General features: G+C 32.6%; 4 protein-coding genes and 3 long non-coding RNA genes across 7 annotated transcripts; all 7 read right to left on the bottom strand.

The window, feature by feature from the left end:
* Positions 1 to 25,475: 25,475 nt before the first annotated feature.
* LOC112730717 (uncharacterized) lies at positions 25,476 to 26,426 on the bottom strand. Its single transcript, XR_011869233.1, has 2 exons — positions 26,144 to 26,426; positions 25,476 to 25,887 (listed from the first exon to the last, which is right to left on the bottom strand). It is a non-coding gene; the product is annotated as an uncharacterized lncRNA (long non-coding RNA).
* Positions 26,427 to 36,522: 10,096 nt separating this feature from the next.
* On the bottom strand, positions 36,523 to 37,275 carry LOC140176908 (uncharacterized). The gene has a single exon (XM_072208471.1). It carries the CDS (start codon positions 37,273 to 37,275, stop codon positions 36,523 to 36,525), a length of 753 nt encoding a protein of 250 aa, XP_072064572.1.
* Positions 37,276 to 37,760: 485 nt separating this feature from the next.
* On the bottom strand, positions 37,761 to 38,512 carry LOC112730716 (uncharacterized protein At4g02000-like). The gene is made up of 2 exons (XM_025780776.1): positions 38,416 to 38,512; positions 37,761 to 38,329 (listed from the first exon to the last, which is right to left on the bottom strand). Exons 1-2 carry the CDS (start codon positions 38,510 to 38,512, stop codon positions 37,761 to 37,763), a joined length of 666 nt encoding a protein of 221 aa, XP_025636561.1.
* Positions 38,513 to 57,982: 19,470 nt separating this feature from the next.
* On the bottom strand, positions 57,983 to 59,266 carry LOC112730714 (uncharacterized). The gene has a single exon (XM_025780775.2). It carries the CDS (start codon positions 59,264 to 59,266, stop codon positions 57,983 to 57,985), a length of 1,284 nt encoding a protein of 427 aa, XP_025636560.2.
* A 950-nt stretch (positions 59,267 to 60,216) lies between these two features.
* LOC112729472 (uncharacterized) lies at positions 60,217 to 61,298 on the bottom strand. Its single transcript, XR_003812488.2, has 3 exons — positions 60,860 to 61,298; positions 60,661 to 60,744; positions 60,217 to 60,530 (listed from the first exon to the last, which is right to left on the bottom strand). It is a non-coding gene; the product is annotated as an uncharacterized lncRNA (long non-coding RNA).
* Positions 61,299 to 62,540: 1,242 nt separating this feature from the next.
* On the bottom strand, positions 62,541 to 63,767 carry LOC112730713 (putative F-box protein At5g66830). The gene is made up of 2 exons (XM_025780774.1): positions 63,281 to 63,767; positions 62,541 to 63,169 (listed from the first exon to the last, which is right to left on the bottom strand). The coding sequence occupies exons 1-2, from the start codon at positions 63,765 to 63,767 to the stop codon at positions 62,541 to 62,543; spliced, it is 1,116 nt and encodes a 371-aa protein (XP_025636559.1).
* A 6,108-nt stretch (positions 63,768 to 69,875) lies between these two features.
* LOC112728752 (uncharacterized) lies at positions 69,876 to 70,957 on the bottom strand. The gene is made up of 2 exons (XR_011869232.1): positions 70,636 to 70,957; positions 69,876 to 70,388 (listed from the first exon to the last, which is right to left on the bottom strand). It is a non-coding gene; the product is annotated as an uncharacterized lncRNA (long non-coding RNA).
* Positions 70,958 to 72,089: the final 1,132 nt, after the last annotated feature.

Here is a 72,089-nt window from a genome sequence, read left to right as displayed (position 1 = left end):
TGGATGTTAAGTGTGCTTTCCTTAATGGCTTTATTGATAGAGAAGTATATGTGACACACCCCCCCCCCCCCGGTTTTGAACAAAAAGAGTTTCCAAATCATGTTTTCAAATTAACTAAGGCTCTTTATGGTCTTAGACAAGCTCCAAGAGCTTGGTATGAAAGGCTTAGTGTCTTCTTGTTGGAAAATCAATTTCAAAGGGGTACCACCGACACTACTTTATTTATTAAAGCATCTAATGATGATATACTCCTTGTTCAAGTTTATGTTGATGACATTGTATTTGGATCGGCCAACATTTCCTTGTGTGAAGAGTTTGGAAAACTCATGACTAGTGAGTTTGAAATGAGTTTAATGGGAGAGCTTACTTTCTTTCTTGGCCTCCAAATTAAACAAACTCCTAGTGGTACTTTTATTTACCAAGAAAAGTATGCAAAAGAGCTTATCAAAAAGTTTGGCCTAGAAAATTCCAAAGCAATGGGTACACCAATGCATCCCAACACAAAACTTGAAAAGGATGATGATGGTCAAGATGTGGATGAAACAAGGTATAGGAGAATGATAGGTTCACTCATGTACCTTACCTCCTCTAGACCGGACATTGTCCAAAGTGTGGGTGTATGTTCAAGATTCCAATCTCATCCAAAAGAATCCCATCTCACGACTGTTAAGCACATCATTAGATATATTAAGGGAACTTGTGATTATGGATTATGGTATCCTAAATCTGATGACTTTTGTGCAGTAGGGTTTTGTGATGCAGATTTTGCGGGAGATAGAGTGGATAGACGAAGCACATTCGGCATGTGTTGCTTCCTTGGAAGCTCACTAAATATGTGGTCAAGCAAAAAGCAAGCTACAGTGGCTTTATCCACAGCTGAAGCAGAATACATTTCCGCATCTGCATGTTGCACTCAATTAATTTGGTTAAAAACACAATTAGAAGATTATAAATTAAAAATCAATAGTATACCCTTATTTTGTGATAATATGAGTGCTATAAACATTTCTAAAAATCCCGTTTTACACTCAAGAACAAAGCACATTGAAATTAAATATCATTTCATTAGAGAACATGTGCAAAAGGGAACTATTGATATTCAATTTGTAAAATCTGAAGACCAAATTGCTGATATTTTTACAAAACATCTCTGTGAAGACAGATTCTGCACCTTGAGAAAAAGTTTGGGAATGTTTGATTTAAGTTTCATTGAAAATTTGTGAATTTTTAACTCTGTTCAGTTTTGTCTCGTAGATTTGAACGAGATAAAAACGCAAGCTTGATGGAGGAGCTATGATCAAGGGGGAGGCAACGCAGATTTAAATTCTCATGGGCCCCACCTAATAATTCCTGACCCCACCATGACAGTTTAGTTAGTTATTCCCTCTTTGAAAAATAAAATCACAAAATTCCTTGGATTGTCTTTTCAAATCTTGTTGGAAGAAGTATGTTGTCAAATCATATCTTCTCCTTCCAACTAAATCCCTTGATTCAAGGAAAACTCCCTCTTTATCACTTTTTTAAACTCCCATTTGGATAATAACCGCGCCATTATGGTCATTAACCTCCCATCATCTCTCTCTCCAATCCTCATTTATTGCACCACTAACCTCCTTCCACCCTCATTCTCTTTTGGCCCTCACCTCTTCATATTCAACCTCTCCATTTCTCTTACCATGAAAAAGAAAATTGCATCTAGGAGAAGTAACCGAACCCCCATTCCAAAAAACCCACCTTTTTCATCACTTCCAACCCATACACATATCCATCTTCATTCTACCTCATCTTCTACTCAATCACCTCCTTCTAAAAGAACCGAAACCATGCGCCGTAAGGTTGTTGCCAAGAAAATGTCAGGAAGAGGCAAATCTGGAAAGGCCAAGGAACCTAGTGTTGAAGAAGATGAAGACGAGTCTCACACCTCACCCCCTCAATCATCGCCGAAAAGATCCACCCCACATGCAAGGAGCTCTCAAAAGAGGTAGAAAAGCTTTGTGTTGCATGATACTAATGAACCTGCGAATTTGGAGTCACTCGAATTCAAGAACAAGTTTCACAAGCCTCATTCACATTTTGATCCCTCTAGGTTCTACTCATGTGCGTTCTATGAATTTCACAAAGAGGTCTTGCTGAAACGACACCTCTGCCCCTCTTACTTGGTGAATCTTGAAAATTTGGCCACCAAAGGAATCAACTTTTCTTCTCTGTTTGATGCTCTGAAATGGACCCCTCTGGTTCACATTCAGAAACTGGTTTACCCGGGGCTGGTCCGGGAATTCTATGCAAACATGCGTTTGATTGATGGTTCAATCCATTCTTACGTCAAGCGTGTTTACATAACTCTTAATCCGCAAACCATAGGTGCTGCTCTTGGGTATGAAGATGAAGGACCAAAAGTCTACATGGTTGATAAATGGGATGATCAAGTGGGAGTTACACAACAAGCTGTCTTGCAACACATCTGTGCAAACCTCTCTGGACTAGATGGATTAATCCCAACTCACAAATCCCTCGGCCCGGAGAACTCTCTATTGCACCGCATCATCACTCATATCCTCAATCCTCAAAGTGGTTCTCATCATAGAGTAACAGTTTCTGATTCTATTATCCTTTTTGCTCTCATTACTTCCACCCGAATTTCATTTGCTTATATTATGATACGTCATATGTGGGAAGCAATAAAAAGTACTAAAAAGGCTAATCTTCCATATGGCATGTTTCTCACATGTATATTTGAGTACTTTAAGGTTGATTTGTCTAATGAATCTGTTGAGAACAAGATTTCCATGATTAAAGGAGGAGGAGTTTCGGGCAAGAAAGGCAAGCAGTCTGTTCCCTCTGAACCATCTCTCAGTGATCTGGAAAGCCGTCCTGAACCCTCAGATGTCACTCAATCAATTCGGGAAGTTCTCAAAGAATTTCGCAACATGGCCAAGTTAATGCGTAAATCTCACAAGGCTGCCCGGAAATTGGAATATGAACAGGAAAGGGCTTGGAAGAAATGTCACGAAAGAGTTGGTTTCATGATTAAAAGCTTTGATGATGACATGGGAACAGGGGATTATGATGATGATTCCGGTTCAGAGATCAATCTTTCTGATGATTAATGACTGTTTATTTACTTTATTTGATATTGGCTCCAATAGGCTCAATCTGTTTTTTGTAGGAGCATGACTTGATACTCACTGCTCTATGATACTTTGCTACTCTCTTGTTACTTTATTATGAATATTTTGTTATGTTATTCATATTTTGTGCAGGTGCCCCTTGATGCCAAAAGGGGGAGGAAAAATAGTTTCCAAAATTGAAATTGGAACTAATGAAACAGGGGAGGATTTGCTGAAACAGGGGATGAAATTTTTTCAAATTGAAAATTCATGATCTCCCTTGTTTAAAGAATGCATGTTACTGCATTTGTTTCACTATGGTTACTGCTGTTATGCACTTGACATTTGGCTTATAATGATGTTTGACAATATGTTTGTATTGATCATATGAATGCCTGATTGTTGATTTATCTTGATGAACATGCTTGTATTGAAATAGGAATATTCTTATTCATCTTGGTAAACATGTTGGTTTGAAAATTTATTTTTGGCAGTTCCTTCAAATAATTGCCATGTTTTGATTTGATCATATGTGATTCAAAATATTTTCCTTACTTGAATAATATGGCTCTGATATCTTGACTTGAAAATATTTGAATTTTTTAAACAACTTTGTTTTGTTTGAGCAGAAAATCAGTTTATGATATCAAATGAGTTTTTATTATCAATTTAAAACTGCTCATAAATCAAGCATTTAGCATCATATAACATGCTAAAATTATATGATGAATATGGCTGATTTGATTCTTTATGTTACTTGGGCCCAAATGATTTTGATTGCTCTAAGTCCAAGTGTGTTACATGCTTTCCCATGTATTTCATGCATATTCCAAATTTTATCAGGAAAGCAAATGTTATTATTGGACCAAGAAACTCATTGATTATTGCAACCAAGCCCAATTGCATGAGTGTTCCTCATGCTATGTCCGAATCCATGAAGCATAGAAAAACAAATCCTCAAATGCTTCCAACGGATTTCATTACACTTCCTGAAAGGATTTCAAAGCTAATTTAAACATTGGGAATATAAGCAAGTGAGAGAAGATTGATTTGACTAAGGGCATCATTGCTACACACCAACTAAGGGAAGCAAAAGCAAGCTTTTTTTAATTAATTAGTTCAACCACTTTGAAATTGCTTTTCTTCAGATTCTTTCTTCTCTCTCATCTCTTTCTCTCTTCGGTTATTACTCAGAAAATATTGGCAGCCATGGAAGCAAAAATGAGCTACCGAAAGGAAGAGAAAGCAAGCCTAAAAACCATCACAATGATGGTAAGAAAACATACTAAAATAAAAATGAGTTGTGGCTGAGATTGTCACCATTTTTGGATAGATTTGGTGAGGTAATCTTGGCTTCTCCATGATCAAAAAGGAAGAAGAAGATCACGGCCAGCCAGGGAGATTCTTGAAGCATGGCTTGTCTTTGATTCTGCTCAACCACCACAGGAAGTAGCTAGAGTGGCGAAGTGATGGTTGAGGCAGAGATTGAAGCAGATGAAGTCATCATCATCATGAAGCATCAAGGGCCAGAAATCCATCTTGGAGAGCAAGCCAAGGATGGAGAGCTCAGATTGATAAAGAGTGATGATCAAGAAAGGACTAGAGGTAATTGCATGTTGGGTTTTGCATGGTTATCTCTTCTCTCTCTATGTGGCCGAACCGGTTTCTTGAAGGAAGAAGAAGTTGGCTTGGGTTTTTGGCTTCAAGCGTGGAGGCTTCTCTCTTCTATAAAAAGGGGGAACAGCCACTGGTTGGAGCAAGGAGTTAGAAGTAAGCATTGAGAGTGCAAGGCACAGGATTCTCAGAGCTACCTAAGCTTACAGATTTTCTTCTCCTTCAATGTATTCTGTTTTGTATTTTTCTGTTTAATTTTGTCATGTCTTGAGTCTCATGAAAAAAACACAAACAGTGAGGTTTGTATGAAAAAGTCATAGAGCGGAAAAAGGCAGAGAGTGCAAAATTAAAAGAAAAAGTCATAGATGTCTTAGAGTTCCTTTGTTCATCTATGTTGTGTTTCATGATTATGTGGGAATCCCCTTGTAAGTTGGGTTAGCACTTTACAGTTTGTAATCAGGTTGATTATAGTGAAATTCCATCATTGTTGTGATGGAGACTGGATGTAGGCTGCACTGCACTTAGCAGCCGAACCAGGATATATCTGGGTGTAATCTTCCTTCTTTCCTACTCCATTTCTGGTTTCTACTACACAGGAGCAAAAACAAAAAATGTCTCGTGCCAAGTGACGAGACAAAATGAAAATGTCTCGTGGCTAGGGACGAGCTAAAAACAGAAAAGTCTCCTCTAAATCCAGCAAGTGTTAGCAAGCAAAAAGGGGCTAAGATTCAACCCCCCTTCTCTTAGCCATTGAAACCATCAATTGGTATCAGAGCTTGGTCTCAAAGAGATCAAGCTTTGCAGCTTGGAGCAAAGATCCTCATGGCAGAAAACAGTGGCGCAAATGTGGTGTCTTATAATCTAACTGAAGGTCAATCAAGCAACAGACCCCCTCTTTTCAATGGGAAAAATTATACCTATTGGAAAGAGAGGATGAAGATATTTGTACAAGCAGTGGATTACAGACTATGGAAAGAATAGTGGAAAGATAATAGCATTATGTGCAACAGTGATAGCGAGAAGATCATTGGATATTAAATCTTCAAATAGTGGAAAGAATCAGAAACTGGATGCTACAGCAAAAACATATGCAAAATGCAATATTTACCTCTACTTCCAACACATTTAAAGAGTGTGAATAGAGAAAAGGCTGACAAAGTCTTCTGAACCTTGTCTCTCCCTCACAATGAACAAACACCTCTATCACAAAATTTGTATCCCTTCTATCATTGAAGATTGGACACAAATTTTTATCTTTTTATATTTGTCTGTGAAGAATTAAATGAGTCTTGTCTTTCTTTGTTTTTTTTAAACACAAACTAAACACACCATAAATACTATTTGAATAGTCAAGGGTTATTGGGGATTGTGGGTTTTGGGATAGGTTAGAGTGGGTTTGGAACTTTCTATGGAGGCGGGAGCTGTTTCAGTGGGAGTTGGATCTGTTGAGTCAGTTACATGAGGCGTTGAGACCAGTGAGGCTAGCACAAAATAGGGAGGATAGAGTGGTATGGAAATATGATAGACTTGGTATTTTTTCGACTAACTCATTTGTGCATGTGCTTCAAGAAGGAGTGCTATCAGAGGAGATAACCAGTTACAGCTTCACGAGAACCATTTGGAAAGGTGTAGTTCCGCCGAGAGTAGAGCTATTCGCTTGGTTTGTCTTGACAGGCAGGGTGAACACCAAGGAGAGGCTTAGTCGACTTGGGATACTTAATCAGGATGAGAAGAGTTGTGTTCTATGTAACAAGGATGTGGAGCAGGTCCACCACTTGTTCCTTGGCTGTGAGTTTGCGTGGCAGGTGTGGCGTGCCTGGTTATCTGTGTTTGGCCGCCTAGGACCTCTTTCGGGGCTTATGAAGGACCATTTTCTGAGTTGGACAGAAGAGCCGCGCAGAAAGGAGGACCGGAAGCAGCGATTAAGGAGTTTTTGTGCGATCATCTAGAACATTTGACTGGAAAGAAACAGGAGAATTTTCCAAAATAAGAGCCGAGATATTGAGGAAATCATCAATATGTCCATGGTTAACTGCGATGAGTGGAGGAGCGCTCTCTCTTCATGTTGTTGATGGCAATGCCGGAGAGGACATGAGGAGCTTCTTTATTTGTGTTACTTGCTGGGAGTTGCTTGTTGGGTGTCGTTATCTATTCTTTATGCTCCACTCTACTGTGTTGAGCTCATTTGTTTCAAAAAAAAAAAGGTGTAACATACTTTTTGTGAGACTTTGTATGAGTAGAATAGTTTGTTCAAGTTAATCCTTAATTTAGATCCTAAAATTTGATGTTGAATTTAAATTAATTCATAAAATTTCAATTGACTCAAATTTGATTTCTAAATTTATAATTATAATTTACATTAGCCTCTGAATTCATCTTTATTAATAATATACTGATTTGATACATTAATTTATCACATTTGATTAAACAATATTATTTTAATGATATTAAAATACATTTCGTTTCACGGTGAGCTATGTGTAAAATATTTTTTTAATTTTAATTATTGATCCCTCTATTTGGCAAGAAAAAATCAATATCAAATAAATATTATGCTAATAAATTGTATATCAAAATTAAAATCAGATAACAAATTGTACGTGACATATTTTTTCAACTTATTTGACAAATTGTGACATATTTCTTATCAAAGTAATTAAGGAGTAGGAGTAAACTGGCATGTTCTGAAGTGAGAACGACAAAGAAGAATTAATTTTAAAATGGCTAATAATTCTGTCAACTAAAAAAAAGAATTATCATATTTTTGAAAGGAAAAGTATATGAACTAACTCCTAATCAGCTAAGAATGAAACAACTTAATTAATTATAATTATATTAATAATTAATTTAAAATTTTTTAAATTTAAAATTTAAAAAATTTAAAATTGATTAAATAAACCTAATTAAAACAAGTAAACCTAATTAAAACGTATAAAAACTTTCTTCTTCTCTCTCACATTAACTTACTCTCCTCCAACAACCATACACACAGACCTCTCTCTCACCGCAGAAACCAAACTGGAATGGATCATTCTCTTCATTGAAGAAAGAAAAGGTTCAAACTTCTACGATGACAGAATCTGCTTCTCAAAAATCAGATGCGGGAACACCTTCAATTGCTTTCCCTGCAACTAAAATGAAAGGTGAATTGAGATTAATTGTTTATCCTTTTTTTCCCCTCTAGGTATTCGATTAATAGTTAATCTGACATACTATTGACCATGCTGTCTGACTTTGGTCTTTCTCTACAAAATACACATACAGCAGGAATTCGGGATTCCCCCGTTGAACTCAAACAGGGTTCAGAGCAGGCATTTAAATGGGCTGGTAGCCTCCAAGCACCCACACAAGTTTCAGAGTCCAAACCCCGTGTTTTACAAAATATCACTTCAGCAGTTCCCTCTTGGCCTGTATCACAATCGCCAGCTGCAATGATGCCTGGTAGTTACACAGAAACCAAAAATGTTGCTTTCTAACAAATTACAAAAATATAAAAAAATATTCATTTAATAGAAAAAAAATATTCTAATATTTAAGAAAAGAAATATTCAATTATATTTTGACAAAAATAATTAGATATTTATAAAATTTAAAAAAAATTATAAAATTCTTAAAGAAATAGAGATATTCACATTTGTAATACAAAAAAAATTCAAAAAATATATAAAAGAATATCCATTCAGTATGAAATAGAAACATTTCGATACTTAACAGAAGAAACATCCATATATATTAACTTATTTTTATTAAGATGAGTTTCGAAGTCCAACCCATTAAAAAGTTGATAGGAGTTGGCTGAACTCCCTCTTGATTTCCTAACAGAATTGTTATTGAAATCCTTGTAGAAATAGCCAATGAATATTTGCATGGCAGAAAAAAATGCAATTGACTTTATTAAATTTATATAGTATGTAAGTCTGAGGCACTTAGCAGACTAATAGTTCCTATTTGAAGGATGAATCACTAAGAATAAATATTTCAATAACAGTATCTTTTATGGTAAACTGTTCCTTCATAAACAATATGTTTCATGGTATTGACTATAACTAATCGTTGACGGACATGAACACAGCACTTATTTTATGTTTGAAGATAAATCATACATTTTATTATTATCATCATGAACTGCAATATCATAAAAGATTTCAGTAGTTTCAATGGATTCAATCCATAAATTTTTGTTTGAATTTGATAAAAGCTAGCCTTTTCTTTCACTTATTTTGTTTTGATGAACACTCTTTCTTGATAGTAAAACACACAAAATTGGTTCATTTTTATAAGTAAATAGTAGTTATCTCTATTAATGGACTTGTGGGTGGATCTGTTCGTTGGCCAATAAGTGAGTTACTACATGTACATTGCAAAATTCAATATCCAACATTTATTTAAACGAGTGAATTGAACCATTCAATCAATTGAAATTGATTTTTTTATACATTATATTATCATTTAAAATTACCTTGATCCTTATCCATATGAATAAAAAAAATATCCACACATGCATACACCTTGCCTATTCATTTAAAAATCCTTTCTCATCTTGATTTATATAGGAATCTATAAAGCAATCAAATTAACTTGACACAAATGATCAAACATCTTGTTTACACAAGAACAATGACACTGTCCTATTTTTTGTTTTTTTTTTCAAGTTTGTTTCCCACATCACATTGTCCTTGCCACAACAATTGTGAAAATATATTAGAAAGAAGTACCTAAATTATAAATTGTATTATCCTTAATTTATGGTAACAAGTGAACTATCATACTAGTATGAAAAAAATAAAATTTATCTAGACACAAGATGATCATACTAGTATTAAAATGCATCTTGTTTTTATGATCTTTAGTAAAAAAAATGTGTTTTACAACAAAAAGTTTTATCAATATTTTTTTAGACAATAAATAAATTCTTTTCTTAATTTTAATTATTAATCTTCTATTTTTCAAGAATAAATCAAAATCAAATAAATATCATGCTAATAAATTGCTTACCAAATTAAAATTAAGATAACAAATTGTAACATATATTTCTTCACGTAATAAAATAACAAGAATAATAAGATGTAATCAAGAACTTAAATTTCTTATCAAAATAATTAAGGAGCAGGACTGAACCACATGTTCCAACGTGAAATTGGCAAAGAAGAACTAATTAGAAAATGGCTAATGGTTCTATCAGCCAAGAAAAAGACTCCTATATCATATTCTTTAAATCCATTATATCGATATTGCGGCTGATAGGGGCAGAGAGGAGTATTTGCATGGCAGAAAAATATGCAGTTGCCTCTTTTAAACCGTTCTGCAAGTCTGAGCCCCTTAGCAGACACAAGACTCACCTTGGTGTAATCCCAGAACAAGAAACGATCACCAATATCAAAAACCTCACACCATTTAAGATTTTTTCTGTCCAACTTAAAAACAGTAAACCCTTCTGTGTCGTAACATCTACTTCGCAAATGACGAACTATCAACAGCTCCCCAGTGCTAGTGTCCATTACCATCTGATGAGATCGTTTGAAGAATTCATCACTAAGAAGAAGTTTGCTAAAATCAATGCCTTCTTCTATGGTATTTAGCATAACCAACCGTTCAACGACATGATCATCACCATGATTATCTCCTAGGGTAAACACGAACACAACGCTTGTTCCATGTTTGAAGGTAAGACCATACAGTTTATTATTGTCATGAACTTCAATATCATAAAATAATTCATCGGTTTCAATGGATTCAATCCATGATCCTTGCTTGAATCTGATAAAAGCTAGCCTTTGCTTCCTATGTTCTGGTCCGATTAAGTTGTACACTTTGCAAACCACAATCAAGAAAGCAACAACGAACTCCTCAGACCCCGGTGGTGCAGAATTGAATGCAACACGAACTTGATAATGACACCACCCTTCATAAAACAAGAACAGTTTTGGAAGCTTGAATCTGGCTCGAGAAAACGGGTTGAAGAATAAAAGCTCAGAGAAAGTTTGGCCCTTGACCAACTCATAATGAAATAAATTGAACACCAACCAACCTTGCACCAAGAAAACCTTATTGTAGCTACTACTGTCGATTTCTCGCGGCCATTTTTCAGTGAGCACAGTGGAATAATGGTTGCTCCATGGGACGGATAAGCTTCCAAAGTTGTTGGGAGACCCCAATGAAAGAGAGAGCATGAATGGGAGCTGAGATGAAAATATGGCGTCAGCGGCCTTTTGCCAAGAGCGACATGTGGCACGAAAATTCATGATATCATTCAAACATAGCCTTTGAAAAATTAATTCCCACAGTTCCAGAAGCAAATCCATCCGATCCATCAGAAGATGATGGATCAAATGTTAGGTTAATGATTTAATCAAGGTGACTCACCTCTCAATATAAGAATTTTGCCCCAAGAAAAACGGAAAAAAAAAATAGAATGTAGAGAGAGTATCTCTTTTCATTCAAACGAGCCTAACGTCTAAAGATTTCGTCAACGAAACCTAACGAAAACGGGGTGATAGAACTCCTCAACTCCTCTAGCATTTTTCATCACGGTACTACTACTAAGCTCAGCAGATAGTGTATTTTTCCAATGTAGAAATTACCAAAAAAAAAAGTGTATCAATGTAGAGGTAGGACCATAGGAGAGTATAGCAATGCGTAGCACGATAGATAATTAGGATTTATAAAAAAATTATTGAATAATCAATAATAAAAAAGTGGAAACTCACAATAGCAGAGTTAAAAAAAAATTAGGCTGGGTTTGGTAAAGTTTTTTCGGGAGGTGCTTGGTTATTTTGCGTTTGGTAAATTAAAAAGCTCAAGTGCTTGTGCTTGCGGCTTTTAAAGGTTAGGGGTGCTTTTGAAAGCACCTAAGAGGGAGCTTTTCAAAGCTAGTTTGTGCTTTTCAAAATTTAAAAGTCTAATATAACCTCATATGTTAACTAATTTTCAAATTTAATGTTTGCATTTATGTCTATTATAGTATTTTTAAATTTTAAAAGCTATTTTACCAAACACAATTGATGTTACTTATGTTTATTAAAAGTTGTTTTTGATTTGATTTACCAAACATAAATGCTACAACTTTTAAAAAGCCATCTTTTAAAAGTTAACTTTTATAAGCTACTTTTAAAAAGTAAAAGCTTTACCAAACTAAGCCTAAGGCTAACAAAAGAAATTTTAACATAAAAAATATATAATGCATTTAGGCCATGCATTTATATTAAAAATAAAATTCATAAATAAAATTATTTTAAAAGTTTGTTAGAAATATAACAAGAAATAAATAATTTTACAAAAAGAAATAATTTTAAAATAATATTCTTCAAATTTTGAATGACATGAGATTTTTAATAATTAAATCAAAATAGAACATTTTAATAATTTTTTTAAATATAAATAATCAAACTATTTTTGTCTTAAAGTTTTCCCAATTGATCCAACACATTAAATTTAAATATATACTTCACCATTGGAAGATAATTTTTATTTTTAATCATGTTAAATCATTTAAAGATCTATTTGAAATACAATTGAATTCAAATTGATTTAATTTTAAAATAAAAATTGAATTGATTTGTAAATCTCATTAATTAAGATTATAATTAAATTTAAATTTTTTTAAAATAAAATTTGGTTAGAATTAAAATGTAAATAATTATTTTTATATTTTAGATATAAATATTAATAATAAGAATATTAGTAATGAAAAACGGTAGTAAATAAAAATTAAATTATTATATCAACTTGTAAAATTTTATATCATTAATTCTATCACTTAATAATTTATTTCCAATTCATTTTAAATCAAATCAAATCAATTCTAAAAAAAATTTTCAAATTCATCCTGTATAGTCCCAATCTTATTTTTCAATTTTATCTTACTTCAAATATTTTGGTCAATGATATCTTATCCTAGTGATATACTTACCATATAAAGAGGCCGTTCTATTCTATAGTAAGTTAGAAAAAATTGGTCAAACTTTGAATATGAAAATCTTAAAACTTTAATACAATTATAACTGCCTTGGTATCCTTATTTCCAAAATTTATAGGGTTGTAGAATTTTTTCGATGAATTATTATAGAAGCTTCTACAAAACCGGCATATATGTAGTTTATCAGAGAGGGTAATATTGGAAGCTATTATGCCGTTTTACTAGCAAACCAACTAAAAGTTTAACCAACTGGAGCTAACTAATTAAAAAACACATTCATTATAAAAAAAAAATTTAATAATAATTACCACTATCCTAGATTAGCTTGAGTAATAAATTGAAAATACAAGAATTGCATAGTAAAAATAGCATATAAATAAAGGAGGTAACAAAAGATAACAGCATTATGTGCAACAGTGATAACCAAAAGATCATTGGATATTAAATCTTCAAACAGTGGAAAGAATCAGAAACTGGATACTGTTAATAACAGCAAGAACATATGCAAAATGCGATAGTTACCTCAACTTCTAACACATTTGAAGAGTGTGAATCGAGAAAAGGCTGACAAAGTCTTCTGAACCTTGTCTCTCCCTCACAATGAACAAACACCTCTATCACAAAATTTGTATCCCTTCTATCATTGAAGATTGGACACAAATTTTTATCCTTTTGTAGTTGTCTGTGAAGAATTAAATGAGTTTTGTCTTTCTTTGTTTTTTTTTTTTAAACACAAACTAAACACACTATAAATACTATTTGAATAATCAAGGTGTAACATACCTTTTTGAGGATGAGATTAGGAAACTGGATGATCAAGTTAGTGAGGGGATCTATGACGGTACAACGGAGGCTAGACGGAAGGCGTTGGTGAGATTTTGCGGAAAGTGGTACGCTAGAAAGGAAATCCATTGGAAGCAGTTGTCTCGGTCCAAACATGTGAGGGATATGGACAGGAATACCCGATATTTTCACAATATTGCCTCAGCTAGAAGGCGCAATAACAGGATTGATGCTCTGATGATCCATGGAAGGCTGGTAAGGAACCAAGTCAGAATAAAGCATGCAATACGGGGATTCTATAAGGAGTTATATCGACAGGAGTTTGCCCCTAGGATTGGTGTTCGGGATGGGTTGTTGAAGCAAATTGGTAGAGAGGAGGCAGACGCTTTAGAGGTTCTACCTACTATGGAGGAGATAAGAGAGGCAGTCTGGGATTGTGAATCTTCTAAGGCCCCAGGTAGTGATGGGTACAATATGAATTTCATCAAGAAATGCTGGGAAGAGATTGGTACGGAGTTCACTGAGGCAGTGATGGACTTCTTCGAAAGGGCTAAGCTACCTAACGATGTAAACTTAACTTGGGTGACGCTGGCCCCAAAGTTTGTGGGGGCAAAAGAGATCAAGGATTTTCGGCCGATTAGCTTGGTAGGTTGTGTGTATAAAGTGGTTTCAAAGGTGCTGGTGAGGAGAATGAGATCGATTATGCCAGGCTTGGTGGGTGAGACTCAGACTGCTTTTGTGAAAGGCAGAAAGATTCATGACGGTGCTCTTATCGCCTGCGAGACGGTCCATTGGCTGAAGTCACGAAGAAAGGAAGCGGCAATTATTAAGTTGGATTTTCATAAAGCTTATGATAGAGTCAGATGGAGCTTCGTGGATATAGTGTTAGAGAAAATGGGATTTGGACAGCGTTGGAGGAATTGGGTAAAGGAGTGTCTTACTACGGCCACTATGTCGGTACTGGTAAATGGGTCGCCATCCAAGCCGTTTAAGATGGAGCGAGGACTCCGACAAGGGGATCCTCTCTCTCCATTTCTGTTTGTGCTAGTAGTTGATGTGTTGCATCGGATGCTGGGAGAAGCTGTCAGAAACGGCCGCATTGAACCACTGCTGGTGGGAGGAGAGCATATCGCATTGTCGCATTTACAATTTGCAGATGATACGATATTGTTTTGCCCCCCAGTAACAGAGACAATTGTGAATTATAAGAGACTGCTACAGTGTTTTGAGCTGATGTCGGGATTGAGTATCAATTTTGATAAGTCAAATCTGATAGCGTTGAATTGCGAGCAGGATTGGATAGATCATGCGTGTGGTCTGCTGGGATGCCAGCAAGCGGTATTACCAATAAGGTATCTCGGAATTTCCTTGGGGGCAAATCCGCGTTTGGTGAAGACTTGGAAACCGATAATAGATAAGGTGGAAGAGAAACTTAGCCTGTGGAAAGCAAAGGTCTTAAACAAAGCGGGTAAGCTCGTGCTTATAAAATCAGTGCTGAATAGCCTTCCGATATATTACCTTAGTCTGTACAAGATGCCAAAGGCGGTTGCGGACAAGCTGATATCTTTGCAAAGGAGATTTATGTGGTGTAAGGGGGATGGTAATGAGGGTGTCCCATTAGTTAAGTGGGAGCTGGTCCAGGCTCCGAAAAAAGCTGGGGGATTGGGGGTTGGGGATACATTGCTTCGAAACACAGCGCTCTTGTTTAAGTGGTGGTGGAGGTTTTCAGAGGAGGAGTGTCCATTGTGGAAGAAGATTGTTTGCTCATGTAACAACCTGAACCCTGATATAATGCTCGTAAATCAGCAGCTACCGGTTAGAGGAGGGCCCTGGAAAGACATTTGCCAATTGAACATCATAGAACAGAGGATAAAAGACAAAATGCTTACTGGTATGGCGATGGAGGTAGGTAACGGAAGGAGGACTCGGTTTTGGGAGGATAATTTGCTGCAAGGTGGACCCCTGAAAGTGGCTTTTCCAAGACTTTATGCTATTTCGAACCAACAAGGAGCTATGATAGGGGTTTGTGGGTTTTGGGATGGGCTCGAGTGGATTTGGAATCTCCAGTGGAGAAGGGAACTGTTCCAATGGGAGATAGAACTGCTCCACCAGTTTCATGAGAGGTTAAGGCCGGTGAAGTTGGCAGATGGTACAGAGGATACTATGGCGTGGAGGTTTGATAGTAAAGGGGTGTTTTCTACCAGATCTGTTATGCAGATACTTCAATCAGAGACTCTTTCAGATGAGATAACGAGTTACAGCTTTACAAGTGCAGTCTGGCGAGGTGTGGTACCTTCAAGAATTGAGCTATTTGGATGGTTTGTGCTGGTTGGTCGAGTGAATACCAAGGAAAGATTGAGTAGGCTAGGCGTTATTATTCCCAGTGATAATATCTGTGTTCTGTGTAAGAAGGAGATAGAATCAGTCAAACATTTATTCCTTTTATGTGATCTAACATGGCAGGTGTGGTGCAGTTGGTTGAGGAGTTTTGGTGAGGCGTGGGTTATTCCTGGTACTATTAGGGAACTATTTGAGAGTTGGACTGGTAGGCATAAGCAAAATCAAAAGAAGAAAACGTGGCTGATTAGCTTCTTCACAGTGATCTGGAATATTTGGGTCGAACGTAATGCTAGGATCTTCAATCATAAGGAAGCAGGTGTTGAGAGTATAATAAGGAGGACGTTTATGAGCTACAAAGAATGGACCGATAGTGATCCTTTAGGCAGTTGACATGATTTATGAAATTCTATGTAGCACTTGTTGTTAGGATCTTTTGCTCCACTTTACTGTGTTGAGCTTCTTTTGTTTCAAAAAAAAACATACCTTTTGTGAGACTTTGTATGAGTAAAATAGTTTGTTCAAGTTAATCCTTAATTTAGATCCTAGCTAAAATTTGATATTGAATTTAAATTAATTTATAAAATTTCAATTGACTCAAATTTGATTTCTAAATTTATAATTATATTTCACATTAGCCTCTAAATTCATTTTTATTAACAACATACTGATTTGACACGTTAATTTATCACATTTAATCAAACAATATTGTTTAAATGATATTAAAATACATCTCGTTTTACTATGAGCTATGAATAAAAGATTTTCTTAATTTTAATTATCGATTCCTCTATTTGGTAAGAATAAATAAAGATCGATTAAACATTATGCTAATAAATTATATATCAAAATTAAAATCCGATAACAAATTGTGACATATATTTCTTATCAAAGTAATTAAAGAGCAGGAGTAAATCATATATTCTGAAGTGAGAACGGCAAAGAAAAATTGATTTTAAAATAGCTAATAATTCTGTAAGTTAAAAAAAAGAATTATCATATTTTTGAAATTCTTGTAGAAATAGCCAATTAATATTTGCATGGCAGAAAAAGATATAATTGCCTTTATTAAATTTATATAGTATGTAAGTGTAAGGCACTTACCAGACTAATGATTTCTGTTTGAAAGATGAATCACTGAGAATAAATATTTCAATAATAGTATCTTTTTTATGGTAAATTATTCCTTCATGATGAACAATATGGTTTACGGTATTTATTATAATTAATCGTTGACCAACACGAACACAACACTTGTTTTATGTTTGAAGATAAATCATACATTTTATTATTATCATCATGAACTGCAATATCATAAAAGATTTTAGTAGTTTGAATGGATTCAATTCATAAACCTTTATTTGAATTTGATAAAAGCTAGCATTTTCTTCACCTATTTTGTTTTGTTGAACATTCTTTCTTGATAGCAAAACACACAAAATTGTTCATTTTTACGAGTGAATAATAGTTATCTTTATTAATGGATTTGTGGATGGGGTTCACTAGTTGGCCAATGGGTTAGTTACTGCACTCTAACATTTATTTAAACAAACAAGTGAATTGAACCAATTTAAATTAGTTTTTTATATATTATATTATCATTTAAAATTACCTTGATCCTTCTCCATATGAATCAAAAATATATATATATCCCCTCATACACGTTGCCTATTCATTTAAAAATCAATTTTTCATCCTAGTTTATTTATGAATCTATAAAGCAATCAAATTAACTTGACACAAATGATCAAACATCTTGTTTACACAAGAACAATGACACTGTCTTATTTTTTGCTTTTTTTTTTTTCAAGTTTGTTAGAAAGACGAAGTACCTAAATTGTAAATTGTATTATCCTTAATTTATGGTAACAAGTGAACTATCATATTAGTATGAAAAAAAAAAAAAATTAATCTAGACACAAGATGATCGTACTAGTATTAAAATGCATCTTGTTTTTATGATCTTTAGTTAAAAAAAATGTGTTTTACAACACAAAATTTTATCAATATTTTTTTAGACAATAAATAAATTTTATTCTTAATTTTAATTATTAATCTTTTATTTTCCAAGAATAAATCAAGATCAAATAAACGCCATGCTAATAAATTGTTTACCAAATTAAAATTAAGATAACAAATTGTAACATATATTTCTTCCCATAAGAAAATAACAAGAATAATAAGAGAATGCAATCAAAAACTTAAATTTCTTTATCAAAATAATTAAGGAGCAGGACTGAACCACATGTGGTGATGTGAAAACGGTAAAGAAGAATTAATTGAAAAATGGCTAATGGTTCTATCAGCCAAGAAGAAGACTCCCATATCATGTACCCTAAATCTATCACTAAATTGAAATGGCGACAGCTGGTAGCTATTATTTGCATGGCAGAAAAATATGCAGTTGCCTCTCTTAAACCGTTCTGCAAGTCTGAGTCTCTTAGCAGACACAAGACTCACCTTGGTGAAATCCCAGAACAAGAAACGATCACCAATATCAAAAACCTCACACAATTTAAGATTGCTTCTGTCCAACTTAAAAACACTAAACCCTTCAGTGCCGTAACCTCCCCAACGACGAACTAGCAACAGCTCCCCAGTGCTAGTGTCCATTACCATCTGATGACTTTGTTTGAAGGATGCATGAGAAAAAATAAATCTGCCAACAGGATCTATATCTTGTATGGTATTTAGCATAACCAATCGTTCAACGACATGATTATCACGATGATTATCTCCGAGGGTAAACACGAACACAACGCTTGTTTCATGTTTGAAGGTAATACCATACAGTTTATTATCGTCATCAACTTGAATATCATAAAAGATTTCATCGGTTTCAATGGATTCAATCCATGATCCTTGCTTCAATTTGATAAAAGCTAGCCTTTGCTTCTTATTTTCTTGATAGCTAACCACACACAATAAAGCAACAACGAACTCCTCAGACCCCGGTGGTGCCGAATTGAATGCAACACGAAGTTGATAATAATAATACGGCCCTCCAGAAAACAAGAACAGTTTTGGAAGCTTGAATCTGGTTCGAGAAAACGGGTTGAAGAATAAAAGCTCAGAGAAAGTTTGACCCTTGACCGACTCATAATGAAATGAATTGAACACCAACCAACCTTGCACCGAGTAAACCCTATTATAGCTATTGCCGATTTCTCGCGGCCATTTTTCAGTGAACACAGTGGAATCATAGTTGCTCCATGGGGCGGATAAGGTTCCAAAGCTTCCACAGCGCGTTGTTGAAAGAGAGAGCATCAACGGAAGTTGAGATGAAAATATGGCATCAGCGGCCTTTCGCCAAGAGCGACATGTGGCACGACAATTCATGACATCATCCAAACATAGCCTTTGGAAAATTAATTCTAACAATTCCAGAGACAAATCCATCCTACCCATTGAAAGATGATGGATCAAATGTTAGGTTAATGATTTAACCAAGGTGGCTCACCTATCAAATGTTAGGTTAAATATATACTTCACCATTGTAACAGAATTTTTATTTTTAATCATATTAAATCATTTAAAGATCTATTTGAAATACAATTGAATTCAAATTGATTTAATTTTAAAATAAAAATTGATTTGATTTGAAAATTCCGTTAATTAAGATTATAACTAAATTTAAATTATTTATTTTTTTTAAATAAAATTTGGTTAAATTAAAATGATTTGATGTGTTAAAATGTAAATAATTATTTTTATATTTTAGATATTAATATTAAAAAAAAAAGAATATTAGTAATGAATAACGTAGTAAATAGAAAATTAAATTATTATATCAACTTGTAAGATTTTATATCATTAATTTCAACTTACAATAATTTATTTTTAATTCATTTCAAATCAAATCAAATCAATTCTAAAAAAAAAAAATTATTTCAAATTCACCTTATATAGTCCAAATCTTATTTTTCAATTTTGTCTTGTTTTAAATATTTTGGTCAATGATATCCTATCCTGGTGATATATCTGCCATATAAGGAGGCCCTTATCCTTCTATTCTATAGTAAGTTATAAAAAAATTGCTCAAACTTCGAATATGAAAATCTTAAAGTTTTAATTCAATTGTATTAGTATCCTTATTTCAAAAAATTTATAGGGTTGTAGAACTTTTTCAATGCATGTATTATAGAAGCTTCTACAAGCATATATGTGGTTTATCAGGGAGTGCAATATTGTGAGCTACTATATTTTTTTATATCTATTTATAAAATTTTGCCGTTTTGCTAGCAAACTAATTAAAAGTGTAACCAGCTGGAACTAACTAATTAAAAAACAAATTCATTATAAAAATATTAATAATAATTACCACTATCCTAGATTAGCTTGAGTAATAAATTGAAAATACAAGAATTGCATAGTAAAAATAGCAAATAAAATAAAGGAGGAAACAAAAGATAACAGCATTATAGTAAAAATAGCAAATAAAATAAAAGAGGAAACAAAAGATAACAGCATTATGTGCAGCAGAGATAGCCAGAAGATCATTGGATATTAAATCTTCAAACGGTGGAAAGAAACAGAAACTGAATGCTTTTAATAACAGCAAGAATATATGCAAAATGCAATAATTACATCTACTTCCAACACATTTGAAGAGTGTGAATAGAGAAAAGGCTGACAAAGTCTTCTGAACTTTGTCTCTCCCTCACAATGAACAAACACTTCTATCACAATTTGTATCCCTTCTATCATTGAAGATTGGACACAAATTTTTATCCTTTTGTATTTGTCTGTGAAGAATTAAATGAGTTTTGTCTTTCTTTATTTTTTTTAACACAAACTAAACACACTATAAATACTATTTGAATAGTCAAGGTATAACATATCTTTTGTGAGACTTTGTATGAATAAAATAGTTTGTTCAAGGTAATCCTTAATTTAGATCCTAGCTAAAATTTGATATTGAATTTAAATTAATTTATAAAATTTCAATTGGCTCAAATTTGATTTCTAAATTTATAATTATAATTTACATTAGTCTCTAAATTCATCTTTATTAACAACATACTGATTTGACACGTTAATTTGTCACATTTAATCAAACAATATTGTTTTAATATTATTAAAATACATTTCGTTTTACTATGAACTATGAGTAAAAGATTTTCTTAATTTTAATTATTGATCCTCTAATTAGCAAGAATAAATCAAGATCAATTAAACATTATGCTAATAAATTGTTTATCAAAATTAAAATCCGATAACAAATCATACGTGACATATATTTCTTCAACTTATCTAATAACAAATTGTGACATATATTTCTTATCAAAGTAATTAAAGAGCAGAAGTAAACCACATGTTCTAAAGTGAGAACGGCAAAAAAGAATTGATTTTAAAATGCCTAATAATTCTGTAAGTTAAAAAAAGAATTATCATATTCTTGAAATCCTTGTAGAAATAGGCAATGAATATTTGCATGGCAAAAAAAGATGCAATTCTCTTTATTAAATTTATATAGTATGTAAGTCTAAGGAACTTGGCAGACTAATGGTTCCTATTTAATTTGAAGGATGAATCACTAAGAATAAATATTTCAGCAATAGTATTTTTTATGGTAAACTGTTCCTTCATGAACAATATGGTTTATGGTATTTATTATAACTAATCGTTGATCAACACGAACACAACGAGTTAATACTTAATTTGGTCCCTGAACTTATATGTGAGTTTTAATTTAGTCTCTAAAATTTCAATTGTCTCTATTTAATCCCGAAAATTTATAAATGTGCCTCATATTAGTCTTTGAGACGATTTTTAATATAAAAAGGTTAATGAAGCACTGTTATAGACTAGTTAAAACTTGTAAAATGATCACGTTTTAGTTTTGGCATTTAAATAGCTCAAAAACGGCATCGTATCACTTATTTTGTTAGCTAAAACTTTAATAAACGCCATTTATGATGTTGTTTATGGGTTATTTGAGTGCAAAAACTAAAACGACATCATTCTACAAAGTTTAGTGTAGCATCCGGATGTTCACGACAGTGTTTCGTTAACGTTTGTAGGCAAAGGATCATGGTTCCAAAATGTTTGGACCATTAAATGGTCGTATAACAAAACATGTTTTTTAAGTTTTTTAATAACTGCTAAATAGTCCTTATTTAATTTTAATTATAAATTAGTCCTTTATATATTATTTAATTATAAAATTTATTTTTTATTTTATAAAATATTTTTTTATCTTTGATCTATCATGTTTATTGAGAGTAAAAAACTAAAACAATAATAAATTAGATCTTCCACTAATCGTAATAAATATTTTGCAATCTTAATCGATCATAATTTTATCATTGATCCAATTACATACATGTCGGGTTAGAAAAATCGTGTTTGTTAGAAATTCAATCGATTGGATCCACAGACCAATCGATTGAAATTGAGGCTTCCCGATCGATTGAAATTGATACACAATCGATTGAATTTTACAGGGTATGTCGGGTTTTTTTTAATTTAATCGATTGGTCATATTACCCAATCGATTAAAATCATTAAAATAATTTGGGTTTAGTTAATTCAATCGATTGGTTCTGTTACCTCCTCAGTAAATTATTATTTTCGAAAATCCAAATTTTCAACTTTAATTCCCCAAATACGAGTTTTTTTATACAGAACAAGTTTGCCGCATTATAATTTTTATAGAGTTCGCCTAATCCCGACGAACATCACTTCAAATTCTAAAAAAATGGCTAACTCAAATTCTTAAACATAATAGTTTTTTTTTTTAATTGATAATGAGAAAAGATTCTTGATAAATATGGTTTATTCTCATGTATCTATGTATTTCTGAAGACGATGATAATGGTTGCCATTAATATTAAAAAAGTATGTATAATTTTATGTACTCCTATGTACTTTTATAGACGATGATAATGGCTTAAAAATAAATTTGAGTTTCGTTGGTTTTGAAAAAAATTTGAGTGAAGTTCGTTGGGGTTAGGCCAACTCTATAAAAAATATAGAGTGCAGGGTTTTGAAAAATGATGTTTTTTTCAAAAGATCTTTTAAAAAAGTAAAAATGATTTTAGTGTTATAGGACGTAGTGTACTAAAAAATTTTTTCATTGGTAAATTTTTAAGATGTTAGGTATATTTACGGACACTGAGATGGATGAGCAATATCATGAGGACGATGACATTAACTAACAAGAAGAGCTAGTATGTGACCAAGATATGATGGATGAACAATATAAATCCGAACAAGATTTTGGAGGTAAATTTACTGAGGGAATAACAAAACTAATCGATTGTCCAGATTGTTTTGATGATTTCAATCAAAACCAATCGATTGAATAAGAAAAACCCCACATGCCTTGCAAAATTCAATCGATTGTGTATAATTCCAATCGATTGAAGTTTGGGAAGTCTCAATTTCAATTGATTGGTTTGTGCATCCAATCAATTGAATTTCTAACCAATACGATTTTCCCAACCGTATGTAACTGGATCAATGATAAAATTATGATCGATTAAGATTGCAAAATATTTATTACGATGAATGAAATATCTAATTTATTATTGTTTTAGTTTTTGATTCTCAATAAACATGATAGATGAATGATAAAAGAATAATTTATAAAATAAAAAATAGATTTTATAATTAAATAATATATAAATGACTAACTTATAATTAAAATTAAATAAGGACTATTTAGCGGTTATTGAAAACTTAAAAAACATGTTTTGTTATGAGACCATTTAATGATCCAAACGTTCTGGAACCATCGAATCTGGTGCCACATTTGTACGTTAAAAATTATTTCAAGGACTAACATGAGTTATGTTCACAAAGTTTGGGGACTAAATAAAGGCCATTAAAATTTTAGAGACTAAATTGAGACTTGCATAAAAGTTCAGGGACCAAATTGAGTATTATCTCCGAATACAACACTTGTTTTATGTTTGAAGATAAATCATACATTTTATTATCATCATCATGAACTGCAATATAATAAAATATTTCAGTAGTTTCAATGAATTCAATAAATAAACCTTTGTTTGAATTTGATAAAAGCTAGCATTTTCTTCACTTATTTTGTTTTGATGAACATTCTTTCTTGATAGCAAAACACACAAAATTGGTTCATTTTTACAAGTGAACAGTAGTTATATTTACCAATAGACTTGTGGATGGGGTCCGCTGGTTGGTTAATGGGTGGGTTACTGTATGTACATTATAAGATTTGAATTTCTAACATTTATTTAAATGAACAAGTGAATTGAATCACTCAATCAATCTAAATTGATTTTTTATACATTATATTATAATTTAAAATTACCTTGATAGATCCTTATCCATATGAATAAAAAAAAAATCCACACAAACTAGGGGTGTTTAAATCCAAACTGATCCAAATTAAACCGCTCATCCAATCCGATCCAAACTGAAAACCGATTAAAACCGCACTAATTCGAATTTGATTGGATTTTATTTTTTGCAAACCGCTGGATTGGATCGGATTTCGGATCTACTTTTCATAACCGATCTAATCCAATCCAAACCGCACAATGTACTATAATATTATTATTTTATTATTATATTTACAATTATACTTATAACATATTCAATTTGTTATACATTTTTCTATTATTCATGTATTATTATTATTTAATAAATATTTTATGTTCAAAATGTTATTTATTTATTTATTTATTTTAACTAACTTATAATTTTATTTCTATTGTTATGTTATCGTTAACTTTTTAAGATATTGTTAAAACTTGTTATGTCATTGTTGATTATTTAAAATTTAATGTTGAGACTTGTTATATGTATTTAATTTTTTTATTAGAAAACCGCAAATTCAAACCGATCCAAACCGCTTGTAATCGGATCGGATCGGATCGGATTTCCAAAAAAATTTCATCCAATCCAAACCGCACCGCACATAAATTAAGCGTTCGGATCGGATTACTTTTTCTCTTAAAACCGAACTAAACCGCACCGCGAACACCCCTAACACAAACACCTTGCCTATTCATTTAAAAATTCTTTTTCATCTTGGTTTATCAAAAGTTCTGAAAATCGAACCGATCATCAAACCGTTCTAGTTACTGGTTTACTTATTCATAAGTTCAACCAGTTCGACTATGGTTGAATGAAAAAATTGTTTTATAATAAAATAATAAATAAAATATAAATAAATACATTAAAATATAATTATAGTCTAATATAAATTTTAAAATATCATCCAAATTAAAAATACTACATATTCCACAATATTATAATCTCATTCAAATACAAATTCAAAAATCAAATAACAAAAGAAAGAAGTGTCATATAAACTACAAAGGAAATAAATGTCATATAAACTACAAATAATATTAAATATCATATAATATATCTCAAGGGACATTAGTGTATATATTTACAAATAAAACAAAATTGTATGTAACCCTCAGCAACAATATAATCAGATGGGGTAAAAATCAAGTACTAAACATTGAACTGAAAATTTAATAGCAATGAAATTTGTTATAGAATTTCATGAGACCATAGGGGACATGGACTGCAGTATGTTCTTGGCATCTATAGTTGACTATAGAAGAAATATATTTTAGTAACAAAGATATCAATACAATGAATCAGTTTAATTAGTGAAAGGGAGCTAAATTGGTGAAATACATTCTGGAACAATGTTTACCGTATATATTTGGAGAGACCGAATTAAAAAATACAGTTATTTTAGATTTCAAGCGAGTCAATTATGGTTCACAAATTGGCAGGATTGTAATAACTGAATCAGCTGATGGTACCTTGCGCACTGCAAGTATAATGTTTAATAGTGAATACCCAAAGCTTAAGTACTCTATTTCTCTTGAAATTGTTCATACAAAATTTTGTTTAAATAAGGAAAAACAATCCACTCAAATAAAACTTGAAAGGACTCGATCCAATTATGAGAAATACATAGAGGAAAATGATAGGCCAGTGAAAAAGCTATTTTAGTTTAAACTACGCCTCTTTATATCTTCTAAACCGACAAATGAGCATGGTTCCATTAACAGAGAATATATCCACCTCATGAAATAGTTTTGCTGCGTACAAAGCAAACAATGGTGTCTGCTCAGCATTTTTGAGAACAATAGTATTGTCACAGGCCAATGCCAGTCCAACCTTCCAAGCAAACATGAGACGAGAAAAATTTCAGGGAATGATCTGACTAGCAACACCAATCACTTGGTACAATTTTTGCACATGATATTGCCCATTAGCAATGTTTTTAATGTTTGCAATATTTACAATAACAATATTGTAGGCTTATAACAATCCATTAATCTCAACACAGATAATTAGACACAGTGATACAATAAAAAAAATTAACAGTAGCAAGATTGAAATCAAGAATATCATAATCAAAAATAAAAAATACCTTCGAGGGAAGGGCTGCGCAATGGAACAGAGCTAACGCCACTGAAGGGACTGGAACGCGGTGGAACAGAACTGACGCGGCGGGACAGTTGCTGCTCGATGAAGTTGGAAGGTTACCACGGTGGCTGTTCGAAGTTAGAGGTTGTGTTGGCGATGGTAGCAAGTTGTGGCTGGACAGAAGTGAGGGAGTGAGGGAGGAGAGAAGCTCAGAGGAGCTCTGGACAGTGGCTGAGTGTGAGAGAGGTAGAGGCGCATTTTGGTTAGCGCTGGAGTTAGGGTTCGGGGTTCCTCTACAGAGCCAAACGATGGCGTTTCTACAAAATTTAAAAAACTGGCCGGGTCATGGTTCAATGACAATTTTTAAAGTTTACGGTTTTGACATCTGATCGATTCGTTTTTTTGCATCGGTTCATGGTTCAACTAGTTCGACCGACCAGTTCAAAAAAATTTCAATTCTTTCTGCGTGTTATTCCTAAGTGATGGATTTAGTACGTTATTCTTCTTTATCTTTTTTGACCATTTTTTAAGATTTCTTTGTTACTTTTATTTATTTAATTTTCGTCTAATATATATATATATATACAAATTATTTGAAAAAACAAAGTTTAGTATTTTAAAAAAGAAATAAAATTTCATGTTTTTTATCTGTATAGGAACGATGAAAAAGAAAAAATTAGGAATCGAAAATGAAATACCAAAATATTAAAATTCACATGGAAGGAAGAAACTGTGAAAATATATGAAAACATCTTTTCAATTGCTAAATTTCTTCTCTAACATATATTTTAAATTAAACTGTAAAAATATATTCAATTATAAATTTACCATTAAATTAAATTTCATGGTAATTAAGCTTTTATTTTACTAATAAACTATTTTTATAAAAATTATTGTTAATTTTTTAAAATTATTTTATAAATAAATAATTTCTTTTAAAATAATGAGACGATAATTCACTTGTCTAAAAATTATGATTTCATTATAATATACGATTTTGTGTTTTTACTTAAAAAAAATTAGAATTTATTTTAAATAAAACTAAAGTATCTATCAACGTTCTTATATTTAAGTAACTACTATTTAAAAGTTATCTAATGGTCCTAGCTCCTAGGATGGCATGACTTTTTTTTTACCTAAATCACCATGGGATAACACGCTTTACGTTTCATACTCTCTAACACGATTAAAAGAATATGCGTATATTTATATTATTTTTAAATTAAAAGAATATTCTTATTTAAAATAATATGAGTATATTTATTTAAATTTAAAAAATTTTAAAATAATAAGAATATGTTTATTTAAAATATTAAAATTTAAAATTATAAATAAACTTACTTATATTAATGTTAAATTTTATTTAAAATAATACAAATATATTTATTTAAATTAAAAAAATTAAAATAATAAGAATACATTTATTTAAAAAATTTTAATTTAAAAATAATATAAGTGTATTTATTTGTTAGTTAAAAATTAACAACTGTTATTTTTTTTAAAATCAAATAAATATAATTAATTATATTAGTACAATAATATGAATACATATAATTTTATAAATAATTAATTTAAATTATATTTATTTAAATTTTAAATTATAAACTAATACAAATTTTATAATTTAAAATTCTAATTATTTAAATAAAATTAAATTAATTAAAAAACAAAAATATACTAATACAATTCAAATCATATTAAAAGGTTTTGCTGAGTTCATAAACAAACTTTACGTAAATAAATAAGTTTAGTCAATGTGATAGGTAAATTTTGTGCAAATTTTATGAAAATACAATAAAAAAATTAAATCCTAAAAAATAATGTGATTTTTTTAGAATTAAATTTTTTATATTTTATAATAAAAAAACCTGATTAACATTGAGCTGGTCCAATATATTAGATAATTTTATTTTTTAATAATTTTTAATTACAATTTTGGTTTAAAAAATGATACAGTAAACAATTAACTACAATTTCTCAATTTAAATTAGTCAATTTATTTTTAAAATAAAATACAGTGAAAAATATAACATCATAATTATATCAATTAGTTTTTTAATTAAATTATTTGTATAAAATAAACCGATTTCTTTAAATCAAATAATAATATGTGTCGCCAATGAATAATAGCTCAAATGGCATAGTCTCCCCATACTCAATTAAGAGGTTGCGGGTTCGAGTCTCATATCTTTAGTAAAAAAAAAAATAATAATATGTGTCATCTATCCAAAAATAACTTCATGTAAAGTCGATTGCAGGTGAGTTTCTGCCAATCAAATTATCTTGACACTGTCCTATTTTTTGTTTTTTTTTTCAAGTTTGTTTCCCACATCACATTGTTTTTACCACAACAATGGTGAAAATATGTTAGAAAGAAGTACCTAAATTGTAAATTGTATTATCCTTAATTTATGGTAACAAGTGAACTATCATACTAGTATGAAAAAAAATAAAATTAATCTAGACACAAGATGATCATACTAGTATTAAAATGCATCTTATTTTTATGATCTTTAGTAAAAAAAATGTGTTTTACAACAAAAAGTTTTATCAATATTTTTTTAGACAATAAATAAATTTTATTTTTAATTTTAATTATTGATATTCTATTTCCCAAGAATAAATTAAAGATCAAATAAACATCATGCTAATAAATTGTTTACCAAAATAAAATTAAGCTAACAAATTGTAACATTTATTTCTTCACGTAAAAAAATAATAAGAATAATAAGAGAATGCAATCAAGAACTTAAATTTTTTATCAAAATAATTAAGGAGCAGGACTGAACCACATGTTCCGAAGTGAAATCCGCAAAGAAGAACTCATTGAAAAATGGCTAATAGTTTTATCAGCTAAGAAGAAGGCTCCTATGTTATTTGCATGGCAGAAAAATATGCAGTTGCCCCTCTTAAACTGTTCTGCAAGTCTGAGCCCCTTAGAAGACACAAGACTTACCTTGGTGTAATCCCAGAACAAGAAACGATCCCCAATGTCAAAAACCTCACACCATTTAAGATTGCTTCTGTCCAACTTAAAAACACTAAACCCTTCTGTGTCGTAAGATCTAATTGGTAAATGACGAACTAGCAACAGCTCCCCAGTGCTAGTGTCCATTACCATCTGATGGCTTCGTTTGAAGTATGCATGAGAAAAATTAAATCTTCCAATAGCATCTATATCTTGTATGGTATTTTGCATAACCAATCGTTCAACGACATGATTATCACGATAATTATCTCCGAGGGTAAACACGAACACCACGCTTGTTTGATGTTTGAAGGTAAGACCATACAGTTTATTATCGTCATGAACTTGAATATCATAAAAGAATTCATCGCTTTCAATGGATTCAATCCATGATCCTTGCTTCAATTTGATAAAAGCTAGCCTTTGCTTCGTATATTCTGGTCCGATTAAGTTGTACACTTTTTCTGGATGGCAAAACACAACCAAGAAAGCAACAACAAACTCCTCAGATCCCGGTGGTGCAGAATTGAATGCAACACTAACTTGATAATAATACGGCCCTCCAGAAAACAAGAACAGTTTTGGAAGCTTGAATCTGGCTCGAGAAAACGGGTTGAAGAATAAAAGCTCAGAGAAAGTTTGGCCTTTGACCGACTCATAACGAAATATATTGAACACCAACCAGCCTTGCACCGAGTAAACCCTATTATAGGTACGGTCAATGTTTTGCGGCCATTTTTCAGTGAGCACAGTAAAATCATGGTTGCTCCATGGGGCGGATAAACTTCCAAAGCTTCCACAGCATCTTGTTGAAAGAGAGAGCATCAATGGAAGCTGAGATGAAAATATGGCGTCAGCGGCCTTTCGCCAAGAGCGGCATGTGGCACGACAATTCATGGCATCATCCAAAGATATTCTTTGGAAAATTAATTCCAACAATTCCAGAGACAAATGCATCAAACCCATCGGAATATGATGGATCAAATGTTAGATTAATGATTTAATCAAGGTGACTCACCTCTCAAAACGAGTTTTAAATATATACTTCACCAGAGATTTTTTTTTAATCATGTTAAACAATTGAATTCAAATTGATTTAATTTTAAAATAAAAATTGATTTTATTTGAAAATCCCGTTAATTAAGATTATAACTAAATTTAAATTATTTAAATTTTTTTAAAATAAAATTTGGTTAGAATTAAAATGATTTGATGTGTTAAAATGTAAACAATTATTTTTATATTTTAGATATCATTATTAAAAATAAGAATATTAGTAATAAAAATTTTAAACCAAATGGTAGGAAAAATTACAGGATTCTACCAAAGAAAAAGACGCGACAAGGATCAATCAAAAAACATATTTTTATGTAATTCGAATCAAGTTAATTCGAATTAGGAAACCAAGAGTAATTCGAATTAATAGAAAAGTGTAATTCGAATTTGATCCATTCGAATTATGTACTCATCAAGTCATAGGTAGTTCGAATCAATCAAATTCGAATTATACATGCAGGGTGACTTAGAGTAGTTCGAATCACACTGATTTTAATTACGAGGGAAGCAATTCAAAATGTAGTTCGAATCTGACTCCTTCAAATTATATATATATAATTCGAAATTGTGCATGAGAATGTTCGAAGTTTGCTGCGAATTATCAAGCCACCCACGTGAATTCTATGACATAAATTTAATCCATGCAATTATTTTAATACACAACAATATTTATATGGAGCCAATGCTAAATCGAATTCAATTAGTTCAATAATACGAGTCTATGAAAAAAATTACATTTTATAAAGTTTAAAAATTTTTATTATGTAATAGATTAGTAAAAAAGTACATTGCAAATTTTTACAATACTCATTGTAACAATGTTTAATTTAAAAATTGTTATTTAAATTTTAGTTGTACTTGTTACAAAATAAATAATTACAATAAATTTTTTTTATAAAACTTCTTTAAAAGATGCCATGAGTATTATAAAAAATATCTTGAATTGATTTACATAAATTGACTTACAAATTTTTATAGTATTCCTAAAATCTTTTAAAAAAATTTTCACATTTTATAAAATTATTTACAATAATAATAATAATAATAATAATAATAATAATAATAATAATAATAATAATAATAATAAGGTTTAAACATACTTTATTATATTAGGTTAGATAAAAATTAAACTATTTAAATAAATAATTCAGTGTTTAGAAATCAAGCATTAGAATAGTTTTTTGAGAAGTACTTATCATATCATAAATTCATAATTACGTAAGTATGCGAAGAATTTATTTTTTAAATTATGTTTTTAAATTAAATGGCTTTTAATATTATTAAATTGTCCTATTTTTAAATGAGTCAATTCATTTTATATTTATTTTTTAAAATTTTTATTGTAATTATTCATTTTGTAACAAGTACAACTAAAATTTAAATAACAATTTTAAATTAAACATTGTTATGATGAGCACTATAAAAATTTGTATTGTACTCCTTTACTAACCTATTACATAATAAAAATTTTTAAACTTTATAAAATACAATCTTTTTTCATAGATTCTCGAACTAATTAAATTCGATTTAGCATTGACTCCATATAAATATTATTGTTGTGTATTAAAATAATTGTATAGATTAAATTTATGTCATGGAATTCACGTGAGTGGCTTGATAATTCGAAGCAACCAACTTCAAACATACTCGTGCACAATTTCGATATATAAAAGAGTCAGATTCAAACTACACTTTGAATTGCTTCTCTCATAATTCGAATCAATGTGATTCGAACTACCCTAAATCAATCTGCATGCGTAATTCAAATCTGGTGGATTCGAACTACCTATTACTTAATGCATGCATAATTCGAATGGATCACATTCGAATTAGACTTTCCTAATTATAATTAGACTTTCCTAATTTGAATTACATAAAAACATGCTTTTGCTGGATCCTTGTTGCATTTTTCTCTTTGGTAGAATCCTGTATTTTCTTCTACCATTTGGTTTAATACTGTGATTTGCCCAATAAAAAAACGATAGTAAATAAAACATTAAATTATTATATCAACTTGTAAAATTTTTTATCATTAATTCTAACACACAATAATTTATTTCCAATTCATTTCAAATCAAATCAAATCAATTCTAAAAAAAATTAATTTCAAATTCATCCATAATAGTTTAAATCTTATTTTTTAATTTTGTCTTGCTTTAAATATATTGGTTAATAATATCTTATCCGGTGATATATCTCTCATGTAAGGAGGCCGTTCTATTCTATAATAAATTAAAAAAAAATTGTTCAAACTTTAAATATGAAAATCTTAAAGCTTTAATTCAATTGTAATTGTCTTGGTATCCTTATTTCAAAAAATTTATAGGGTTGTAGAATTTTTTAAAGAATCTATTATAGAAGCTTCTACAAAATTAGCGTATATATAGTTTATCAGAGAGTGTAATATTGGGAGCTACTATGTTTTTTTAATATCTATTTATAAAGTTTTGTTAGCAAACTAACTAAAGCTGTAACTAACTGAAGCTAACTAATTAAAAAATAGATTCATTATATAAAAAAAAAAAATAATTACCACTATCCTAGATTAGCTTGAGCAATAAATTGAAAATACAAAAATTACATAATAAAAATAGCATATAAAATAAAGGAGGAAACAAAAGATAACAACATTATGTGCAGCAGACATAACTAGAAGATTATTGGATATTATTATATTAAATCTTCAAACAGTCGAAAGAATCAGAAACTGGATGCGGTTAATAACAGCAAGAACATATGCAAAATGCAATAGTTACCTCTACTTTCAACACATTTAAAGAGTGCGGATAGAGAAAAGGCTGACAAAGTCTTCTGAACCTTGTCTCTCCCTCACAATGAACAAACACCTCTATCACAAAATTTGTTCCCTTCTTTTATTGGAGATTGGACACAAATTTTTATCTTTTTGTATTTATTTGTTAAGAATTAAATGAATTTTGTCTTTTTCTGTTTTTATTTAAAAAAAAAACACAAACTAAATACACCATAAATACTATTGAATAGTCAAGGTGTAACATACTTTTTTGTGAAACTTTGTATGACCAAAATAGTTTGTTTAAGTTAATCTTTAATTTAGATCTTAAAATTTGATGTTGAATTTAAATTAATTCATAAAATTTTAATTGACTCAAATTTGACTTCTAAATTTTTTTGGTGGCTAATTTGACTTCTAAATTTATTATAATTATAATTCACATTAGTTTCTAAATTTATCTTTATTTATTATTTTTTTTACCAAATATAGGAGACTCGAACCCGCAACCTCTTAAATGATTATGGGGAGACTATGCCATTTGAGCTATTACTCATTGGCAAATTTATCTTTATTAACAACATACTGATTTGACACGTTAATTTATCACATTTATCTTTTTTTTTTCAAAGATAAATATTATTTTATTAATATAAAATAAAAGTGTTTCCATAAGGAAGTACAAAAGAATTGGGTATTCCCATTTATCATCAGCTGTGACTGAAAGACTAAGAGCTTAAAGAAGAGTAAAGTAAGATTAAAGAAAAAGTAGCATCTATCAGGTATGGTTCACGAGTTCACGCACTAAATTGCTAGCTTCTTTCACTATCTCTGGTGCTGGGCTTATTACCTTCTCAAAAACACACCGATTCCTCGCTTTCCAAGTGCTCCAACACAACGCCGCTATGAGGAGGGTCTTTTGTCTACCGTCGAATTGAGCCACTACCCAGGATAAGACTCGTTGCCACCAATTGAAAAAAGTTTCTTCTTCTCTCATCCATAGGTCAGGGGTTATTAAGCTTAGGCTCCATATTATTGAAGACAGGGGGCATTGGAACAAAGCATGAGAAATTGATTCAGCCTTCAACATGCATCTTGGACAAGTGGCAGGAGTGGATGCGAACCGGCTGTGAACTTGTTGCAACACCGGAAGCTTTTCATGAAGACTTTTCCATAGAAAAATCTTAATTTTATGTGGTAATTTCAACTCCCAAATGCTATTCCAGACTCTGTTGTGTATGTTCTGGGACCTCAATGAAGTAGGAGAATGAAAGAATCCATAAGCAATTTTGTATCCTGACCCAACTTCATATATACCAGATTTTGTCCAGCACCAATTAACTTCATCCTCCTCCTCTGTTGGTTTGATTGAAAAAAATTTATTGCATATATCAATTGAAAAAATCGACTCAATCATATTTTTATTCCAACTTCTATCAGGATTTAGTAACGCACTAACGTAATACACTTGCATATTTGGCGGGATTGTGAGTGCATTTTGAGGGACATTAAGGGGCACTGGTGGTGGGAGCCAGGGGTCATGGAAGATGCGAACATTAGTGCCAGAGCCTATTTTCCATAACAAGCCTTTCTCGATCACCTTGCGCCCTTCAAGAACACTTCTCCAACCCCACGACGGTACGCTTCCTATCTCTGCATGTAGGAAATCTGTATATCTGAAATATTTAGCTTTGAGCATTCTTGATATAGTAGAATTAGGGTATTTCATTAGACGCCAATATTGCTTGCCCAATAAAGCCAAATTTTGCGCCCTTATATCCTTGATCCCCAGCCCTCCATCTTTCTTTGGTCTCGTCATTGTATCCCATTTAATCCAAACCATTCTTCGTTCTGCGCCTTTTTGACCCCACCAAAATTGCGAGAGCATGCTATGAATCTCAGTCAACAGCGTGTCCGGGAGCTTGAAACAAGAGAGTGTATAAATAGGAATCGCCTCCCCCACCGCTCTCAATAGCGTGTGCCTGCCACCTGATGACAATATACTTCTTTTCCAACCCATAATCCTCTTCTGAACTTTATCCTTGATAGCTCCAAAGGTTGCTTTCTTTGATTTTTGAATTATAGAGGGCAGTCCCAGGTATTTGTCTTGTGCTCCGATATGTTCAATATTTAGTGTCTGAGCAACTGTTAGTCTTGTGTTCTGAGGAGTGTTGTGACTGAAAAAGATAGCCGACTTATTCAAATTGACTTTTTGCCCACTAAAACCCTCATAGGTCTCTAGCAATTCTAGAATGCTTTGGCTTGTATTAGGTGCGCTCTTGCAAAAAAGGATTGAATCATCAGCAAACAAAAGGTGATTAATTGTTTGGCATCTCCGATTAACTTGAACTCCTTGAATTAATCTGTTTTGCTCTGCCTTGTGTAACAAGAAGAAAAGTCCTTCTGCACAAAAAAGAAAGAGATATGGAGATATGGAGTCACCCTGTCGGATGCCCCTATTTGGCCTAAAATAGCCAAATGGTTGACCTTCCACAACAACAGAGTAAGAAACAGTCGTTACCAATTCCTTAGTCTAGTTAATCCATTTAGCATCAAACCCCAGCTTATCCATAATATACCATAAAAAATGCCATTCAACCCTATTATAAGCCTTGCTCATGTCTAGTTTAATAGCCATCTCATGCTCTGCCCCACTTCTCTTATTTTTCAAATAGTGCATACATTCGTGGGCAATTAGAATATTATCTGAAATGAGTCTTCCTTTGAGAAACGCACTCTGATTTGGACTTATAATTTTATTCATAATACCTTGTAATCGGTGCACCATAACTTTAGAAATAATTTTATACATAACTGAAGACAAACTGATCGGTCGTACCTGAGTTATGTCACTGACATCTGGCACCTTTGGAATCAAACAAATTTGAGTATGATTGAAGCTTTTTAAAATTCTGCCACTGTGAAAGAAACTTCTCACTGCCTTAAAAACGTCACCTCCAACTATATCCCAGAAAAAGTGAAAAAACTTAGCTGTAAACCCGTCATCACCAGGAGTACTCTGAGCATGAACACTAAATGTAGCTCTTTTGACCTCGTCCATAGTTACTGGCCTTTGGAGCCTACGGTTCATGGAAGCTGTAACCTTAGACTCCAAATCCTCTAAGTATGGATTCGGATCAGCCGAACAAGAAGAAGTAAAAATATCGCAAAAGTAGTCCTCAGCTACCTTTGCAATATCCTCCGGTTTCGATGCAATCTCATTGTCCCTCCCCACTAATCTCCAAATTCTGTTCCTTCGCATCCTTGATTTAAATTTCTGGTGAAAGAATCTAGTGTTCTGATCTCCTTCTTTTAGCCACTTGATTCTAGATTTTTCTCGCCAATAGCTCTCTTCTTTCAAATATGCCAGCTCCAACTTCTCTTCCAAACTGGTAACCTCCTCTCCCCCATTGATTTCAGCCACCCGCAACTCCTCTAGTTTAGCTTGAAGGTCCTCAATTTCTTTCCGGGAGTTTGCTTTGTGAGTTTTCTGCCATTGAACTAGTCTATGTCTACAAACTTTCAACTTTTGGGCCAAGGAGAACATAGCCGAGCCTACAACTTCCATTCTCCACACTTCACTGACAATTCTCTTGACATCCTCTTCTCAACACCAACGTTCTTGGTATTTAAACCGTCTTTTACTATGCCAGGATTGAGGTTCGGTTTCCATCAAAATTGGAGCATGATCCGAGCCTGACTCTGTGAGCCTGTGCACCACTGCAATCGGAAACTTCAACTTCCATTCCATCCCAACTAAATAGCGGTCAAGCATCTCCTTCACCAAATCCTCTCCTTGTCTTCGATTTGTCCACGTGAAAGGGTGCCCCACCATTCTAATATCCACCAATTCGTTACTGTCAATAAAATTAGTGAATGTTGCAATGGTGGTTGCTGATTTTTGGCCTCCACCCTCCTTTTCCGCTTGGCTTGTTATAGCATTAAAATCGCCTGCTATTACCACTTTTCCTTCCATGTGTTGGCTCATTGTTATAAGCTCCTCAAACTGTAAGGATCGAATTTGTTCTGAACAACTCAAATGGACACCAATGAACGCCCATACCTCACTGCTTCCGACTTCCTTAATTTCGGCTGCCACAAAAAATTCTCCACTGCTAATAATTTGAACACTGATGCTGTCCTTCCAAGCTAGCACAAGTCCTCCTGCCACTCCTGCCGGGTTAACAATATGCCAGTTTTCGTAGCCGCATACCCGAAGTTTTGCTTCCACCTGTCGAGATTGGTTCTTTGTTTCACTTATAAACACAATCTCGAGGGAGTGGGATTTACAGATCCCTTTTAAGGTGTGAATTGTCAGGGGTCTCCCCAAACCCCGACAATTCCAAACTATAGTTCTCATGGCGCCTTGGGTGCCATTTGTAGGCTGGCACCCTCCACCATCTGTTCAACTGCATTTTCATCCTCTGTTCTTGCTTTCTTTGTAGTTACTTCAGCTATACCACTCATCAACCTTTTTTTGGGTTCACTTTTAGTATCTGACTCTGCAGCACCTTGTCTTGCTAACCTTTTCCACTTCCTACCTTTTTCTGTGGTGAGACACTCCTCAATAGCGAATTGCATAAGCTGCCCTTCATCCTCCTTGGTATTGGACTGACCAGCTATGATAACCTCCATGCATTCTGTTCTAGAATTGGCTGATTGAGGTGACTCAGGTGCTGCCCTGTTACCAGTGTCTTGTGGTTTCAAACTTTGTTTCCCTTCTTGCATTGACATCCCTGCAAATTCTTTCAATAAGCAGTTTAAGACCGGTTTTTTCTTACGTTGAGTGGCCTTATTCTGGTTTTGGGTTGAGTTGTTGAATGTTCTTTCTCCTTCAGAGTAGATTCACGTTCCCACTTGGCTAGCTTTAACCCATTCACCAATGTCATCCTCTTTTACCATCTCACTCTCTGTGTCCTTCAGCAGATCATGGCAGTTTTTCACCTCGTGCCCCAATTTTGCGCAATAGGTACAAAACTTTCCAAGTCTCTCATAGCGCAGTGCCACTTCTACCTCATTTTTATTAGGTCCTGCCACTATTAACTGATCTCTCACTTGCCTGGTAGCATCGATATTGATTTTGGCTTTCACAATCCTAGTATCTCTGCCTCGCATCTGAAATTTACCTACCTCCAACACTGTGCCCAGATTCTCTCCTAATTTACGTCCAACTTCGAGGGTTTTAAACGATTCTGCCAAACCCCAAAATTGAACCCAAACTGGAAAATTGGAAATAATCTCTTCATCACAGATCTGATCTTCCTTCCATCTCTTGACATGGAGCACATAATCTTTGAATAGCCATGGAGAACCACGATCAACACGCAAGACATCCACTTCTTTATTAAAAAAGAATCGGAAGGAATTATCCCCTTTGTCACTCACGCTAAATCCTTCCGGGTTTCCCATATAGCCTTTAAAGCATTCCCCATGGTTCCAATTGAGAAGGTTTTGGAAGCAAAGAGTCTGCCATAGAGACTATTGGAGCAAGCGTTAATACCTTTTGATATGTCTGCCTCTTCCAGTAGAATCACATTCCTACCTCCTTTCAGGTTGTCTTCCTCGATCCGATCTTCATCCCTCGTTGTCTCAACCATGCAGATTACGTAGACTTGTATTGAGATTTAATTGATCTTGATAATGTAGCCTTGACGGCACTAGGAACTCCGTTAAGAAACTCTAACAGAGCACTAAGAAACTCTAACAGAGCATATTATTAGATATAATTTGTCACATTTATCAAACGATATTGTTTTAATGATATTAAAATATATCTCATTTTACGCTGAGTCATGAGTAAAAGATTTTCTTAATTTTTATTATTGATCCTTTATTTGGCAAGAATAAATCAAAATCAAATAAATATTATACTAATAAATTATATATCAAAATTAAGATCAGATAACAAATTGTGACATATTTTTTTATCAAAGTACGTAATTAAGGAGGAGTAAACCACATGTTTTGAAGTGAGAACGGTAAAGAACTAATTTCAAAATGGCTAATAGTTCTGTCAACTCAGAAAAAGAATCCAATATCATGTTCTTGAAATCCTTGTAGACATAGCCAATGCGTATTTGCATGCATGGCAGAAAAAGATGCAATCGCCTTTATTAAATTTATAGTATGTAAGTCTAAGGCATGCAGTTAGCAGATTCATGGTTCTTATTTGAAGGATGAATCACTAAGAATAAATATTTCAACAATAGTATCTTTTATGGTAAATTGTTCTTTCATAAACAATATATTTTATCGTATTGACTATAACTAATCGTTGACCAACACGAACACAACACTTGTTTTATGTTTGATGATAAGTCATAAAGTTTATTATTATCATCATGGACTGCAATATCATAAAAGATTTTAGTAATTTCAATGGATTGAATTCATAAACCTTTGTTTAAATTTGACAAAAGCTAGCCTTTTCTTCACTTATTTTGTTTTGATGAACACTATTTCTTAATAGCAAAACACACAAAATTGGTTCATGTTTACAAGTGAATAGTAGTTATCTCTACTAATGGACATGTGGGTGGGGATCTGCTGCCTGCTGGCTAATGGGTGGATTATTGTATGTACATGACAAAATTTGAATTTTTAATATTTATTTAAATGAACGAGTGAATTGAACCACTCGGCAATCTAAATTTATTTTTTTAATATTATATTATCATTTAAAATTACCTTCATCCTTATCCATATAAATTTAAAAAATTATCCACACATACACCTTACCTATTCATTTAAAAATCCTTTTTTACCTCTATGAATCTATAAAGCAATCAAATTAACTTGACACAAATAATCAAACATCATATTTATCCATAAAGATTCAAAACACTGGAAATTTATTAAAAAAAAAATAATTTTATACTCATAAAAAAATTGTTGACAAAATTAATCAAAATTTAAAAATAAATTCAAAAATTTAAAATTATTAATTTTAACCTTGCTTATTTCACACTTAATTTCCAACCAATCACCATCAACCCCCTTTATATTAATGTCTCTTTTCTTCTTCTTTTTTTGCTAATTTAACACAAAATTTGTATCCCTTTTATCATTGGACACAAATTTTTATCCTTTTGTATTTGTATATGAAGAATTAAATGGGTTTTGTCTTTATAGATTACTCTTAAAATAAAATCTAAACACTACTTTAATAGTCAAGAAATAATACAGTTTTGTGGAATTTAATACGATAAAAAAATAAATTGTTTAAATTAATATTTAATTTTGATTCCTAAGTTTAAGATCGAATTCAAATTGACTCATAAAATTTTAATTAACTTAAATTTGATGTTTATTCTGAGTTAGTCTTTCAATTTATTTTCATTACTAGCATACTAATTTAGCACATTAATTTGCCACATTTAATAAACCAATATTATTTTAATGGTATTAAAATGAATCATGGTTGCTCCATGGGGCGGATAAAATGTATATAAATTATTTAATAATTTTTAAATTATTAATTTTATAACTGTATATAAATTTTTATTTTTAATTAAATATGTTAAATTATTTAAAGATATGTTTAGAATATAATTAATTTGTAAATTCTATGGATTAAAATTATAACTAAATTTAAATTATTTATTTTTTTAAATAAAATTTGATGATTAAATTTAAAATGATTTGATGTGTTAAAATATAAAAAGATTAATAAAAAAGATAAAGATATTAGTTATGAAAAATCATATAATAAATAAAAAATTAAATTATAAAATTAAATTATTCTATCAATTTATAAAATTTTATATTATTAATTTCAAACATAATAATAATTTCTTTTCAATTCATTTTAAATGTTCTATTTCAAACATATTTTAGGTAAGACGTTCTATTTCGTTGATGTGCCTACCATATAAGTAGGCGGCTCTATTGGCAGTGCCTAATAAGTTAAATTTTTTTTTTAAACTTTGAATATGAAAATCTTAAATCTTTAATGTAATTGTCTAAATTATTCTATCAATTTGTAAAATTTTATATTATTAATTTCAAACATAGTAATTTATTTTTAATTCATTTTAAATCAAATCAATTTTGAAAATGCTCTATTTCAAACATATTTTAAGTAGGACGTTCTATTTCATTAATGTGCCTACCATATAGGTAGGCGGCTCTATTGGCAGTAACTAATAAGTTAATTTTTTTTTTTTCAAACTTTGAATATGAAAATCTTAAATCTTTAATGTAATTGTAATTGTCTAAATTATTCTATTAATTTGTAAAATTTTATATTATTAATTTCAATCATAGTAATTTATTTTCAATTCATTTTAAATCAAATCAATTTTAAAAATGCTCTATTTCAAACATATTTTAAGTAAGTCTATTTCATTGATGTGCCTATAGGCAGGCAGTCCTATTATTGACAGTAACTAATAAGTTAAATTTTCTTTTTTATAAACTTTGAATATGAAAATCTTAAATTTTTAATGTAATTGTAATTGTCTAAATTATTCTATCAATTTGTAAAATTTTATATTATTAATTTCAAACATAGTAATTTATTCTTAATTCATTTTAAATCAAATCAAATCAATTTTAAAAATGCTCTATTTCAAACATATTTTAAGTAAGACGTTCTATTTTTTTAATATGCCTACCATATAAGTAATCGGTTCTATTGACAGTAACTAATAAGTTAAATTTTTTTTTCAAACTTTGAATATGAAAATCTTAAATCTTTAATGTAATTGTAATTGTCTTGATATTCTTATTTTAGATAAATTATTAGATCATAGAACTTTTTTAATGCATGTATTATAGAAATTTCTACAAAACCAGCATATATTTATGTGTTTATTGATTACCTGTAAATTTAAAAATATTCTGCTAGAAAATTAATTATAAAGATAATCAACTAGAATTAATTAATTAAAAAATATGAAATTTGTTATAAAAAAAAAAAACAATCTTTTACGATCCTTATTTTTCAAATTTCAAAACTAAAAATATAAAAAGATAACTTGAGTTGACTTATGATATAATAGCTTCTATAAACTTTTTCATTTAAAAAATCGTAATAACTCAATATCTACGATAATATCTCTGTTTATCACTTTACCAGAAGATGTTTGACCAGAATTTCATAGATAATGGCAAATTTTTAGCGATGAAAACTTCTCAAATAGATTTATTCAATAACTAATATTATATAGCTAATAATAATAAATATTCTTATTTTTATTAATAATAATTTATATTTATTAAAATTTTATACATATAAATTAATATAGTTTTTTTTTTTTTTTTTTCCAAAGGTAACTTAAATTTTATTCCTTCAAAAAAGAAACAAATGTCCAAAGAGGGACAAACGCGAAGCAATTGGGAATTTCCACTGTGGATGACACAATAAAAAAACATATATGGCTAAGGAGAAAGGAAACGAAACATGAGGATATGTGCTGAATCCTTAGTTTCTTCTCAATGGTACCGCATCACTGCATCAGTTATCTCTTCTACTGTAGTCTTCTTTCCTTCAAACACTTCTCTGTTTCGAGCTTTCCAAATTTCCCAACAGACCCTCACAACTTGAGCAAGTGTCTCGGCACCGCCCTGGTTTCTGGTGGTGACCCGCAGCCACCACGACACAAAATCAGGAGATCCATTACGAGTAACAGTCGCAGCAGGACAGAGGGTGTTCCAGGTCGCTACGGCAGGGCCACAGTGAAAGAGGCAATGGGTAATTGTTTCATCTTCCATTTTGCATCTTTGGCAAAGGGGCAAGGTGGTTGAAAATCTGCTGTGGATGACATGCATCACACGTAACCTTTCATGAATAGCCCTCCATAGAAAAATCTGAAGCTTAGTTTGAATCTTTAATCCCCAAATCTGCTTCCAAATTACCTGATTTTGCAACAAAGGGGAAAGTTGTGCTGTTGGAACATGAAAGAAATTGTATGCTATCGTGTATCCAGAAGAGACATCATATTGTTTTCTTTTGTTCCAGATCCACTGGAGTTTATCAACACCATCGGCATTCAACGGAGTGGAGAGGATACGGGTTGCTGTCTCCGGAGGAAAAATTTCTTCTATCAGCTCTTGCTTCCATTGTCGATCCACTGTAAGTAAATCCTTGACCCAGTAGACACTTGTATCTGTGTTGTTGCTGCAATTAGGAATAAATGGATATGGGGGAGGTAACCAAGGTTCAGACCATAGACGAACATTAGAACCCAAACCTATGCTCCAGTTAATACCTTTTTCCACAACTTTTCTTCCTTCTAGCAGACTTTGCCAACCCCAAGAAGCCTGTGATCCTTTATCAGCTGTGAGTGAGGTTGTATAACGAAAATATTTTCCTTTTAGCATTTTGGACAGCAAAGAATTTGGGTTGATGGTGACTCTCCAAAATTGCTTTCTAAGGAGTGCCATATTATGTGCTCTTAGGTCTTTAAAACCCAGCCCTCCTTCTTTCTTAGGCCTCGACATCATATCCCAGCTAACCCAAGCCATCTTGCGCTCTGAACCCTTTTGACCCCACCAGAATTGCATCAAGATCCGATGAATCTCCTCCAAAAGTGAATCTGGTAATCGGAAGCAAGATAGAGTATACACCGGAATCGCTTCACCAACTGCTTTAATGAGAACATGCCTTCCACCTGCTGAAAGGAGATTTCTTTTCCACGCTTGGACCCGTTTCTGAACTTTATCTTTAATGGCTCCAAAGGTCGCTCTCTTTGAACGTTGAACCACTGATGGCAATCCCAGGTATTTATCCTGGGCACCCACATGTCTAATATTAAGAGAGGTTGCCAATTCTTGACGAATATTAGTAGGGGTGTTATGACTGAAGAAAATAGCAGACTTATCGAGATTGACTTTCTGACCACTGGTTATTTCATAGTCATGGAGAAGAGCCAAAATGTTAGAACATGTCTCCTCTGAAGCTTTACTAAATAGGATAGAATCGTCGGCAAACAGTAGGTGATTAACACTGGGACTCCTCCTGTGAATCTGAATCCCCTGAATAGTCCTGTTTTGCTCTGCCTTGTGTAGCAGATAGGAAAGACCTTCTGCGCAAAGAAGAAAAAGATACGGTGACAAGGGATCTCCTTGACGAATACCCCTTGTTGGCCTGAAGAAGCCAAATGGTTGACCTTCCACCATAACAGAGTAAGAAACAGTGGTGACTAATTCTTGGATCCAAGAAATCCACCTAGGGGCAAAGCCTATTTTTTCCATGATAAACCATAGAAACTTCCATTCTACCCTATCATAAGCTTTGCTCATATCCAATTTGAGCGCCATTTCACATTCCAATCCTGTCTTCTTAGTTTTCAAATAGTGCATACATTCATGAGCAATGAGAATGTTATCAGAAATAAGCCTACCCTTCAAAAAGGCACTCTGGTTTGAACTCACTATTTTATTCATGGAGTTTTGAAGTCGATGAACCAGAATTTTTGAGAGAATCTTGTAGAATACTGAAGATAGGCTAATAGGTCTGACCTGTGTCATTTCTCTAGCATCTGGGATCTTAGGAATCAAGCATATTTGAGTATGATTGAAGCCTTTAAGCATCCGTCCACCACCAAAGAAACTACCCACTGCTTTGAACACATCTCCACCGATAATATCCCAGAAGAATTGAAAAAATTTTGCTGTGAAACCATCCTCTCCAGGGGCACTTTGCGCACAAACAGAGAAGGTAGCTCTCTTTGTCTCCTCAATAGTAACTGGCCTTACCAATCCTCGGTTCATGGAAGCTGTAACCGAAGGGGTGAACTCATCAAACAAGTAATTCGGTTCCTCTGGATTTGAAGTTGAAAAAATATCTTTAAAATAACATTCAGCTACCTTGGCTATTCTCTCAGGGTCCGAAACCATCTCACCATTAGTGGTGGTCAATCCCCAGATTTTGTTTTTCCGGTTCCTGACTTGACACTTTTGGTGAAAATATCTCGTATTTTTATCCCCTTCTTTCAGCCATTTACACCTGGATTTCTCTCTCCAATAACTCTCTTCCTTGTTTAGTTCATCCTCCAATTTTTTTTCCAGTTCAACCAACTCTATACCCCCATAAATGCCTTCATTCCGAAGCTGGTCTAGTTTGGCCGAGATTTCAGCACTTTCCTTCCTTGAATTGTTTCTACCTTGTTGCTGCCATAGGACTAAACGGTGGCGACATATCTTCAGTTTCTGAGCTAAAGAAAACATCGGAGAGCCTTGAATTTCTGTTTTCCAGGCTTCGATAACAATCTGTCGAACCTCCTCCTCTTCACACCATCGAGCTTGGAATTTGAATCTTCTCTTTGTGGACCAGGTTGGTGGATCAGATTCCAGCAATAGTGGAGCGTGGTCAGAACCATTTTCAGCCAACTTTCTAACCACTGCCGAGGTATAAGCACTTCTCCACACTTGACCTGTCAAGAAACGGTCAATTCTCTCCCTGATTAGATGCTCTCCACTCCTCCTATTGGTCTAAGTAAATGGCTGACCCATCATCCCAAGGTCCATCAATCTGTTATCATTAATGAAGCCATTGAAGTTATTCATGGAAACCGACGTGCGAAGATTGCCCCCTTCCTTTTCATTTTGTGTACGTATCGCGTTGAAATCCCCATAATAATGAGATTATCCCCAAATTGTGAGAGATTGCCTGATAGCTCCTCATATTGCCTAACACGTACTTGTTCGTTAGTGCTGAGATACACCCCGACCAGCCCCCACACCAGATTCTTACCCTCGTCCTTTACTGTGGCAACAATAGAGTAAGAAGTTGTTGAGAGTATTCTCACCTCCATATAATCCTTCCATGCTAATGCAATGCCCCCTGCTAAGCCACTTGGGTCTACAATGGTGAAACTTGAATATCCACAAGATCTGATTTTCTGTTCGACATTTCGAGATTGGTTTTTAGTTTCACAGAGAAAAAAAATAATTTAATAAAAAAAATAATTTGTACTTATATTATAGTTTGTACTTATATTAAAAATAATTTAATATTTTTTTGGTTAAATAATAAAAAAAAATATTAAAAATTGCTAATCACAAAAGTTTTTTCTATAAAAAAATATCTTTCAAAATTATTTCTAATTAAGGAGCAGGAGTGCTGGCCAATGGGGGTCTGCTGCTTTCTGCTAGCCAATGAATGAGTTGCTGCATGCATAAAATAAAATTCGAAATTCCAACATTTATTTAAGCTGACGAGTGAATTGAACCATCAAGCCGGTTCGAATTGAATTTTTTTTTACATTATATTATCATTTAAAATTACTTTGATGTTTAACTATATAAATCTAAAAAAAATATCCAAACATACACCTTATTCATTTAAAAATCCTTTTTCACCTTGGTTTTATCTATGAATCTATAAAGCAATCAAATTAACTTGACACAAATAATCAAATATCTTGTTTACACAAGAACAATGACACTGTCCTATTTTTTTTTCAAGTTTATTTGTTTCCCCACATCACATTGTCCTTACCACAACAATGGTGAAAATATGTTAAAAAGAAGTACCTAAATTGAAAATTGTATTATCCTTAAACTCTGGTAACAAGTGAACTATCATATTAGTGTGAAAAAAAATAAAATTAATTTAGACACAAGATGATCAAATTTTGACTTCTAAGTGATACAAATTTGAAGAAAGAACATTTATAAAAAATGTTCAAGATTTAATCAAATAAGCTAAGGAAGCTAAGGTTGTGTGGTGAATTTTTGGAGGAATGTAAACATACATGGTCATATGAACAAAGTTAGGTAAAAAATTAAAACTTGTGTATTTGCATATAGTATGGTTGGTGGCTAACGTGTTCATATATTAATTAGCTGCCTATATAAATGCAAGAATAAATTAAGATAAATAAATATTATGCTAGGTCAAAATTAAGATCAAATCACAAATTGTCATGGTTACAAGAATAATAAGAATAAAATGTTTTGTCCTAGGTTTAGTTGTATTTTTATATTTTCTGTTTTCACATGGAGTGCTTTATTTTTAGAATTTTATGAAAAAAAAAGTAAAAACATTAAAATTATCCTATTTTCTAATTTTATTCTCAGTAAAATTTAAAAAAAGTTAAAAATACTAAAAATAAAAAATAAAAAAGCAAACTAAGATTTCTTATCAAACCAATTAAGGAGCAGGACTGAACCACATGTTCAGAAATGGAAACGGCATAGAAGAACTAATTGGAAAATAGCTAATGGTTCTATCAGCCAAGAAGAAGACACCCATACCATGTTTTTTAAATTGAAATAGATCATCAATATTTGATATTGGATACTTCCACTCCTGGTGACTATTTGAATGGCAGAAAAATATACAATTGCCCTGCTTAAACTGTTCTGTAAGTCTGAGTCCCTTGGTAGATACAAGACTTACCTTTGTGTAATCCCAGAACAAGAAACGATCACCAATGTCAAAAATCTCACACCATCTAAGATTGCTTCTGTCCAACTTAAAAACACTAAACCCTTTTGTATGAATTGAGTCGTACCATCCATTTCGAGATTCATGACGAACTAGCAACAACTCCCCTGTGCTAGTGTCCATTACCATTTGATGATTTCGTTCTTCACAAAAATTATCAAATGTGCCAACAACAATATTTTGTATGGTATTTAGCATAACCAATCGTTCGACGACATGGTCATCACCATAATTATCTAGGGTAAACACGAACACAACACTTGTCTTATGTTTGACGGTAAGACCATACAGTTTATTATCACCATGAACTTCAATATCAGAGAAGATTTCAGCGGCTTCAATGGATTCTATCCATGATCCTTGCTTCAATTTGATAAAAGCTAGCCTTTGCTTCGTATGTTTTCGTCTAATGAAGTCGTACAATTCTTCTTGACCGCTAAACACACACAAGAAAGCAACAACGAACTCCTCAGATCCCGGTGGTGCCGAATTGAATGCAACACGAACTTGATAATAAGTCGGCTTTCCAGAAAACAAGAACAGTTTTGGAAGCTTGAATCTGGCACGAGAAAACGGGTTGAAAAATGAAAGCTCAGAGAAAGTTTGGTCCTTGTCGCTCACATGATGAAAGATATTGAACATCAACCACCCTTGCACAGAGTGAACCCTGTTAATATCGTTAGGGTTTATTCTTTGGGGCCATGTTTCAGTCAGCACAGTGGAATCATGGTTGCTCCATGGGGCGGATAAGCTTCCAAAGCTGTTATATGATTTTAAGATCCATGGCCAGTTGTATGAAGATTTAGATGGTGTTGAAAGAGAGAGCATCAATGGAAGCTGAGATGTAAATATGGCGTCAGCGGCCTTTCGCCATGAGCAGCATGTGGCACGACAATTCATGGCATCATCCAAACATAGCCTTTGGAAAATTAATTCTAACAATTCTAGAGGCAAATTCATCCAACCCATCGGAAGATGATGGATCAATTGTTAGCTTAATGATTTAATCAAGGTGACTCATCTGTCGAAACTAATTTGAAATATGAAAAATTACAGAAAAACAATTTCCCTACAAATAGCCAACATAAGGCAACTCTATTATAATTTAAATTTTATAAAAAAAAATGTAAAAATTAAAATTTAAAATTTAAAAAAGATTCTATCTATATTTATTCTAATCACATTTATAATATACAATAAAAATAATTTATAATTAAAGATCTTCTTGGAATATAATTAAATTCAAATTGATATTAATTTTAAAATAGAAATTGAATTAATTTGTAAATCCCATGAATTAAGATTATAACTAAATTTAAATTACTTAATTTTTTTAAATAAAATTTAGTTAGAATTAGAATGATTTGACTGGTTAAACCATAAATTTTTTTTACGTTTTAGATATTAATATAAAAAATAAGAATATTAGTAACAAAAAACTGAGTAGTAAATAATATAAAATCAAATTATTATATCAATTTATAAAATTTGACATCATTAATTCTAAACACAATAATTTATTTTCAATTCATTTTAAATCAAATCAAATCAATTTTAAAAAAATTTTATTTTAAATTTATCTCTTATAATTGAGTATGGAGAGACTATGCCATTTTAGCTATAACTCATTGGCATATAACGATTGTCTTTTTTTTTTTTTTATCAAAGATATGAAACTCGAACCCGCAACCTCTTAGATGAGTACAGGAAGACTATGCCATTTAAGCGTTCATTGGCTATAACGATTTTGTCTTGCTATAAATATTTTGGTCAATGATATTCTATCCTAATTATATGCCTGCCATATAGATAGACTGTTGTATTCTATAAAAAGTTAGAAAAAAACTACTCAAACTTCGATTATGAAAATCTTAAATTGTAATTGTTTTAATATCCTTATTTTAGATAAGGTCATAGAATTTTTTCAATGTTGGGAGCTACTATTTTTTTTATATCTACTTGTAAATAATAAAAACTCAAATACAACCAATCCTTGGACTAACTAACTAAACAAACACTTTCACTACATTAGAGAAGTGCAAGGCATGAACAGGCATCCACAATCAACGCTAAATTTTCAACTTCAGATTAATTGTTAGTTTGTTACTATGCTTAACTTTTTTCGTCCATAATTCCCAAGCCTTCACAGTCACCGTCACCGTCACCGTCACCGTTACCGTCAACTCCTTGTATCAATGTCTCTTTTGTTCTTCTTCCGCTATTTTAACACAAAATATGTATCCCTTCTATCATTGGACACAAATTTTTATTCTTTGGTACTTGTATGTGAAGAAGTTTTGTCTTTCACTATTTTTCTTAAAACACAAATTAAACACACCGTAAATACTACTTACATGGTTAAGGTGTAATATACTTTTGTAGGACTTGGTATGAACAAAATAGTTTGTTCAAGTTAATCTTTAATTTAGATCTTAAAATTTGATGTTGAATTTAAATTATATAAATTTTTAATTGACACAAATTTGACTCTTAAATTTATAATTGAAATTTGTATTAGTCTTTAAATTCATCTTTGTTAACAACATTTAATGAATTTAGAAACTAATTTATCAAATTTGATGAAACTCATCGTTTTAATGGTTAAAATGCTTCTAGTTTTATGTGTTCACATATATGTATGGCTGGTGGCTTAGTTGCATTCAAACTATAAATTTGTTGAAATACAATCTGTGTATTTACATTCAGATTGCAACAAGTTAAAAGTTGTATTTTTCAGATAAATATGTGGTGACTAATTTATTTAGTTGTCTATATAAATGCAAGAATAAATCAATATAAATAAACATTATGCTATGTCAAAATTAAGACCATACCACAATTTGTCATTATTACAAAGAATAATAAGAATGAAGGTTTTTGTATTGTGTTTAGTTGTATTTTTAATTTTTGTTTTCATCTTGAACGCTTTATCTTTAGAATTTTATAAAAAAAATATATTTTTTTTGTTTTCATTCTTGATAAAATTCTAAAATAAAAAAATTCTAAACAGAAAATGCTAAAAAATTATTAGAATTTATTATTTTTGGTAATTACTTTTTTCTATCAACTTAATTACTTTATTTTAATAATCCAATAATATACTTTAATTCACATGTTTAATATTTTTTTGAATCAACATAAGCTCAACACACTAATGTGGAGCAACGACAAACAGAAAAACTTAGAAAATACATAAATTTTGAAGCTTTCGGCAATGCCTCAACCACCCAAAGGATTACTCTTAGTCCATTCGTTATAACTCAGAATCGCCTTTCTTATTACGAAGTCCACACCTGTTTCCTTATTGTTAAAGATCCTAGCATTGCGTTCCATCCAAATGTTCCAAATAACTGCAAAGAACCCCGGCAACCATTTCTTCTGATCTTGTTTCCGCTTATGCCTACCGGTCCACCTCTCAAACAGTTCCCTTATGGTTCCAGGAATAGTCCACACCTCTCCAAACGACCTCAACCAACTATCCCACACCTGCCATGTTATCTCACATAGAAGAAATAGATGCTCCACCGACTCTACCTCCTTTTTGCAAAGTACACAAAGATTATCACTGGGCCTAATAATTCCTATTCTACTCAATCTCTCATTGGTACTCACTCTGCCAATAAGTACAAACCACCCAAACAGCTCGATCCTCGGCAGTACCACTCCTCTCCAAACAGCACTTGTGAAACTGTAACTCGTTATCTCATCTGACAGATTCTCCGACTGTAGGACCTGCACAACAGACTTGGTAGAGAATACCCCTTTACTATCAAACTTCCAAACCAGATTATCATCTTTTCCATCTGACAATTTCACCTGTCTTAGCCGCTCATGGAGTTGGTGAACAAGTTCCAGCTCCCATTGGAATAACTCTCTCCGCCACTGGAAGTTCCAAATCCACTCAAGCCCATCCCAGAATCCACAATCCCCTACCATCGAACCTTGCTGATTCGAGATAGAGTATAGTCTTGGAAATGCAACCTTCAAAGGACCACCTTGCATCCAGTTATCTTCCCAAAACCGGGTACTCCTCCCATTCCCTATTTCCATCGCCATACCCGTAATCATTTTGTCCTTTATCCTCTGCTCTCTGATGTTCAACTGGCTGATGTCTTTCCAGGGTCCTCCTTTAATCGGTAGCTGCTGATTTACTAGCATTACAGCAGGATTCAGGTTGTTGCACGAGCATACTATCTTTTTCCACAATGGACACTCCTCTTTAGAAAAACGCCACCACCACTTGAATAAGAGCGCTGTGTTCCGGATCACCGCATCCCCCACCTCCAAACCCCAGCCTTTTTAGGTGCTTGAACTAACTCCCACTTAACTAATGGAATACCATCATTACCATCTCCCTTGCACCACATAAATCGCCTTTGCAGGGCAATCAGCTTATCCGCAACCGCTTTTGGCATCTTGTACAGACTGAGGTAGTAAATAGGAAGGCTATTCACATGTTTAATATTAATAACTAATTGATGATAAAAAAAACAATAAATTTTGATGATGATGAGTAGCATTCCTCAACTCTCAAAATGAAAATACACAAACTAAGCGTGGCCTAATTTCTTATCAAACTAACTAAAGAGCAGGATCGGACCACATGTTCAGAAGCGAAAACCGCAAAGAAAAACTTATTGGAAAATGGCTAATGGTTCTGTCAGCCAAGAAGAAGACACCCATATCCTCCTCACGAGTATTTGCATGGCAGAAAAATATGCAATTGGTTCTGCAAGTCTGAGTCCCTTAGCAGACACAAGACTCACTTTGGTGTAATTCCAGAACAAGAAACGATCACCAATATCAAAAATCTCGCACCATCTAAGAATGTTTCTGTCCAAGTTAAAAGCACGAAACCCCCTGGTACAAATAAAATCATAACATCTACTTCGAACATCCCATTTATCATGACGAATATATACTTCACAATTGTATGTGAGTTTTTATTTTTATTTTTTAATCAAATATGTTAAATCATTTAAAAAAGCTTTTACCAAACCAGCATATATGTAGTTTATCTTGGAGTGCAATATTTGAAGTAACTATATTTAAGAGTTTATTGTTAGTTAATAAGTGAATGGCTACATACACAAGTTTAGATTCAAATCCTACATTTGCTTAACGTCCTTTTTTTTTTTGTTAATTTTTGTTTCGCACATCACATTGTCCTTAATTACCACAACAATGGTGAAAATATGTTAAAAAGAAGTACCTAAATTGTAAATTGTATTATCCTTAATTTATGGTAAACAAGTGAACTATCATACTAGTATGAAAAAAATTAAAATTAATTTGGACACAAGATGATCAAATTGTGACTTCCTACAAGTGATAGAAGTTTGAAGAAGGGATTATTTGTCAAAAATGTTCAGGATTTAATCAAATAAGCTAAGGTTGTATGGTGAATTTTTGAGGAGTGTAATACATGGTCAAATGAACAAGGATCATATTAAAAGTGTTATCTGTTAGGTAAAAAGTTAAAACTTGTGTATTTGCATATAGTATGGTTGGTGGCTTAGTTGCATTACAGTTATAGATTTATTATAGATGCAATTTGTGTATTCACATACATGTTATAGCAAGTTAGAGGCAGTGCTCACATGAAAATGTAGTGGCTAACTTCTTCATATTAGTTACCAATATAGATGAAATTATGTTATGTGTACACTAAAATTAGCTACCAAAATTAGTCACGAGTATAAAATACATGCCGGAATATAAATATACGTTCAAAATAAATTAAATCACATATATATTTATATACAAATACATTGGTGGCTGATTTTAGTAACAAATTTTGGTGTACTAATAGCATTTTTGATATAGATGCAAGAACAAATCAAGATAAATAAACATTATGCTATGTCAAAATTAAGATCAAACCACAAATTGCATTGTCATGATAACAAGAATAATAAGAATAATAAAGATAAAGAGGTATAATTCAAATGACATAGTTTCTCCATACTCAGTTAAGAAGTCGGGGTTGAAATCTCCCAATTTTTAATAAAAAAATAATAAGAAGAAGAATAAAAAATTTGTTTGGGTTTAGTAGTATTTTCATTTTTTGTGTTTTCATCTTGAATGTTTTATTTTAGAATTAAAAAAAAGAAGATAAAAACAATAAAATTATTCTATTTTCTATTTTTATTCTCGGTACAATTTTAAGAAGTTAAAAATACTAAAAATAAAAATAAAAAAACAAACTAGATTTTTCTATCAAACCAATTAAGGAACAGCATTAAACCACATGTTCAGAAGTGAAAACGGCAAAGAAAAACTAATTGAAAAACGGCTAATAGTTTTATCAGCCAAGAAAAAGACTCCCATATCATGTTCTTGAATTTGACTACCTGGACACTGCTGGCTAGTACTTGCATGGGAGAAGAAGATGCAATTACCGCTCTTAAACTGTTCTGCAAGTCTGAGTCCCTTAGCAGATACAAGACTCACCTTTGTGAAATCCCAAAACAAAAAACGATCACCAATATCAAAAACCTCACACCATCTAAGATTACTTCTGTCCAACTTAAAAACACTAAACCCTTTTGTACGAATTGAGTCGTAACATCCATTTCGAACTGATGCATTTAAATCATGACGAACTATTAACAGCTCCCCGGTGCTAGTGTCCATTACCATCTGATGACTTCGTTTGAAGGATGCATACGAGAAAATAAATCTGCCAAGAGCATCTGTATCTTGTATGGTATTTAGCATAACCAATCGTTCAACGACATGATTATCACGATGATTATCTCCGAGGGTAAACACGAATACAACGCTTGTTCCATGTTTGAAGGTAAGACCATACAGTTTATTATCGTCATGAACTTCAATATCATAAAAGATTTCATCGGTTTCAATGGATTCAATCCATGATCCTTGCTTCAATTTGATAAAAGCTAGCCTTTGCTTCTTATTTTCTTGATGGCTAACCACACACAAGAAAGCAACAACGAACTCCTCAGACCCCAGTGGTGCCGAATTGAATGCAACACGAACTTGATAATAACACGGCTCTCTAGAAAACAAGAACAGTTTTGGAAGCTTGAATCTGGCTCGAGAAAACGGGTTGAAGAATGAAAGCTCAGAGAAACTTTGGCCCGTGGCCCACTCATAATGAAATATATTGAACATCAACCAACCTTGCACCGAGTGAACCCTATTATCGTTATGGTTGATTCCATGCGGCCATTTTTCAGTCAGCACAGTGGAATAATGGTTACTCCATGGGGCGGATAAGCTTCCAAAGAAGTTGTTATCTGATTTTAAGATCCATGGCCAGATGTATGAAGATAAGATGTAGATGGTGATGAAAGAGATAGCATCAATGGAAGCTGAGATGAAAATATGGCGTCAGCGGCCTTTCGCCAGGAGCGGCATGTGGCACGACAATTCATGGCATCATCCAAACATAGCATTTGGAAAATTAATTCCAACAATTCCAAAGGCAAATCCATCCAACCCACCGGAAGATGATGGATAAAATGTTAGATTAATGATTTAATCAACGTGATTCACCTCTCAAAACGAGTTTTAAATATATGTTTTACCATTGTAAGTGAGTTTTTTTTTTAAACAAACATGTTAAGTTATTTAAAGATATGTTTAAAATACAATTGAATTCAAATTGATTTAATTTTAAAATAAAAATTGAATTAATTTATAAATTTCATGAATTAAGATTATAATTAAATTTAAATTACTTAATTTTTTTTAAAATAAAATTTGGTTAGAATGAAAATGATTTGACGTGTTAAAACGTAAAAAATTATTTTTACATTTTAGATATTAATATAAAAAAAGAATATTAGTAATAAAAAATTGTGTGGTAAATAATATAAAATTAAATTATTATATCAATTTATACAATTTTATATCATTAATTCTAAATAGTAAACACAATAATTTATTTTTAAGTTAAATTAAATCAAATCAATTTTAAAAAATTTTTATTTTGAATTTATTCAGTATAGTTGCGAACTTATATATCAATTTCGTCTTACTTTAAATATTTTGGTCAATAATATTCTATTCCGGTGATATGCTTTAATGTCTGCCATATTAATAGGCCATCCTATTTTATAAGATGTTAGAGAAAAACTGGTTAAACTTTGAATATAAATTTGTTGGAATACAATTTGTGTATTTACGTTCAGATTGCAACGTGTTAAAAGTTGTATTGTTCAGATAGATATGTGGTGACTAATTTATTTAGTTATCAATATAAATGCAAGAATAAATAAAAATAAATAAACATTATGCTATGTCAAAATTAAAACCATACCACAAATTGTCGTCATAACAAAGAATAATAAGAATGAAGGGTTTTGCATTGCGTTTAGTTGTATTTTCATTTTTTGTTTCATCTTGAATGCTTTATTTTTAGAATTTTATAAAAAAAAATATATTTTTTTTGTTTTTATTTTCGATAAAATTCTAAAATAAAGAAACTCTAAACAGAAAATGTTAAAAAATTATTAGAATATATTATTTTTGGTAATTATTTTGACTATCAACCTAATTACTTTGATTTAGTAACCCAACAATATATTTTAATACATACTTTTTTTTGTGACTTAACACATACGTTTTAATATTAATAACTAATTGATAACAAAAAATAATAAATTCTGATGATGAGTAGTATTCCTCAACGGCAGAAACTTACCTGCAGTCGACTGCAGGTGAAGTTGCTTCTAAATGTTTGACATGTGTTACTATATGGTTTAAAAAAATCGGTTTATTTTATATAAATGGTTTATTTAAAAAAAAGTTTAAATTGGACCAAACGGTTACTTTTATTCCCTTCTTCTTCGTTTTCACACATTCCGTTCTCTTCCAATCTCTTTTTCAGAACTAATATCAAACTTTCAATTAGGTATGTTCTTCTTATTTATATTTCTTAATCAAATTTATTATTTCAAATGTATTTCTTAATTTATGTTTTTATTCATTCCTCTGTGAATGATGAAAATTATTTAATAAATACGTACATGTTTATGTCATCACACCATTTTGATATTCAAGATGAAATTGATTGGACATTAGACAACAATTTTGGGAGTTCTACTGCTCACATCTTCGGCAATTTGATACATAAATTATCCTAGATTGTGGTGTTTAATATAATATTTAATACACATTACTCTAACACAATTTATGTATTAATAGATTTAGAAGATTCACGTTTTTGAATTTAATCTAAAAGAATCAAATAAAATTAATCTTTTTTTATTTTATTTAAATAAAAAACCTAAAAGATATGTGTAGAATGTATTTATCTTTTTTATTTTTTTAAAGAAATAATTGTACTAGCAAATGGAATACGTAGAAAATATTAGCTTTGAAATTTGGTGTTAATAATTTTGTGGGAATCGTGTTTAACAGAGTTGGTTAATATGAAGAAAGAAAAAATGAAAATAGAGATTCTTTACAAGTCTAAGGAAGATATGATAAATGTCAAGATAATTCATCGCAATTTCATGTGGTAGAAGACAAAAATGTAATTATGGTATAATGTGGACTGTTTGATAACATGAGCATAGTTGAAATTTTGGCATGATTTCTTCCATATTTGTTGCATGTCTCTTTAGTTGGTGATGTTATAGTTTATTGTGATGATATGATGGTAGTTTAATTGTATGAGTTAGGTCCTTTTTATTTGGTTGGATTTTTTCTATGGCTATCCTATTCTTGATGGCAATGCCAAAATAAATATTTTCATTAGTTGTTCTTTTTTTGCCTCTATTCTTGGGTTGATTTTATTTTAAAAAATTTTATTAAAAATTATGTTCAATTATTTAAAGAGACTAAATTAATATTTTGATTAGATACTTTTATTTTATTGAAAATAAATTCTAATTTTATTAAAAATAAATTCTAGTTAGTAAGTAAAAACACAAAAACGTGCATGATAATGAAATCATAATTTCTAGACAAGTAAATTATCGTCTTATTATCTTAAAAAAATAATTTATTTATAGAATAATATTGAAAAATCAACAATAATTTGCATGAAAATAATTTATTAGTAAAATAAAAGTTAATTGATTGATTACCATGAAATTTAATTTAACAGTAAATTTGTAATTGAACATATTTTTAAAGCTTAATTTAAAATCTGTTTACAACTTAATTTAAAAGCAACTGAAAATGTAAGTTATGGGAAACAAAACAAAGCTCATCAAGAAGATAGAAACAGAGATAAAAAAAAGGACAGATGATACTATTTATGCCATTCTTATAAAAAAAACGTGAATTTTGTTTCTTTTTCAGAATACTAAATGTTACTTTTTCAAACAATTTGTATACATATATTTGACGAAAATTAAATAAATAAAAATTTCAGATAAATTTAAAGAAAAATTGGTCAATAAGAATGAAGAAGAAGAACATACCAAATTTATCTGTTAAGAATTTAGGAATAACACGCAGAAAGAATTGAAATTATTTTAAAGGCAGTTATTTGATCTATTTAAACCGATTCTTTTAAATAAACCATTTGTATAAAATAAATCAGTTTTTTTTTTAAATCATATAGTAACACGTGTCAACCATCCATCCAGAAGCAACTTCACCTACAGTGGACTGCAGGTGAATTTCCACCTTCCTCAACACTCAAAATGAAAATACAAACCAAGAGTGGCCTAGTTTCTTATCAAACTAACTAAGGAACAGGACGGAACCACATGTTCAGAAGCGAGAATGGCAAAGAAGAACTAATTGGAAAATGGCTAATGGTTCTATCGGCCAAGAAGAAGACACCAATATCATGTTCTTTAAATCGAAATTGATCTTGAATATCTGGTTTTGGAGATTTCCACTCCCTATGAGTATTTGCATGACAGAAAAAGATGCAGTTGCCCCTCTTAAACCGTTCTGCAACTCTGAATTCCTTAGAAGACACAAGACTCACCTTAGTGTAATCCCAGAACAAAAAACGATCACCAATATCAAAAACCTCACACCATCTAAGAATGCTTCTGTCCAACTTAAAAACACGAAACCCCCTGGTACAAATTAAATCATAACATCTACTTAGAACATCCCATCTATCATGACGAACTAGCAACAACTCCCCTGTGCTAGTGTCCATTACCATCTGATGCCTTGGTTTGAAGGATGTACGACAAAAATTAAATCTTCCAACAGGAATATCTGCTATGGTATTTAGCATAACCAATCGTTCAACGACATGATCATCACGATAATTATCTCCGACGGTAAACACGAACACAACACTTGTTTTATGTTTGACGGTAAGACCATACAGTTTATTATCACCATGAACTTCAATATCATAGAAGATTTCAGCGGTTTCAATGGGTTCCAATTCAATCCATGATCCTTGCTTGAATTTGATAAAAGCTAGCTTTCGCTTCATATGTTCTGGTCTCATTAACACATTTTCTTGATAGCTAAACACACACAATAAAGCAACAACGAACTCCTCAGACCCCGGTGGTGCAGAATTGAATGCAACACGAACTTGATGATAGCACGGCCTTCCAGAAAACAAGAACAGCTTTGGAAGCTTGAAACTGGCACGAGAAAACGGGTTGAAGAATGAAAGCTCAGAGAATGTTTGGTCCTTGTCGCTCGCATAATGAAATATATTGAACATCAACCAACCATGCACCGAGTGAACCCTATTATCGATACGGTTGATTCCTTGGGGCCATGTTTGAGTCAGCACAGTGGAATCATGGTTGCTCCATGGGGCGGATAAGCTTCCAAAGTTGTTGTTATCTGATTTTAAGATCCATGGCCAGGTGTATGGAGTTGCAGATGGTGTTGAAAGAGAGAGCATCAATGGAAGCTGAGATGAAAATATGCCGTCAGCGGCCTTTCGCCAAGAGCGGCATATGGCACGACAATTCATGGCATCATCCAAACATAGCCTTTGGAAAATTAATTCCGACAGTTCCAGAGGCAAATCCATCCAACCCATCGGAAGATGATGGATAAAATGTTAGTTGGAGGCGCAACGAGGCTGGGCTGCAGTTGGGGAGGCGCAACGAAGCACGGATGCGTGCGGTGGCCGCAGATGCACGAGAAAGCCAGAACGAGTGCGGTGGCTCGAGAGAAGGCGAGGGGTTGTGGGGAACAGTGGTGGGGCGCTGTGCGGATGTGGGAGGAAAGGTTTGTAGGTATTGAAAATCAAATTTAAAATAAGGATTATATATAATTAATTTTAAATTTGATTTAAATTTTAAAATTAAAATTAACTTTTTTTTAATTTATTGTTTAGGTTGTTTAAAAAAAATTCTTGAGAATTATTAAATAATAAAGCAGTGTTAAGATATACGTAGGTTCAAGGGATTAGAAATTTGAAAACTTATGCAGAAAAAATTCTAAAAGGAAAGCAATTAAACTTGACTAACAAGTTGCAATTCATCAATTTTTCCAAGCCTAACATAACATTTTAGTTGAGTTTCAGCTTTTTCATTCCCTCATTTGTTCATATTAATGCTGCACACTAGTGTCGTCCTTTGTTGAAAATGAGCAATACATACCAGACCCAAATCAATCTGTGAACCTGACCAAGCATCAAGAGATTTTCTAACACCTACGCTATAATTTTTGTAATGAGTATCTACATCAATATCCTGTAAGAACAAAGATATGTATAAGCATTATATTATTATATCTACATAGTAAAAAGGGCAAGGAATGAGCCAATTATTACCAGAAAGAAGTAACAAAATATAATTCTTATCACTAATTGCAAGAGAAGACGAAAATTATTAATGAGCTATGAAGTTTAGAACACTAAACTCTTAAGATATCTACATTATTTCTTTTGGGAGAAAAGATTAAATTAGGAAGGAGAATGAGACAAATTACACAGACAGAAGAGGAAATTAATAGAATTATATTTAACTGTGCACAAGAGGGACCTTTTGTCTAAACAATCCAGAACCAATGCCATTACCCCACCACAACACACACACACACATATCATGATCATGCGTCTCAAAAATATTTTAGAGTGTGTACATCAAAGTAATCTGTCATATCATTGAAGTTATGAGCACACAGTCAGATAGGTCAAGTATACTTGTCTCAAACAATTCAGTCAACAGATCCTTCTTAGAATCCCGTTGCTTCCTTCTCCTCCTTGAGTTCCCCTCAAAATTGTCAAATTCAGCCTTAATGCTATATCGAGTTTTCTCCAACACATCTATGTAATTTTTCATTCAAGTCCAACCAAGCTGCTCCATCACAAAAAAACCCAATTCCATTAAATGAGTGTGTATTACACGCACCCAAACCCCCCAAAACCTTAGCATATTCATTCTCGCCTTGAATATGAAATGTTCCTTCTTCAGCCATTTAACTTACTTGGAAATAGATCATTCTTCATCAAATCTGGGAAAAGAAAGGCAGCTACCAGTCCAGTTCCGAAGACAACTATATATGCTGTAACTGCAATTATGAAAAACACAGGCCATTAATCAGATATGAATAAAAGAAATTAAATTTTGAAAGCATGTATAAATAATTATAGACTCTACAATTTCAGAAACGAATTTGATCAAACCTGTAGCAGTCTTAACATTCAAAAACAGGGCAGCCACCAGAATTGCAAAGGCAATTTGTAAGTTTACATAGATAAAATAAAACACAAACTGAATTCCATAGTTATTCTCTCGGAAGAAATGGAATCCTGAAAAGGAAAATTAAATATCGTCAGTATTAAAGAGAATTGGAAAACACCAACCAAACAGAAGTGAGGAGAACATGTGTCTGAGAAACTGGAAAGCAGCCAGAACACAGAGTCCATTGTAGGATAGCAAGTGCAATTGGGAGCGGATGAGAACTTTGGAGGCTATAAGTTAGCAAGAAGGAAAGGGCTATCTTAGGCTTAGAGCGAGGTCTGAGAGGTATAAAAGATTGCAACATTTCATCAATAACTTGCATTTGCATGTTCTGGAAAAATGAAGAAAAAAAAGAAAAAGGATTATTCTTTGAACTATGGCAGGACTCTAAGGGAATGAGAATGTCAGGGATTTTAACATAGTTTTTGTCCTTACCACAACAATGGTGAAAATATGTTAGAAAGAAGTACCTAAATTGAAAATTGTATTATCCTTAATTTATGGTAACAAGTGAACTATCATACTAGTGTGAAAAAATTAAAATTAATTTAGACACAAGATGATCAAATTGTGACTTCCTATAAGTGATAGAAGTTTGAAGAAGGATCATTTGTAAAAAATGTTCAAGATTAAATCAAATAAGCTATGGAAGCTAAGGTTGTATGGTGAATTTTTGGAGGAATGTAAACAACTAAACATACATGGTCAAATGAACAAATTTAAAGTTAGGTAAAAGGTTAAAACTTGTGTATTTACATATAGTATGGTTGGTGGCTAACCTGTTCATATTAGTTGCCTATATAGATGCAAGAATAAATCAAGATAAATAAACATTATGCTATGTCAAAATTAAGATCAAACCATAAATTGTCATGATAACAAGAATAATAAGAATAAAGAGTTTTGTCTTGGATTTAGTTGTATTTTTATTTTTTGTTTTCATCTTAAATGCTTTATTTTCAGAATTTTATGAAAAAAAAAAAATAAATAAATAAATTTGTATCCTCTTTATCATTGGACACAAATTTTTATCCTTTTGTATTTGTATGTGAAAAATTAAACCGGTTTTGTCTTAGTAAATACTACTTGAATAGTCAAAATATAATATACTTTTGTGAGACTTTGTTCGAATAAAAATAAAATTTTCAAGTTAATATTTAATTTAGATTTTCAAGTTTAAAGTGGAACTCGAATTGACTCATAAAATTTTAATTAACTTAATATTAATGTTTAAAATTATAATCGATATTCGCGTTAATTTTTCAACTCATTTTCATTATTAGCATGCTAATTTAGCACATTAATTTATCATATTTGATAAACTGATATTGTTTACATGGAATTAAAAATGCATCTCATTTTTATGATTTTCAGTAAAAAGAAAGATGGGTTTTACATCAAAAAAGTTTATAAAAATATTTTCTTAAACAGTAAATATATATTTTTTTTTTAATTTTAATCATTGATCTTCTATTTCCCAGATCAAATAAACGTCATGCTAATAAATTTTTTACCAAATTAAAATTAAGATATAACAAATTGTAACATATATTTCTTCACACAATAAAATAACAAGAAAAATAAGAGAATGGAATCAAGAACTTAAATTTCTTATCAAAATAATTAAGGAGCAGGACTGAACCACATGTTTCGACGTGAAATCGACAAAGAAGAACTAATTGGAAAATGACTAATGGTTCTATCAGCCAAGAAGAAGACTCCCATATCATGTTCTTTAAATCCATCACTAAATCGATATGGCGGCTGCTGGCAGCGAGTATTTACATGGCAAAAAAATATGCAGTTGCCCCTCTTAAACTCTTCTGCAAGTCTGAGTCCCTTAGCAGACACAAGACTCACCTTGGTGAAATCCCAGAACAAGAAACGATCACCAATATCAAAAATTTCACACCATTTAAGATTGCTTCTGTCCAACTTAAAAACACTAAACCCTTTTGTACGAACTGATAAGTCGTAGAAACATCTACTTCCCAAATGACGAACTAGCAACAACTCCCCAGTGCTAGTGTCCATTACCATCTGATGACTTCGTTTGAACAATTCGAAATCAACAACAAATGTGCCAGGAACAATACCTTCTATGGTATTTAGCATAACCAATCGTTCGACGACATGATCATCACGATAATTATCTAGGGTAAACACGAACACAACACTTGTGTTATGTTTGACGGTAAGACCATACAGTTTATTATCACCATGAACTTCAATATCATAGAAGATTTCAGCGGCTTCAATGGATTCTATCCATGATCATTGCTTGACTTTGATAAAAGCTAGCCTTTGCTTCATATGTTTTGGTCTCATGAAGTCGTACAATTCTTTTTGATAGTTAAACACACACAAGAAAGCAACAACGAACTCCTCAGATCCCGGTGGTGCAGAATTGAATGCAACACGAACTTGATAATAAGACGGCTTTCCAGAAAACAAGAACAGTTTTGGAAGCTTGAATCTGGCACGAGAAAACGGGTTGAAAAATGAAAGCTCAGAGAAAGTTTGGTCCTTGTCGCTCACATAATGAAATATATTGAACATCAACCACCCTTGCACCGAGTGAACCCTATCGACATCTTCAGCTTTGATTCCTTGGGGCCATGTTTGAGTCAGCACGGTGGAATCATGGTTGCTCCATGGGGCGGATAAGCTTCCATAGTTGTTTTCACACCGTTTTGAAAGAGAGAGCATTAATGGAAGCTGAGATGAAAATATGGCGTCAACGGCCTTTCGCCAAGAGCGACATGCAGCACGACAATTCATGGCATCATCCAAACATAGCCTTTGGAAAATTAATTCCAACAATTCCACAGGCAAATCCATCCAACCCATGGAAAGATGATGGATCAAATGTTAGGTTAATGATTTAACCAAGGTGACTCACCTTTTTTTTTGAAAGAAAAAGCGCTCAACACAACAAAGTGGAGCATAGATCCATAAGTATAAGTTACCTCGAATACAAGTATTACGAAACCCGCAAGAGACACCTCAACCCTTCGTTATCTTCGGCATTGCCATCAACAACCAAATGGAGCATCACCAATCCAATCATCGGATAGCGTAAAGGACCTGTTGATGATTTCCACCACTCCTGAGCCATGATTATTGAATACCCGATCATTTCTTTCTAACCAAGTTGCCCAAATTACAGCGAAGAATCCAATCAACCACCTCTTTCTCTCTAATTTTCTCTGTGCAGCATGCGTCCAGCTCTAAAAATGTTGCTTCAGTGTACCTAGGATAGTTCATGACCTTCCAAGGGCGAAAAACCATGCGCTCCATACCTGCCAAGTGACCTCGCATCCAATGAACAAATGAAATCCAGACTCAACAGCCTTACCGCATAATGCACATATATTATCAAGCTGACCAATAACTCCTAATTTGGATAGTCGTTCTTTAGTATTCACCCTCTCAATCAACACAAACCATGTAAACAGTTCCACCCTTTGCGGGACAAAGCCCCGCCAAACAGCACTAGTGAAACTATAGCTAGTTATGGCCTCCGGGATGACCGAATCCTGCATCACCTTTACAAAGGATCTCGTGGAGAATGTACCATTTCTATCAAATTTCCAGACGACCCTATCTTCTCTCTCATGTGTAAGTGTTACTGACCGTAAGCTCTCATGGAGTTGGTTCAAGAGCTCCAATTCCCATTGAAACAGCTGCCTCCTCCACTGGAAGCTCCATATCCACTCTAGTCCATCCCAAAATCCGCAGTCCCCTATAACAGCTCCTTTGAGGTTTGAGATCGAGAATAATCTTGGAAACAACTCCTTCAAAGCCCCATCAGGTAGCCAGATATCTTCCCAAAAATGGGTTGTTCTGCCATTTCCTACATCCATTGATAGACCTCTGATCATCTTCTCCCTTATTTGTGGCTCCTTTATTTGGAGCTGGCAAATATCCCTCCAAGGACCCCCTTTCGAAGGCACAGTTTGACCCCACAGCATCTCAGATGGATTCATATTATTGCAAGAACACACTACTTTCTTCCATAAGGGACATTCCTCTTTTGAGAATTGCCACCACCATTTAAACAGAAGGGCTGTATTCCGAAGCACTGCATCTCCCACTCCCAATCCACCTGCCTTTTTAGGAGCCATCACCACCTTCCACCTCACTAGTGGCATACCGTTTCTCCCATCCTCTTTACTCCATAAGAATCGCCGTTGTAAGGCAATCAGCTTCTCCGCAACTGCCTTTGGCATCTTGTACAAGCTTAGATAGTATATAGGCAGGCTGTTAAGAACCGATTTTATGAGAACCAGCTTACCCGCTTTATTGAGGGACTTTGCCTTCCATAGACTCAGCTTTTCTTCCACCTTTTCAATCACTGGTTTCCATGTCTTCACTAGCCTCGGATTCGCTCCCAATGATATGCCAAGATACCGAACAGGAAGGGAAGCCTCCTTACATCCCAGCAAACGACACATTTTTTGCATCCAACATTGTTCACAATTAACCGGAATGAAACTGGACTTCTCAAAATTAATGCTCAACCCAGACATCAGCTCAAAGCACCGCAGAAGACGCTGGTAATTCCTAACTGTCTCTTCCTCCTGCGGACAGAATAGGATAGTGTCATCCGCAAACTGTAAGTGTGATAATTCAATGTGATCTCGTCCAACCAACAGCGGCGATATGTGCCCATTCCTAACCGCCTCCCCAATCATCCTATGCAGCACATCAACAACAAGTACAAATAGAAACGGAGACAAAGGATCACCTTGTCGTAAACCCCTTTCCATTTTGAAAGGCTTAGTTGGAGCTCCATTAATAAGAACTGACATTGACGCAGAACACACACACTCCATAATCCACCCCCGCCACCTATGACCAAATCCCATCTTCTGCAGCACTATATCCACGAATCTCCATTTGACCTTATCATACGCTTTTTGAAAATCCAGCTTAATTATTGTTGAGCTCCTTTTTCTTAATTTCAGCTACTGTACAGTTTCGCATGCTATCAAAGCCCCGTCATGGATTTTCCTGCCCTGCACAAAGGCGCTCTGAGTCTCTCCCACTAGCCCTGGCATCACTTGCCGCATCCTTCTAACCAACACCTTAGATATTACCTTATATACACAGCCCACCATACTAATCGGTCGAAAGTCTCTTATCTCGGTAGCTCCAACGAATTTTGGTGCCAACGCCACCCAAGTAACATTCGAGCCCTGAGGTAACACAGATGACTGGAAGAAACCCAACACAGCTTCCGTGAATTCCCTCCCAATTTCCACCCAGCATTTCTTTATGAAATTCATATTATACCCATCACTCCCAGGTGCTTTTGATGACTCACAATCCCATACTGCAGCCTTTATTTCTTCTGCCGTCGGCATCAACTCTAGTTCCGCTGCTTCCACCTCAGTTATTCTCCGAACCAATCCATCCCGAACTCCTATTAATGGTGATATCTCCTGATGGTACAAGTCCTTATAGAAATCCCTGATAGCCAGTTTGATCCGGGCCTGGTTCCTCACTAGTCTTCCATGGATTCTTAAGGCGTCAATACGATTGCTCCTCCTCCGAGCCGAGGCAATATTGTGAAAATATCTAGTATTTTTATCCATCTCCTTAGCATGCCTAGAGCGTGACATCTGCTTCCAATGGATTTCCTTCCTAACATACCATTTCTTACAAGAGCTTACGAGTGCCTTTCGACGAGCTTCCATTGTTCCATCATACAGTCCATGACTCGCCATATCATCTACTTTCCTTATTTCCTCTTCAAACTTGTTAATCCGCAAGTCTATATTGCCAAAAATCTCTCTATGCCATTTTCCTAGCGGACCCGTCAAAGCCTTCAATTTATCTAGGAATTGACCATCCCCTATGCTTCTCCACTCTTCCTTCACCATTCTCAAAAATCCAGCATGAGAAAACCATGAATCTAGACTTCGAAACGGTCTTCGGACCGCTCCCACCATTGTGACATTCATAATCAGCGGACAATGGTCTGACAAACCTCGTGGGCCCCCTCGTACCCTTGTGTCAGGAAACTCCTCTAACCACTCCAAACTGACCATGATTCTATCAATACGACTACATGATTGACCCCTGAACCATGTGAATTTCCGATCAGTCAAAACTAGATCCCTTAGCTCCATGTCCTGAATCCAAGAATAAAACTCTACTGCCGACCTTGGCATAGAAACCGCCCCGAGGCGTTCTTCCACTTGGACAATCTCATTAAAGTCCCCCATAAAACAGAAAGGTACCTGGCATAACCCAGTCAAAAAGCTCAGTTCCTCCCACACATCAAGTTTTGCCATCCTATCATGCTCCCCATACACTAAGCAAACCGCACACCTAAAGTTGTTTTTTATCAGCACTCCATCCAGACATAACCACCTAGCTCCCTTATAGCAATTACTTAATTGAAACATCGTTGCATCCCACATTAGCAGCAGGCCCCTAGATGCACCTTCCGCCTCCACATACTCCCAACACACTCCAGCATTACCCCACAGTTGTACCACATCAAAGTTATTTATTACTGCTTTCTTTGTCTCTATTAAGCCTAGCATATGCACATTGAAATTCATTCGGAATTTTTTGACCATACTCAATTTCCCTACTCCCGCCAACCCCCGAACATTTCATGATGCAAAAATCATTTGGTAATAATTGTACACACCTTTTTTTTATTTTTCGGACGACTTCGGCGAGCTTTCTCTTTCTGTTTAGCTTGCTTCTTCTTCAGAGCTATTTTCTCATTTTGAGCCTGGAGAATGGCCATAATATCTTCTTCCTCGTCATATAAAACTGCTCCGGATTCCACCGCTAAGTCCCAAGCCTTCCAGTTTTCTTGCTCTTCTTTTGCCCGTCTGGTGACAGACGTTTCTGATGCACCATATATCCCAAAACGAATTTTAAATATATATTTTACTATTGTAAGTGAGTTTTTATTTTTAATTATATATGTTAAATTATTTAAACATCTGTTTAAAATACATTTGAATTCAAATTGATTTAATTTTAAAATAAGAATTGAATTGATTTGTAAATTCCATGATTTAAGATTATAACTAAATTTAAATAAAATTTGGTTAAAATTAAAATAATCTGATGGGTTAAAACGTAAAATTTTTCTTTTATATTTTAGATATTAATATAAAATTAAGAATATTAGTAACGAAAATTATTTTTAAATTTTAGATATTAATATGCCTACCATATAGGTAGGCCGCTCTATTTCGCAGTACCCAATCAGTTAAAAAAAAACTTTTCAAATTTTGAATATGAAAATTTTAATCCTTTAATTCAATTGTAACTGACTTAATATTTTTATTTCGGATAAATTATTGGGTCGAATTTTTTAATGCATGTATTATAGAAACTTTAATAAAATCAACATATATTTATGTGTTTATTGATTATCTGTAAATTTAAAAACGGGTCTACTAAAGAATCAATTAAAAAAGTAGTTAATTAGAGCTAATTTGTTGAAAAACAGAAAATTTATTATAAAAAAGAAAAAATAATTTTTCGTTATTCTAATTTTTAAAATTTTAAAACAAAAAATATAAAAAATTTATTTAAATTAGGTTATAATATAGTTGACTTCCTATATTTTTTTTTTAATTTAAAAATTTATAATAACCCAATATCTACTACCATATTTCTATTTACCACTTTACCTGTGGATGTTTGACCAAAATTTCATAGATAATAGGCAAATCTTTAGCCGTGAAAACTTCTCAAATAGGTTTATTCAATGAGTAATATTATCTGACTAATAAATATTATTTTTTTATGAGTAATAATTTATATTTATATTTATAAATATTTTATACATAAAAAAATATAATTTATATTTGTATTTATTAAAATTTTATACATATAAATGAATATAATTTATATTTATATTAAAAACAATTTAATAGTTTTTTGGCAAAATAATAATAAAAAATATTAAAAGTTGCTAATTACAAAAGTTTTTTTATTGAAAAATATCATTTAAAATTACTTCTAATTAAATTACATATATATTTATATACAAATATATTAGTGACTGATTTTAGTGACTAATTTTGATGTATTAATAGCATTTTTGATATAGATGCAAGAACAAATCAAGATAAATAAACATTATGCTATGTCAAAATTAAGATCAAACCACAAATTGCATTGTCATGATAACAAGAATAATAAGAATAATAAAGCTAACGAGCTATAGTTCAAATGACATAGTCTCTCTATACTCAGTTAAGAAGTTAGGATTCGAGTCTCCTATTTTTTATAAAAAAAATAATAATAAGAATAAAGAGTTTGTCTTGGGTTTAGTAGTATTTTCATTTTTTGTTTTTCATCTTGAATGTTTTATTTTTAGAATTTTAGAAAAAAAAGATAAGAACAATAAAATTATTCTATTTTCTATTTTTATTCTCGGTACAATTTTAAAAAGTTAAAAATACTAAAAATAAAAATGAAAAATGAAAAATGAAAAAACAAATTAAGATTTTCTATCAAACCAATTAAGAAGCAACATTGAACCACATATTTAGAAGTGGAAATAGCAAAGAAGAACTAATTGAAAAACGGCTAATACTTTTATCAGCCAAGAAGACTCCTATGTCATGTTCTTGAATTTGACTACCGGAACACTCCTGGCTAGTACTTACATGGCATAAGAAGTGCAGAATTGAATGCAACACGAAGTTGATAATAACACGGGCCTCCAGAAAACAAAAACAGTTTTGGAAGCTTGAATCTGGCTCAAGAAAACGGGTTGAAGAATGAAAGCTCAGAGAAAGTTTGGTCCTTTAACCACTCATAATGAAATATATTGAACACCAACCAACCTTGCACCCGAGTGAACCCTATTATTATAGCTACGGTCAATTTCTTGCGGCCATTTTTCAGAGAGCACAGTGGAATCATTGTTGCTCCATGGGGCGGATAAAAATAACTAATTACCAAATCATGTACTTAAAATGTTATCTCAATGAATAAATTTAATTGAACAATAATATAATTTACTCTTGTCCATTAAACTCGGACGAAACATGAAAACACTGACCCACATGGCATTCTCCCTCGCACGCACCAGACAAATAATGCTACTGCTAACCCTTTTTTTCCTCCTATGTTGGTAAGAATACAATGTTAAAATCGGTCCCTTTTCTACTTTTGTTGTCTAACATTAGTATTTCCATCCTAAACAAGACAAAACAGATATAACACATGTACATTCCATATAAGTGATTGAAAATAGCTGCTAGCAAAATCATAAGAAATCTATATAATACTATTACTAATGAATGGCAGGACTCAGCTGAAGAACAAACCCTTGTGAATGAAAAAAAGAAATCAGCGAATGGTTTGACTGTGAAGCAACTCAACAGCAGCAGCAACCACTCCCTTTCCTTCTGCAGTAATGTCCAATCCTGGTTCTTCAATTTTTCTGTTCAGAAGCTTGTCAAGCTCTCCACGTAATTTCTGCAAATCCCGTAGCGAATTAATCGTAACAAGTTGTGTTTTCTTAAATTTTTTGATAAAATGAGATGATCACTCGCATAAAATTGTCTTTATGTGAAAATGATAATTGAGAACTGTCAAATGGTTCTTACTTATGGTCTTCACAAGAAGATAACTACATGTGAATGGTCACCAAAAAATTAATGTGTATAATCTTAATTTTTCTAAACCATCAGAAATATGCTGGAACAAGATTGAGGGACATTACCCTTATCAAGTCAATGACACTCTTTGAGGCAGAGAAATGAAGGTAACCTCCAAGCATCTCAATGCCCTCGCCATTTTTGCCAGGGACAAGATTACCACCAAACAAAAGCAGGGTATAATCTGAAATGTTGGTAGAGTCTCTAACATAGATACTGGTGGTTTTCACCTTTTCACTGTATACCATGTAAGGCAAAGGGAAGAGATGAACCCCGGCATTGACAGAAGCTGGATGGATGTCAACCTTCCCAACTTCTTTCGTATAGAACGCCGTCCGTTTTCCTCTTCTTTTGCACTGAACAACATTAGGGTAGAGCCCGGCACAAAGGTTTAAATAATATACTTTAATTCTCAGGTTTCATATTAATAACTAATTGATGATAAAAAAAAACAATAAATTCTAATGATGAGTAACATTTCTCAATTCTCAAAATGAAAATACAAACTAAGCGTGGCCTAGTTTCTTATTAAACTAACTAAGGAGCAGGACTGAACCACATGTTCAGAAGCGAAAACGGTAAAGAAGAACTAATTGAAAAATAGCTAATGGTTCTATCAGCCAAGAAGAAGACACCCATATCATGTTCTTTAAATCGAAATCGATCTTGAATATCTGGTATTGGATATTTCTGCTCCCGATGAGTATTTGCATGGCAGAAAAATATGCAATTGCCCCTCTTAAACCGTTCTGCAACTCTGAGTCCCTTAGCAGACACAAGACTCACCTCGGTAAAATCCCATAACAAGAAACGATCACCAATATCAAAAACCTCACGCCATTTAAGATTGCTTCTGTCCAATTTAAAAACACTAAACCCTTCCGTACGAACTGATGTGTCGTAACTGCTACTTCGCTCATGACGAACTAGCAACAACTCCCCCGTGCTAGTGTCCATTACCATCTGATGACTTGGTTTGAAGGATGCATGAGAAAAAATAAATCTTCCAACAGGATCTATATCTTGTATGGTATTTAGCATAACCAATCGTTCAACGACATGATTATCACGATGATTATCTCTAAGGGTAAACACGAACACAACGCTTGTTTGATGTTTGAAGGTAAGACCATACAGTTTATTATCATCATGAACTTGAATATCATAAAAGATTTCATCGCTTTCAATGGATTCAATCCATGATCCTTGCTTGAATTTGATAAAAGCTAGCCTTTGCTTCGTATCTTCTGGTCCGATTAAGTTGTTCACTTTTTCTTGATAGCTAAACACAAACAAGAAAGCAACAACGAACTCTTCAGACCCCGGTGGTGCAGAATTGAATGCAACACGAAGTTGATAATAACACGGCCCTCCAGAAAACAAGAACAGTTTTGGAAGCTTGAATCTGGCTCGAGAAAACGGGTTGAAGAATGAAAGCTCAGAGAAAGTTTGGTCCTTGAACCACTCATAATGAAATATATTGAACACCAACCAACCTTGCACCGAGTAAACCCTATTA

The sequence above is a fragment of the Arachis hypogaea genome, chromosome 12, assembly GCF_003086295.3.
Source record: "Arachis hypogaea cultivar Tifrunner chromosome 12, arahy.Tifrunner.gnm2.J5K5, whole genome shotgun sequence".
NCBI lineage: Eukaryota > Viridiplantae > Streptophyta > Magnoliopsida > Fabales > Fabaceae > Arachis > Arachis hypogaea.
The sequence above is the reverse complement of the archived record's forward strand: the minus strand, read 5'-3'. Positions and strand labels throughout refer to the sequence as shown.

Coding starts and splice junctions, on each gene's coding strand:
- LOC140176908 (XM_072208471.1), bottom strand. CDS start 37,275: ATGAGAACTATAGTTTGGAATTGTCGGGGTTTGGGGAGACCCCTGACA.
- LOC112730716 (XM_025780776.1), bottom strand. CDS start 38,512: ATGGTTGAGACAACGAGGGATGAAGATCGGATCGAGGAAGACAACCTG. Junction 38,330..38,415: donor AGAGGCAGACATATCAAAAG/GTATTAACGCTT, acceptor AATGCTTTAAAG/GCTATATGGGAAACCCGGAA.
- LOC112730714 (XM_025780775.2), bottom strand. CDS start 59,266: ATGGGTTGGATGGATTTGCCTCTGGAACTGTCGGAATTAATTTTCCAA.
- LOC112730713 (XM_025780774.1), bottom strand. CDS start 63,767: ATGGGTTGGATGGATTTGCCTGTGGAATTGTTGGAATTAATTTTCCAA. Junction 63,170..63,280: donor GTTCGTTGTTGCTTTCTTGT/GTGTGTTTAACT, acceptor AATCCATTGAAG/CCGCTGAAATCTTCTATGAT.